General features: G+C 45.8%; 3 protein-coding genes across 3 annotated transcripts in view; 1 reads left to right on the top strand and 2 right to left on the bottom strand.

Annotated features, from left to right (window-relative positions):
- The first annotated feature begins 36,056 nt into the window (after positions 1-36,056).
- LOC145361865 (uncharacterized) lies at positions 36,057-39,893 on the top strand. The gene is made up of 2 exons (XM_080217851.1): positions 36,057-36,113; positions 36,995-39,893. The coding sequence occupies exon 2, from the start codon at positions 37,354-37,356 to the stop codon at positions 38,176-38,178; it is 825 nt and encodes a 274-aa protein (XP_080073977.1). The 5' UTR covers positions 36,057-36,113; positions 36,995-37,353; the 3' UTR covers positions 38,179-39,893.
- A 4,163-nt stretch (positions 39,894-44,056) lies between these two features.
- LOC145361917 (putative G-protein coupled receptor 139) lies at positions 44,057-57,241 on the bottom strand. Its single transcript, XM_080217902.1, has 2 exons — positions 57,067-57,241; positions 44,057-44,955 (listed from the first exon to the last, which is right to left on the bottom strand). The coding sequence occupies exons 1-2, from the start codon at positions 57,239-57,241 to the stop codon at positions 44,057-44,059; spliced, it is 1,074 nt and encodes a 357-aa protein (XP_080074028.1).
- Positions 57,242-69,895: 12,654 nt separating this feature from the next.
- The window catches only part of LOC145361862 (uncharacterized), a 66,951-nt gene continuing 64,757 nt past the window's right edge, over positions 69,896-72,089 (bottom strand). The window contains exon 6 of the mRNA XM_080217848.1: positions 69,896-71,530. Within this exon, the coding sequence (XP_080073974.1) occupies positions 71,011-71,530 (520 nt within the window). The 3' untranslated portion in view covers positions 69,896-71,010. The remainder of the gene's footprint in view (positions 71,531-72,089) is intronic.

Raw genomic sequence — 72,089 nt, 5'->3', positions numbered from 1 at the left:
ATAAACACAAGAATGTAAGGACACACAATAAAAAATATGTTCTCATGCACCATAGAACGATAGAAAATTACAGCTCAGAAACAGACCTTTTGGCCCTTCTTGTCTGTGCTGAACCATTTTTTTGCCTAGTCCCACTGACCTGCACCTGGACCATATCCCCCCACACCCCTCTCATCCATGCACCTGTCCAAGTTTTCCTTAAATGTTAAAAGTGACCCCGCATTTATCCGGCAGCTCATTCCACACTCCCACCACTCTCTGTGTGAAGATGCTCCCCCCAATATTCCCTTTAAACTTTTCCCCCTTCACCCTTCACCTGTGTCCTCTAGTTTTTTTCTCCCCGAGCCTCAGTGGAAAAAGCCTGCTTGCATTCACTCTATCTATACCCATCATAATTTTATACACCTCTATCAAATCTCCCCTCATTCTTCTACGATCCAGAGAATAAAGTCCTAACCTATTCAACCTTTCTAGAACATGGAACATAGAACAGTACAGCACAGTACAGGCCCTTTGCCCCTCAATGTTGTGCCGAGCTATGTCCAATCCCAAGATCAAGCTAACCCACATCCCTTTCTCTGTAATTCAGTTTCTCAAGTCCCGGGAACATCCTTGTAAACCTTCTTTGCACTCTTTCAGCCTTCTTAATATGCTTCTTGTAATTAGGTGACCAAAACTGCACATAATACTCTAAATTCGGCCTCACCAATGTCCTACACAACCTCACCATAACATTCCAACTTTTATACTCAATACTTTGATTTATAAAGGCCAATGTACCAATGCACAGGTACAGACACACTCACATACACATTGACCTAAACGCACACATGCACAATCACACCCACATAATATACACACAAAAACAAACCCAAACACAGACACAGACATAACCATGTCCACAAGCAACTGCACCCACACAACCACAATCACACATCAAGACACACAGTCACAAACACACACACACACAAACACACACACATAAATAAACACATTTGATGATCGAAGCAAACACATTCAAACACACAAACTCAAGAATCCTCAAAAATTTTGAAACCCCTTCAGAACAATGCACACTTAGAAAGGCTCATATAAAACTCTCACACAATATATAGACACGCATAATCTTACTCTTTCTCACACACACATCAATGGATACAAAATAGACATACCGTCACGATCTCTCTCTCTCTCTCACACACACACATATCGCCAGAGACAATATAGACACACATGCATACACACACAACCTCTCACACGCACATCAGGAGAGACAATATAGACACACATTCACAATCTCTCTCTCTCTCACACGCGTTCAAATAAACAATATAGCTAGTTTCCTTTTGGAGTTCATGTGAACTTTTTTTTAATTTTAATTTTAATAGCCCTTTGCTGAACGTTAAAGTTCTCCCAATCCCCTAGCTTAGCACTAGTGTTGCTGTTTGCTATGTCCTAGTTTTTGTCTTTATGTCCTCTTCGAAATCCTTGATTAGCCATGGAACATTTCTCTTCCTTTTATAATTCCTCATCCTCTCAGGAATATGCTTTAATGAGATGTATTCAATATGTCCCCAAACAACCACCGATGCTCCTCAACAATCCTGTTTTTGATACAGCCATGATGTCATACTTAACCAATAAAGCAACTATGTCTCCTGTTTCATCTCTCAAACATATGTGTTTGAGAGAGTTTGTGTGAGTGTGTATATGTTGTCTCTGTCAATGTGCGTGTGTGCGAGAGAGATTGTGTGTGTGTGTGTGTGTGTGTGTGTGTGTTCATATTGCCTCTATCAATGTGTGTGTAAGAAAGAGATTGTGTTTCTATGTCACCATTGTCCCTATCGAAACTAGCTTGACCTCTTTTGTGTGGAAGTTGCAGGAATCAATCATAAAGGAGAAGGTGAATGAACATTTGGAAAGATAAAGCTCAATCCACCATTGCAGGCACGTGTCTCTGTGTATGTGCGTGTGTGTTTGTTTGTGATTTCATTTGAATATCCCCTGGAACATTTTTTTCACTCTCCTGGTATCATGCACTTTTGCTTAGTTGGAGGTGGAATCTTTAACTCTGGCCTTGCTTCACACACCTCTGGAGCCTATCTTAAGGATAGTTGGACTGCACTCTGTAGGAATGAGCACGGTAGATAGTGGTTAGCACTGCTGCCTCACAGCGCCAGGGTCCCAGTTCAATTTTGTCACTTGTCTGTGTGGAGTTTGCACGTTCTCCCCGTGTCTGTGTGGGTTTCCACTGGGAGCTCTGGTTTTCACCCGAACTCCAAAGATGTGCTGGTTAGGTTGATTGGCCATGCTAACATTGCCCCTTAGTGTCCTAAGGTCCTTAGGTTAGAGGGATTAGTGGGTGATAATATGTTTGATTCCCGGCTTGGGTCACTGTCTGTGTGGAGTTTGCCCATCCTCCCCGTGTCTGTGTGGGTTTCCACTGGGAGCTCTGGTTTTCACCCAAACTCCAAAGATGTGTGGGTTAGGTGGATTGGCTAAGTTGCCCCTTAGCATCCCAGGATGCGTAGGTTAGGGAGATAAATATGTGGGTCTACAGGGATAGGGTCTGGGTATGATGCAGTGTCAGACAGTCGATGCAGACTCGGCAGACCGATTGGTCTACTTCTACACTATTGGGTTTCTACGATTCTAAGTCATGCTTGACAAACGTTCTTGAGTTCTTTGACGACATTGCCAGCAAGGTTGATAATGGAGAATCAGTTGATGTGGTATATCATAGAGTCATAGACGTTTACAGCATGGAAACAGGCACTTTGGCCCAAATTGTCCATGCTGCCAAGTTTTTACAACTAAAAGAGTCCTTGTGTTTAGTCATACCCCTCTACACCAGTTTTAACCTGAAACTGAATTATTTTTAAAAACAAAAGACATGCCTGCATCTATTACTACCCCAGGTAGCTTGTTCCAGGCACTCGAGATTCTTTATGTAAAAATATTGCCCCTCTGGAGCCTTTTGTATCACTACCCTCTCATCTTAAACTTGTGCCCTTTAGTTTTAGACACGCCTACCTTTGGGAAAAAATGTTCGGGAAAAAATATCTATGGCCCTCATGATATTCCAGATCTCTATAAGATCAATCCTAAACCTCTGATGCCCCAGGGGAAAAAATGGCCCAGTCAATCCAGCACTCCTTATAACTCAAAATACCAAATTTCTGTATCACTCTAGTTAATTATTTCAGCACTCTTTTTCGTTTAATATTCTTTCTGTAACAGGTTGACCAGAACTGTATGCAGTATTCCAAATGTGGCATTACTAACGCCTTGTACGATTACAACAAGACATCGCAACTCCTTTATTTAATGTTCTGACCAATGAAAACAAGCATGACGAAAACCATCTTCACCATTCTGTCCACCTGTGATTCAACTTTGAAGCAGTTACGATTCTGCCCCTTTTGATCTCTTTGTTCTATAACTCTCCTCAGCGCCCTACCATTAGCTGAGTAAGTCCTGCCCTGTTTCGACCCACCAAAATGCATCATCACGCATTTGCCTAAATTAAACTCCATCTGCCATTCATCGGCCCACTGGCCCAATTGATCAAGATCCTGTTGCAATCCTAGATAACTTTCTTTACTGTCCACGATGCCACCAATCTTGGTGTCATCTGCAAACTTACTAACCATGCCTCCTAACTTTTCATCAGAATCATTAATATAAATGATAAATAATAGCGGACTCAGTACCGATTCCTGAGGCACACCGCTGGTCACAGGCCTCCAGTTTGAATAACAGCCCTGCACTACCACACACTGTCTTCTGTCATCAAGCAAGTTTTGTAGCTAATTGGCTACCACACCTTGGATCCCATGAGATTTAACCTTATGCAATAATCTCCCATGCGATACATTGTCAAAGGCCTTGCCAAAGCTTTGTCAGACTTCCAGAAGACGTTTGACAAGGTGCAACATAAAGGACTGATCCACAAAGCGAAATCATAGTGTATTGGATGTAGACGTACTAGATTCATAGAATCATAGAACCCTACAGTGCAGAAAGAGGCCCTTTGGCCCATCGAGTCTGCACCGAACACAATCCCACTCAGGCCCTACCCCCATATCCCTACATATTATCCCCACTAATCCCTCTAATCTGTATATCCCTGGACTCTAAGGGGCAATTTCTTAGCATGGTCAATCAACCTAACCTGCACATCTTTGGACTGTGGGAGAAAACCCACGTAGACACGAGGAGAATGTGCAAACTCCACACAGACAGTGACCCGAGCCGGGAATCGAACCCTGGACCCTGGAGCTGTGAAGCAGCAGCGCTAACCAGTGTGCTACTGTGCCGTCCAGCACCCCCCCACCCCCCCAGTTAGATTGGCTTAAATGTTGGCTGACTGACAGAAAGCGGAGTGTCAGGATAAAAGAATCCTTCTCTAGCTGGCGAAATGTAACTTGTGGGGTGCTGCAACGGTCAATCCTCGGAGCTCTATTGCTTACAATCTTTATAAGTTATCTGCAAGTCGGGACAGACTGTGGAATAGCAATATTTGCGGATCGTACTAAAATAGCTGGGAAAGCAGACTGTCAAGAGGATTAAAATAAAACTTTACGGACCAATATAGATGGGCTAGAAGAACTGACGGAAATTTGGCAGATGGATTTTAATGCAGTGAAGTGTGAGGTTATCCAATTTGGCAGAAAAGGAGTAGAAATGCAAATCATTATAAATATAAAAAGCACATTGAAAATATATGAGGAGAGCGGGATCTTTGATTTATTTGATTTTGTGTCACGTGTATCAGCGTAGAGTGTTGTATCTTACGCGCTATACAGACAACATTTACCATACACGTGGAAGGAAAGAAGAGAGTGCAGAATGTAATTATCGTTTTTTGTGGGCTTGGGCAGAGCAGGAGCCACAGTCCCCTTACATTAGCTGCCTTTCAATCTATAGGAACCTGTCCAATGTCCAAAGAATTTTCGAAAATAACCATCAACGGACCATCTATTTCCAGGGCAAGTTCCTTACGTACGCTGAGATGATGGTTATCATGAAGTCTACATTCGTATTTGTTAATCATTTTCTCTTTACAGGCCTATATAAACTTTCACAGTCAGTTTCTATGTTTCCCACCAGCTAATGTTCATACTATTTTCCCCCTTCTTAATCAATTCTTTTGTCCACCTTTGGTGAATTTTGAACTGCTCCCAATCCTCAAACTTATTGCTTTTTCTTGACAATTTAGAACATAGAAAAACTACAGCACAAACAGGCCCTTCAGCCCACTATTTGCGCCGATCATATCCCTACCTACTGGGCTTACCTATAACCCTCAATCCCATTAAATCTAATGTACTCATCCAGAAGTCTCTTAAAAGACCCCAGCGAGTTCACCTCTACCGCCACCGATGGCAGCCGATTCCACTCACTCTCCACCCTCTGAGTGAAAAACTTACCCCTGACATCTCCTCTGTACCTACTCCCCAGCACCTTAAACCTGTGTCCTCTCATAGCAACCATTCCAGCCCTGGGAAAAAGCCTCTGAGAATCCACCCGATCTATACCTCTCATCATCTTATACACTTCTATCAGGTCACCTCTCATCCTTTGTGTCTCTAAGGAGAAAAGACAGAGCTCCCTCAACCTATCCTCATAAGGCAAGCCACCCAATCCAGGCAACATCCTTGTAAATCTCCTCTGCACCCTCTCAATAGCTTCCACATCCTTCCTGTAGTGAGGCGACCAGAACTGAATTTGTATTCTTCAAACGATACTTTGGATTTTTCTAACTTTTTTTATTGTTTCCAAGGCCTGAATTTCACACAATTACATTTTGCAAATTGAAAACACATTTTCATATTTTTTCTCTTTACATCTTTACAGTCTCTGAAATTCTGCCTCTATAATGTGCACACGTATAATGTACCTTAGCAATGCACAACAGGGAAAATGAGTGTAATGACATGTACGATGAGGGAGAGATAGAAATAGGCAGACGCAGAGAGAGAGAGACTAAGCTGCAATAAAATTCTCTCCCTCTGTACTTGCATCTCATTTGCCCTGTCAGGTATAAACCTCAACAACTGCATGCGTTTCGAGGGAGTAAAGCAAGGCTGATGGTCCCTACTTTAACGCCAGCAATACTACAGGTTGAACGGATGAGCTGAGGCTAATGGTTGACGCCGAAAGTTGTGAAACAGTAGCTATAGCATGGTTGAGGGAGGTGCAGCATTGGCAACCCAACATTCCGGGATATCGAAACTTCAGTCGAGCTGGAGAAGGGGGGGGGAACGAGAAGGAGGGAATTATTCGTTCAGGCGTCTGTAACTGCAGGGAGGAGAGATGATATCATGGACATGATATCAAACAAAGGTTTTGGGTAGCGCTCAGGAATATAAACAGAGAGACATTGATAGTCCTTATAGACTGTGGAAAATTCAGGAGAAAATGTGTGCAGAATTCGTGGAGGAGTTTGATAATTGTAGAATAGAGTAATTACAGTAGGTGATGCCAAATTTCCAGAAAAAAAACTGGTATAAACATAGCGTTAGGCCTTTGGTTGAACACGTGGCTAATGCGCTAGATTAGGATGGAGGGCTTTAGATATATGGATCACTTGGGTATCTTCTGGGGAAAGTGGGACATGTACAAGAAGGACATGTTGCACCTAAAAAGCAAGGACACCAATAATCTGGGAGGCAGATAGTTAATACTTCTCAGGAGGGCTTGAACTCATGTGGCAAGGGGGTGGGAACGGGAAAAATAGGCCAGTAGGTGTAGGGACCAGGGAGAAGAGTGAGACTGAGCTAAACATAGTGTGTATGCGTGCGTGGGAGGGGAGTCTGGGGGCGGTGGGGGGAGTGGTGGGTGTGATAGTGGGGGCTGTGGTCAGAAAAGAAATCGGCATGGTACAGGCCCACAGTGTTCCCACCAGCATCATAGGAAGCAGTAGCAAGCATGGACGACCAGAGATATTCAGGATGTGATGAGTACAAAAAGAAACAGTTTTAGCAGGTATGGGGGGGGGGGGGCGCAAATCAGTGGAGATATTAGATGTACGGGAAGTTCCCGGTGATGTTTAAGGAAACAATTAGGAAATTAAAGAGGACATAACAGGAAATTATGGCTGGTAAAAGGAGGGAGAAAAATATGTTAGGCAAGTTAGGCAGAAGAATCTGGGAATACAGGTACATAATTCCCTAAAAGTGACGTCACAGGTGGATAGGGTCGTACAGAGTGCTTTTGGTACATTGGCCTTTATAAATCAGAGTATCGAGTATAAAAGTTGGAGTGTTATGGTAAAGTTACATAAGGTGTTGGTGCGGCCGAATTTAGAGTATTGTGTCCAGTTTTGGTCACCTAGTTACAGGAAGGATGTAAATAAGGTTGAAAGAGTGCAGAGAAAGTTCACAAGGATGTTGCCGGGACTTGAGAAGCTGAGTTACAGAGAGAGATTGAATAGGTTAGGACTTTATTCCCTGGAGCGTAGAAGAATGAGGGGAGATTTGATAGAGGTGTATAAGATTTTGATGGGTATCGATAGAGTGAATGCAAGCAGGCTTTTTCCACTGAGGCTAGGGGACAAATAAAACCAGAGGACATGGGTTAAGGGTGAAAGGAGAAAAGTTTAATGGGAATATTAGGGGGGGCTTCTTCACACAGAGAGTGGTGGGAGTGTGGAATGAGCTGCCGGATAAATGCGGGGTCACTTTTAGCATTTAAGAAAAACTTGGACAGGTTCATGGATGAGAGGGGTGTGGAGGGATATGGTCCAGGTGCAGGTCAGTGGGACTAGGCAGAAAAATGGTTCGGCACAGACAAGAAGGGCCAAAAGGCCTGTTTCTGAGCTGTAATTGTCTATGGTTTCTATGGTAAGTATGTCAATGGAGAGAAGATAACCAAGGAAAGCAAAGGGCCCATCAGAGACGAAGGGAGCAAACTGTGGGTAGAGCCAAAGGACATTTGTAGCTTGTTAAACAAGTACTTCATATCCATCTACACCCAATAGAATGAGAATGAAAAATTAGAATTCAGGGAGAGAGATTGTGAGGTTCTTGAGCAAATTGACAGAGTGAAGGATACAGACTTAATGATGTTGGCAGGGTTAAGAGTGGACAAATCTCCAAGGCCGGATGATTTCTACCCAGGCTGCTGTGGCATGCGGAGGAGGAGATTTCAGAGTCTCTGATCCAAATTGTGAATTTCGCTCTGGCCATGGGCGAGGTGCCACAGGACTGGGGAACAGATAATATGCTTCCACTGTTTAAGAAGGACTGTAGAATTAAATCAGCGAACCAGTGAATTTCATGTCAGTGTTCAGGAAACCATTGAAGAAAATTCTGAAGAAGGGCACCGACTCTATTTGAAGGGGCAAAGCTTGACCAGGGAAAATCAGCATGGATCAGAGGCAGGTCATTGATAACATCTGATTTCATGTTTTGAGGAACTGACCAGGCTTGTAGATGAAGGTAGTGCAGTTGATGTAGTTCATATGGATTTCAGCGAAACCTTTGGGAGACTCAAAAAGAAGGCACGCGCACTTGGAATACAGAGTAATTTGATCATTTGGATGGCGCAGTTGTTAGCTTCACAGCTCCAGTTCGATTCCAGCTCGGGTCATGATGTGTATGGAGTTTGCACATTCTCCCTGTGTCTGTGAGGGCTTCCTCAGGTGCACCGGTTTCCTCTCACAGTCCAAAGATTAAGTTGGTTGGCCAAGCCAAATTGTGTCCTGGGATGTGTAGGCTAGAGGGCTTAGCGGGTAAATGTATGGGGATACAGGGATCCGGTCTGGGTAGGATTGCTGTCCGTGAAGACTCGATGGGCCGAATGATCTCCTTCTGCACTGTCGGGTTTCAAAATTGGCTCTGTCATAGGAGACAGGTGGGGATCACAGAAGACTACTTTAGTGACAAGAAGTCGGTGTCCGGAGACGCATGACTAGGCTCTGAGCTGGCACCTCTGTTTGAAATCTATATAAACGCCACAGATGCTTTTGTGGTGGTGGGGGGGGGTATTAATAAGTTTGTGAATGACATAAAGAGTGGCTGGGTGGTTAAGAGTGAGCTTGAGTCTCTTGATATACAAAATGTTATAGAATGGATGAACAAATGGACAGATAAGTTACAGATGGAATTTAACGCTTAGAAGTGTGAGGTGATATACTTCTGGTGAAGTTGTATGACAAAGAACAACACAACACAGGAAACAGGCCCTTTGGCCCTACAAGCCCGCACCGCCCATTTTGACACTCAGTGAGTGCCTCATTCCAATCCTCCTTCTACCTACGACTTTTGTCCACATCTTGTGGACTCCACAATAAAGAAGTGTTCAATGAAGCCTCTAGGAAGAGCTTGTTCGTAGGATAGTGAAAATGACAGATGAGGCACTGATTCGAGGCATGATTACAAAAGCAGGGAAGTCACGTTGGAGTTGCACAGAGCTTTGGTGAGGCCACAGGCACATTATACAAAGGATGTACTTCCACTGGAGGGGTTGCAGAGGGGATTCACCAGGACATTGGCTGGGATGGAACATTTCAGTTATAAAGGGTCGTTGGAAAGGTTCGGTGGCTTGTTTTGGTGGCTGCGGAGAAGGCAATCTGATTGAGGTACTCAAGATTATGAGGTAGGAGGCTGGAGAGTGGGCTGAATGATTTTCTTCTTCACTGGAACTTTTCTGTGAATCTATGCTTCCTTAAAGCTCTTATATACCTGTCCTGAGACCTTCAGTGATTTTTGGACATGCACCTTAAGGTCCCTCTGATCCTTTGCATTTCCCCACCATTCACTCAGCATTCCCTCCCATTGTTAGTTCACCCAAATGGCATCACATCACACTTTACAGCGTTAAGCTTCATTTGCCACTGTTCTGTGTATCTGACCAGCCCGTTGGTATTGCCCCGCAATCGAAGAATTTCCTCCTCGCTACTTACCAATGTCGGCAACAGCTCAAATCGCAAAGCAACTGCATAAGCCCAGAGTGATTCATGGACAGACCCTGCAATGTCTAAGTGTGTTGTTCCTGACAAAACACATCAAGGAAACTACATTAGCGAGGCAAGTATTACCGCAACTGGTAACAAAGAACAACACAAGCACAGGAAACAGGCCCTTTGGCCCTACAAGCCCGCACCGCCCATTTTAACACTCAGTGAGTGCCTCATTCCAATCCTTCTCCTACCTACGACTTTTGTCTACGCCTCTTGGACTTGGACCTCAAGCTTTGATTGCGACACAGGCTCTGATAGCCAGCTGCACCAATAGAGGACACAGCTTCACAGGCCCGTAGTAAGGAGTCACCACCCTTTGGTCACTTTAGATGTACAAAGAACAACTTTCACCCAGCCAAAAGTGCTTAGCATATTTTGCGACCTAAGTTTCCATTGAATCTCGTGAATCCCGACATTACAGCAGGACGCCGTTCGACTCGTCGCGTCCGCACCCATTCTCTGAAACATCATGTGGGCAGCACGTTGGCACCGTGCTTAACACTGCTGCTTCACAGCGCCAGGGATCCAGATGTGATTCCCGGCTTGGGTCGCCGTCGGTGTGGAGTTTGCACATTCTCCCCGTGTCTGCATGGGTTTCCTCCCACAGTCTGAAAGACAAAGAACAACACAGCGCAGGAAACAGGCCCTTTGACCCAACAAGCCTGCGCTGCCATCTTAACATTCAGTGAACACCTCATTCCAGACACGCTGGTTCGGTGCATTCACAGTAGCTTCATTGCAGTGTTAATGTAAGTCTTACTTGTGACTAATAAATAAACTTTTACTCTATTTTTTATCATCTTTCTCAGCCCCACGCCTCACCCCGCCAACCCAGACTATCCTCTAAACCGATGCTTTTACCATGGCAAGTCACCTGACCGACATGGTGCTTTCACAGTGATAGGCAGTCTGTAACTCGATATAATGAGAAAGTATCTGTCATCTTTGGCTGATTCTTTATACGTACATGGACTAACATCAACCTGACTCTGAGGACAGAAGTGAACCTTCAGAAGCTCTCTGCTCTCTGCACATTGTTGAAAGGCTGTGAAACATGGGGGCTCACAGTTAGTGTGCTTTTTCTTTTTCTATCTTCACTGTGTTTTTACTGTAAGAACATAAGAAATAGGAGCAGGAGTAGGCCATCTAGCCCCTCGAGCCTGCCCCGCCATTCAATAAGATCATGGCTGATCTGAAGTGGATCAGTTCCACATTCCCCGCTTTCTCCCTTAATTCCCTTGTCTGTCAAAAACCTATCTACCCGTGACTTAAATATATTTAACGAGGTAGCCTCCACCACTTCAACGGGCAGAGAATTCCAGAGATTCACCACCCTTTGAGTGAAGAAGTTCCTCCTCAACTCCGTTCTAAACCGCCCCCCTTATCTTGAGGCTGTGCCCTCTAGTCCTGCTATCCTTTCTAAGCGGGAAGAATCTCTCTACCTCTACCCTATCCATCCCTTTCATTACCTTATACGTCTCTATAAGATCCCCCCTCATCCTTCTAAACTCCAACGAGTACAGACCCAGTCTATTTAGTCTCTCTTCATAGTCCAACCCCCTCATCTCCGGTATCAGCCTAGGGAACCTCCTCTGCACTCCCTCCAAGGCCAAAATATCCTTGCGCAAGTGCGGCGACCAAAACTGCACACAGTACTCCAGCTGCGGCCTCACCAGTGCCCTGTACAGTTGCAGCAAGACCTCCCTACTTTTATATTCAATCCCCCTCGCTAAAAAGGCCAGTGGTGTCATCTCAAAGACAAAAGCCGGTTCGACGCATCAAACAAATGTGCTTTTGGTGGCTTTGGTACATTCACAGGATGGAAGATGGTCACGTTGTCAAGAACTTTCTATATGCAGTGAGATAGCTGGAACCAGATGACAAGTGGGAAAACCAGAGTTTCTGATTCAAGCCCATATTCAAGAACAGCATGAAGCCACCATTATCGCACCTCGATGTCACTCGCGGGTGCCAGAGTAATAGACAAACTTCTCCTTTGGGCCAGTTTAAGTCACCAATATCATTAGCTACAGCGGAAGGACAATAGACACAACCCCAAGAAAACATAGCCTCCAACGTGACTGGGAATTTTTAACTGAGGCACTTGTGGCAGAATCTAACTCTCAAAGATTGATCTTTGCAGGTGGACGACAAGAAGGCAAGTCATGCGAAGTGGATTAACTGCTGCATGGACATTTAACACTGATCTTTCTGAAATTGGCTTGTTTGATGTGCTTCATACACTTGTACAGAAAAGGACACAGAGAGAGAGAGAGGGAGAGATAGAGGGATGCGGATGCGTAAACACAAAGACAATAAACAGATGCACAAACACACATGCGCGCCGTTTAAATACAGTGCCTGTGGGATCACGCTGTGAATCAGAGGCGTGAAACTCACCTTCTGACTGGGCAGAGCCTGCCTGAGATTTAAAAGTCAAAGCCATAGTGTGCTGAGATACTCTTCACTCACCCGGACGTATTCCACTGAAGAAGGACTCAAGAAGGCCGATACTATTCCAAACAATTGGATGGACACACTCACCACCACCGATGATCGAATGCTGTAATAATGAATACAGGGGATAATACATGAATCGGAACAGTGCACGCTGTACCCCGGCACTCTTGGTAAGCTGAGATATTGTCTTTTATCATGTACCAAATGCAGTGCCAAGTGCGATACATCAGAGCCCAGTGAAGTAGAAAGAACAGAATTGTGTTCTTCAGTATAGCGTGATATAAAATCTGTGTAATGCATTGAAAGGGCATGGTTTTGTGGAATAAAATGGTTCAATGATCATTTACAAAAACAAAATCGCTTCACACGTTGGACATTGCATATTGAGTTTTTTGAAGGGGTAACCAAGAAAGTAGATGAGGGCAGTGCAGTTGATGTTGTCTACATGGACTTTAGCAAGGCCTTTGACAAGATAGCGCAGGGTAGGTTGTTGCACAAAGTTAAATCTTACAGGATCCAAGGTGAGGTAGCTAAATGGATACAAAATTGGCGTCTTGACAGAAGCCAGAGAGTGATGTAGAGAGTTGTTTTTCAAACTGGAGGCCTGTGTCCAGCAGTGTGCCTCAGGGATCAGCACTGGGCCCACTGTTATTTGTCATTTATATTAATGATTTGGATAAGAATGTAGGGGGCATGGTTAGTAAGGTTGCAGATGGCACCAAGATTGGTGGCATAGTGGATAGTGAGGGAAAGTTATTTCCAATTGCAACGGGATCTTGATCAATTGGGCCAGTGGGCTGACGAATGACAGCTGGAATTTAATTTAGACAAATGCGAGGTGATGCATTTTGGTAGATTGAACCAGGACAGGACTTACTCAGTTAATGGTAGGGCGTAGGGGAAAGTTACAGAACAAAGAGATCTTGGGGTACATGTTCATAGCTCCTTGAAAGTGGAGTCACAGGTGGACAGAGTGGTGAAGGAGGCATTCAGTATGCTTGGTTTCATCGGTCAGAACATTGAATACAGGAGTTGGGACGTCTTGTTGAAGTTATACAAGACATTGGTAAGGCCACAATTGGAATAGTGTGTGCAATTCTGGTCACCCTATTACAGAAAGGATATTATTAAACTAGAAAGAGTGCAGAAAAGATTTACTAGGATGCTACCAGGACTTGATGGATTGAGTTATAAGGAGAGGCTGGAGCGTAGGAGGCTGAGGGGTGACCTTATAGAGATCTATAAAATAATGAGGGGCATAGACAAGGTAGATAGTCAATATCTTTTTGCAATGTTAGGGGAGACTAACTAGAGGGCGTAGGTTTAAGGTGAGAGGGGAGAGATACAAAAGTGTCCAGAGGGGCAATTTTTTCACACAGAGGGTGGTGAGTGTCTGGAACGAGCTGCCAGAGGTAGTAGTAGAGGCGGGTACAATTTTATCTTTTAAAAAGCATTTAGACAGTTACATGGGTACGATGGGTATAGAGGGATATGGGCCAAATGCGGGCAATTGAGAATAGCTTAGGGATTTAAAACAAAGGGCGGCATGGACAAGTTGGGCCGAAGGGCCTGTTTCCATGCTGTAAACCTCTATGACTCTATCCTACCCACCATGGTCTTGCATTTTATCTGAATCCATATTCTTCCTTTAAATCGAGGCCTTACTTATGTGCAAACTCATATATAGGTAACCATCATCAATGCTTAATTGTACTTTGAGTCCTCAGGGGCTTCCAGAGCATGACGTCAGTGTACATTTAGAAATGTGTTTACTTAACACGTTCTCTGCAGTTGTAAGCAGACATTTAGTTTGAGTTGTTTTTACATTATGGTACCGGGTTGTCTCGAGAGGAGTCCTCCAATTGTTTCTCAAGTGGCTGAAGTGGGGTTGTTTGTGTTTACGCTGGGATTAGTTTATTGGCCCTGCATTGTTAGGAGGAAAGGTCATGGGTTCTGAACAGGTTTTTCTATGAGCTGCTTTTTGATGCGCAAATATAAGAAACAGTAACTTCTATATACATTCTCGGCTAATCGTGCTTGCACGGGTTCTCCAAACGACCAAAATGATTTTATGCCATTCTTTGCCTTTTCCCCGAACCCCAGCATATCGTTTTCAGTCAAGCAATGATCTAATGCTTACTAGAATGTCTCGATTGCACTTGCCTCCGCCACACCGTTCACTCAGACCTGACTTTGCACCTAATCCCTTCCTGGAGTCAAACTAAACCAAAGTACCTAAGCAGCATTATCCTCGTTGACCCTTTTCTGTTACCCCCTCAAAAAGTTCCAGCAAGTTAGTTAGACACAATTTCCCCTTTGGATCCTCCTTATCAACAATATTTTTACACCAGGACTAATGACAATTATTGATCACAAGTCGCTGTGCTAAATCATTTTTTTCTCGCATCGCTTTCTTCTTCTGCATATCACTTTAAATATGTATCCTTTTGTTCTTGTTTTTTTTCTGCTGGAGTGTATTTACTCCTTAACTTGTCTGACTACCCCCCCGCATGATTTTGAGCTTCTCTATCCAATGTCTTCTTAACCTTCTTCTCTCCAAGAAAACAATCCCAACCTTTTCAGTCTATTCTCACAACTGAAGTTTCTCATTCTTGGGGCCACTCTTGTAAACCTCTTCTGCGCTCTCTCCCATGTGTTCTCATCGTTTCAATAACATAGCACTCAGAACTATAACAATATTTCTGCTGAGACCGAATTGTGCCTTATATATGTTCAACTTAACACACTTGCGCGTGCTACTCTATGCCCCAGTAATAAATCCCAGAGCACTACATCTTTTAGTAACTGTTCTCTACACTTGCTCAACCAGCTTCAATGATATATGCCTCTGCTCCAGCATCACTTATAGAATTTTACACCTTATGATATCTTTTGCATATTTTCCCTTACGAAAATGCAGAACATCACACTTCCCAACATTGAACCTCATCTGCCATCTATTTTCGCATTCCCCGAACTTGTTTGCCCTTCTGAAGTTCAACACTATCCTCTTCACAGTTTAAAGTATTCACATGTTTTGCACAAAGGGCACACTTTGGAACACCAAGTTCTATAGGGAAGTTCTGTAGGGAAATATGAAGCAGGACATAAAGAACAAAGAACAACACAGCACGGGAAACAGGTCCTTTGGCCCAACGAGCCTGCGCCACCATCTTAACAATGTGTTTTTCCTCCTCCATCCTTGACCCATGTCTATGCTTATGGTACCCCCATTGGAAACCAGATTGAGGGGAGAATAATTTAGGGACAATTTGTCACACCAATCAGCCTAAGAGCACGTTTTTGGGGGTGTGGGAGGAAACCGGAGCACCCAGAGAAAACCCACGCAAGCACGGGGAGAATGTGCAAACTCCCACAGACACCGACCCAAGTCAGCGATCTGACCCACGTCAATGTATCTGCACAGCAAACAGTGATCCTTATCCTTCCAAGGCCTAAAGGTAATGGGAACATGGTGTTGAATAAGCTGTGGAATGCTACTTCCGGGTTGCCTTTGAGTGGTACACACTGGAGCTATCGTGTGCCAGAGGTGAAGGGGCTGAATGTCGACTGTTTATTCGAGTAACTATCAAGGATTTGAATTCACGTGGATGGTGTTGTTGAATACATCCTGTCAAGTATATATTATTCCAACACAATCCTTGGTCGTGGCTTATAGATTCTGGAGAGTCAATAGGAAGCAGGAGGTGAGTTATTCTCGACAGAATCTCAGCCTTTGATATGTCTTTCTAGGCTACAAAACTTATATGACCAGCCAGCTAAAGTTATGTTTAATGGTAAAGCCCAGAATGTTAAGAGTGGGGGAATTTCACCTTGTTAATGGTGTTGAGCGAGAAGGAGGAATGCTTATTTTCTTTCCAGTTCGAGCTGGCCTCGATCTGGAACTTTGGTGGCCTGTATTCTGTCTTCAAATCATCAGCACTGACATGATTGCACGTCTGTTATCGATGCAGCAAGCAGGGGCAGTTTAGTTATCTCTGAAACTGACTGACGGCACGGTAGCACAGTGGGTTAGCACTGCTGCTTCACAGCTCCTGGGTTCGATTCCCGGCTCAGGTCACTGTCTGTGTGGAGTTTGCACATTCTCCTCGTGTCTACGTGGGCTTCCTCCCACAGTCCAAAGATGTGCGGGTTAGGTTAATTGGCCATGCCAAGAAATTGCCCCTTAGTGTCCAGGGATGCGTAGGTTAGAGGGATTAGTGGGTACAATGAGTGGGATATGGGGGTAGGGCCTGGGTGGGATTGTGTTCGGTGCAGATTGGATAGGCCGAAGGGCCTCTTTCTACACTGTAGGGTTCTATGATATGGACTGAGCATCTACGATGGAAGACCAGGTGGCTGGACTAGAAGAGAGTATGATGAAATCTGGTGCACAATTGAAGTTGGATTTTACTTAACTAAGCAACTTAACAATTTGCCGTACTGGATATTTTACCCCATTCTTTAACTCCTCTCTGAATTTACTCTGGGTTCCTGCATAGATAAACGGGTTGATACACGAGCTCAAAAGCTGCAGCATATACGCTTTTTCCTCAAGGGCGAATGTTGATTCGTTGATATCGGAACTTGAAAAGTAACTGACGTTTCCAATCTGAACATAGAGGAAAGTCATAACGTACAGCAAATATAACAGGATGAAACTTCCTGAGACACAGAAGAGTAAAACAATGGACTTTTTCCGCTTCTCCATCTCTGGGTCACTCTGATTCTCTCCATTGTTCTGGGCCCGGAATCTCCGGCGAGCTTTGCTCACCAGTAGAATGTGTCTGACAGTCAGAGCGTTGAGTAATAGAATCAGAGCGAAAGGGAGGCATGGAGTTAAAATGTGGAAAATGCAGTCATATACGATCCATGCAGGTGATATATAATAGATCAATTTTATGTCACAGAACCAAGGTAAATTGTCACTTATGTACAAAGGTTCGTAAATGAAATACAGGAAGGTATTTTTTAGGCAGCTAGTTGTGCAGATCGTCCCGATGATCCACACCGCCATTTTTTGGGAACAATATTTCATTTTCAGCTTCTGGCAACAAATGGCCACAAATCGATCAAAGGTGAAAGCCACAGTTAGCCAAGCAGAGCTATCAATGGATGCGTATATTAGGACAATACGCAGACTGCACACTGGTGTGATAGACAGGTAACTGCTTGGGAAATAAATGCCAGTTATCCGGTTCAATATCACAGCGGTTATAATGAGCGAGAGGTCCGTTGCCGCCATGGAAACTAAGTAGGAAGTTATACATTTGGAGAGACCGCATCTCCCCCTGGACAGGATCACGATCACCATCAGGTTCGCTGCAACAAAGCGGGAGAAAGACAGGAAAGTGATTGAATGTATATGTGGGTTTTGGAGAGGAAGTTTACAGTTCAATCTGCAATTACAAGTAAGCATTTGACAAGACTTTGTCAAATTAGCTCGTTGAATATATTTAAGTCACGGGTAGATAGGTTTCTGATAGACAAGGGAATTAAGGGTTATGGGGAGAAAGCGGGAAAGTGGAACTGATCCACTTCAGATCAGCCATGATCGTATTGAATGGCGGGGCTAGATGGCCTACTCCTGCTCCTATTTCTTATGTTTTTTATAGAAAATTATTATAGAACCCTACAGTGCAGAAAGAGGCCCTTTGGCCCATCGAGTCTGCACCAAACACAATCCCACCCAGGCCCAACCCCCATATCCCTACATATTATACCCACTAATCCACACATCCCTAGACACTAAGGGGCAATTTCTTAGCATAGCCAATCAACCTAACCCGCACATCTTTGGACTGTGGGAGGAAACTGGAGCACCCGGAGGAAACCCGCGCAGACACGAGGAGAATGTGCAAACTCCACACAGACAGTGACCCGAGCCGGGAATCAAACCTAGAACCCTGGAGCTGTGAAGCAGCAGTGCTAACCACTGTGCTACCATGCCGCCCCAATGTTCTTATAAGACTTTGAGTGGCATGTTGTTTTTCAGGTGGCCCCAAGGTGGGCAGATATCTCTGCGTTTGTAATTGACATCCGATTTAAGGATAAGACAGATCAATGGCACAGGAATGCCAAATAGCAAAATGACATCTGAAACGAGAACAAATAGCATCAAAAACAACTCCGTTCTAAACTGCACCCCCCCCCACCTTATTTTGAGGCTGTGCCCTCGAGTCCTGGTTTCCTTTCTAAGCAGAAAGAATCTCTCTACCTCTACCCTATCTATCCCCTTCATTATCTTATACGTCTCTATAAGATCCCCCCTCAGCCTTCTAAACTCCAATGAGTACAGACTCAGTCTATTCAATCTCTCTTCATAGGCTAAGCCCCTCAACATAGCCCCATGATAAAAAACACACATCAACTTTGCGTTGCTGGAAATATTGACGTGGATAAGTAACAAAACATGCAAAACAACAGTGGAAACTAAGAAGAACATGATCAAATTTCGCCAAGGGTTAATAGTGGGTTCTTCCACTCAATTATTGTAAAACTGTTGGGAGCTTTGATAACTACATTTGTTTAAAGCAAAAGTGAATTAAGCAGCAACGAACATTTTCTAAATTTGGGTTCTGGATTTCGGTGTATTTACCAAGATAATAGTGAGCGAATAGTGAGCTGGAAAATCGGCGTCGATCTGAACCATTGGAACTTCAGATAATGATGCATCATTCAGAAAAAAAGGTGTCTCTTTAATTGTAGCATTTCCTTCATGTTGCATTGTGCTGCTGGGACAAGTGATCAACTAAATCTTATTGTGCGTATTTTAAATCAATTATGTGTGCTGCAAATGGGAGAGATGCCACCAATTAGGCAGCATCATTCAAACTGGAGGAAGTGGTGAAGAAGGGAAAATCTGGCGTAATGCCAGGTGCTGTGGCACAGTGGTTAACACTGCTGCGTCACAGCGCCAGGGACCCAGCTTCGATTCCTGGCTCGGGTCACTGTCTGTGCGGAGTTTCCACGTTTTCCCCGTCTCTGCGTGGGTTTCCTCCGGGTGCTCGCTTTTCCTCCCCCAGTCCAAAGATGTGCAGATGAGGTGGACTGGCCATGCTAAATTGTTCCTCAGTGTCAGTGGAACTACCTAGGGTAAATGCATGGGGTTATGGGAATAGGGCCTGGGTGGGATCGTGGTCGGTGCAGATTCGATGGGCCGAATGGCCACCTTCTGCACTGTAGGGTTTCTATGATTTTATGAAAGGGAGGAAATTTTGAGTCAATATGGCCACTATAGAAAGGTCAGCAATAACTAATATAGAGGGAGGAGAGGTGGGCTTCATCACTGAGGCTGGGAGCAGAAACACTCCTTTGTGAGTTTGGTGTAAATGCCAAACTTTTCCACGAACGGGCAATGTTACATTGTTCATTCATCTGTCTGAAATTCCCTGCTTCCTGATGTCCTTTTCACAAATCCACTCATTAAATACAACGGTGTAACGTTCACTGGCTTTGTGCTCTCAATCAATGTTTCATTTGTGGGATCATTCTGTTACATAAGAACATAAGAACATAAGAAATAGGAGCAGGAGTAGGCCATCTAGCCCTTCGAGCCTGCCCCGCCATTCAATAAGATCATGGCTGATCTGTTGTGGCTCAGTTCCACTTTCCCGCCCTCTCCCCATAACCCTTAATCCCCTCTCTTATCAAGAACCCATCAACCCGCTTCTTAAAAATATTTAGTGAGGCAGCCTCCACCACTTCAACGGGCAGAGAATTCCAGAGATTCACCACCCTTTGAGTGAAGAAGTTCCTCCTCAACTCCGTTCTAAACCGCCTCCCCTTTATCTTGAGGCTGTGCCCCCTAGTCCTACTGTCTTTTTTGAGCGGGAAGAGTCTCTCCACCTCTATCCTATCCATCCCATTCATCATCTTATACGTCTCAATGAGATCTCCCCTCATTCTTCTAAACTCTAACGAGTACAAGCCTAGTTTATTCAGCCTCTCCTCATAGCTCAATCCCCTCAACTCCGGTATCAGCCTAGTAAACCTCCTCTGCACTCCCTCCAGGGCCAAAATATCCTTGCGCAGGTGCGGCGCCCAAAACTGCACACAGTACTCCAGCTGCGGCCTCACCAATGCCCTATACAGCTGCAGCAAGACCTCCCTACTTTTATATTCAATCCCCCTCGCTATGAAGGCCAGCATCCCATTCGCCTTCCTGACCACCTGCTGCACCTGCAAGCTGGGTTTTTGCGACTCATGCACAAGGACCCCGAGGTCCCTCTGCACCGTCGCCTGCTGCAGTTTTTCGCCACGTAAGTAATAGTCCTTCCTACCATTCTTCCTACCAAAGTGGACCACCTCACACTTGCCAACATTAAATTCCATTTGCCATTTCCTGGCCCATTCGCCCAGCCTATCTAGATCCTTCTGCAGACTCTCCACACCCTCCGCACAATTTGCCTTTCCCCCAATCTTGGTGTCATCAGCAAATTTCGACACCCTGCACTCGGTTCCCTCCTCCAGATCATCTATGTAAATGGTAAATAGCTGAGGCCCCAGCACCGACCCCTGGGGCACCCCACTAGTCACCAACCGCCAATCCGAATAGCACCCATTGACCCCCACTCTCTGCCTCCTATTTGACAACCAATCCTCTATCCACGCTAACACCCTACCCCCAACTCCATGTCCCCTGACCTTCTGCAATAACCTCTTGTGAGGTACCTTGTCAAACGCCTTCTGAAAATCCAGAAAGACCACATCCACCGGCTCTCCTCTATCCACTGCCCTAGACACATCCTCATAGAACTCCAGTAAATTTGTCAGACACGACTTCCCTTTAATGAAACCGTGTTGCGTCCGCCCTATCAAGCAATTCCCTTCAAGATGCCTCGCAATTTCCTGCTTAATGACGGATTCTAACATTTTACCTACCACAGACGTTAAACTAACCGGCCTATAATTCCCCGCCTTTTGCCTGGCACCCTTCTTAAACAACGGCGTAACATTAGCCGTTTTCCAATCTTCCGGCACTTCCCCAGAATCCAGCGACGTCTGGAAAATAACCACCAAGGCATCCACTATCACCTCCGCCATTTCTTTCAGGACCCTCGGATGCATTCCATCCGGTCCTGGGGACTTGTCCACAATCAGCCCCTCCAGTCTGTCAAGCACCACCTCTCTAGTAACAGTAATGTCATTAAGACCCTCCATTCCTACCACCTTTCCATCGCTAACACCCGGCAAATTATTCACGTCCTCCTCCGTGAAGACAGAAACAAAAAAGTTATTCAAGACCTTAGCCATATCCCCATCCCCTACCACTAGCTCCCCTTTCTCATCCTCTAAAGGACCAACGTTCACCCTAGCCAGCCTCTTCCTTTTTATATATTTATAAAAACTCTTGCTATCCTTTTTTATATTAAGTGCTAGCCCAGCCTCATAGCTTCTCCTACCCTCCTTTATCAACTTCTTTGTCAATCTTTGTTGACATTTAAACCTTTCCCAATCCTCTTCTCGCCCACTGCTCTTAGCTACTCTAAATTCCTCCGCTTTTAATTTAACACTTTCCTTCACCTCCTTCGTTATCCACGGCTTATTACCTCTCTTCCTACTGTCCTTTTTAACCATCGGAATAAATTTCTGCTGAGCACCAAGAAAGATCTCCTTAAAGATCCTCCACTGCTCCTCAGCAGACCCTCCCTCCAACGCACTCCCCCAGTCCACATTCGCCAATTCTTCTCTCATCCTACCATACTCCCCTCTATTCAAACAAAGGACGCGTGTCCGGGAACCCACTTTCTCCTCCTCCATCTGTTACTGGCAGCGTGAATGAAACAATTAATTCTCCTTGACAAACAGTGTGATACCTCAAACGCAGTTAGACAAATAAGAATCGCAGTTGCACCGTGATTACAGTATGATAAACCAAGAACGGTTAGACCGGCAGGAACAGAAAATAATCACATTTACAATTACTACAGGCTGATTATTCAAACGGAATTACCATGTCAGTCATAAAAGAGAATCTTAATTACACCGGGATTACAATGCAAGTCAGACTGTGAGCAACAGAAGCTACTCACAGCTACACCGCGATTACAGTGTGATCATTCAACAGCAGTTGAACTGTCAGTAATAGAGGATGATCACGGTAACACTGCAATTACATCATAATAATTCACCCCACTAACACTGTCGATAACACGACAGAAGGACAGTTTCACTGTGTGATTAAACACTTGCAGCATGCAGGATAAAACTGTATTTTCCTCGGAATCAGATTTTGGTAATTGACCCTCGCTAGCTGTACCAATAGATCAATACTTGCAGTCATAAGAACATAAGAAATAGGAGCAGGAGTTGGCCATCTAGCCCTTCGAGCCTGCCCCGCCATTCAATAAGATCATGGCTGATCTGAAGTGGCTCAGTTCCACTTTCCTGCTTTCTCCCCATAACCCTTAATTCCCTTGTCTATCAGAAATCTATCTACCCGTGTCTTAAATATATTTAGCGAGGTAGCCTCCACCACTTCAACGCGCAGAGAATTCCAGAGATTCACCACCCTTTGAGTGAAGAAGTTCCTCCTCAACTCTGTTCTAAACTGCACCCCCCCCCTTATCTTGAGGCTGTGCCCTCTAGTCCTACTATCCTTTCTAAGTGGGAAGAATCTCTCTACCTCTACCCTATCCATCCCCTTCATTATCTTATATGTCTCTATAAGATCCCCCCTCATCCTTCTAAACTCCAACAAGTACAGACCCAGTCTATTCAATCTGTCTTCATAGGCTAACCCCCTCATCTCCGGTATCAGCCTGGTGAACCTTCTCTGCACTCCCTCCACAGCCAATATATCCTTCCGCAAATACGGGAACCAAAACTGCACACAGTACTCCAGCTGCGGCCTCACCAGTGCCCTGTACAGTTGCAGCAAGACCTCCCTGCTTTTATATGCTATCCCCCTCGCTATAAAGGTCAGCATCCCATTCGCCTTCTTGATCACCTGCTGAGTCATAACAGCTTGACAATTAACCCAAAGTAGTCCTGTTAGTACCGACTAGAATTATGTTTAAACCATTGCATGTTCGCGATAATTGGGATATGTTATATCATTTAAGAGATGGAATGGCAATGGGTTAGAGAAACGCAGTTGCTATACAAAAGGGAAGAATTTATAACAGCGACATGTGCCATTACAGTGAAGGGATGACACTATTAGCAGCTGGAAATGATACTATTGTGGTCATTTATTTCCCACTATCAACAAAAACTCAAATTATCGACAGGGTAACGTGTTTGCACTAACAACAAACAAGTGCACTTTTAAAAGTTCACATCATACTACTAAAAGCAATAATCTACACTATTAACAGGCTAATATAATAACACTAACAGAAATAAATGACACAATTAGCATCATAATATTATAGCACTAATAGCGAGAAGTTAAACTACTAGCATGGAAATTTTAGACCAATAACAACGAGTTATTACAATATTAACGGGTAATTTTGCCACGATCAGGTAGAAATTACTATATTAACAACTTAATATCAGACCACTGAATAGTCTGAAATTACACTATGAGCATTGTATTATCATATCACTAAAAGCAAGAATTTACGCTATTATAGGGTAAGATCGTGCTGTAAAAGATAGAACTTATTCACTTAACAGCGGATTATTGTGTCACGAATAGCAAAAAATTCATTTTTTAAGAAGACAATGCCATATTATGGATAGATAGAACTTAACAGTGGAATATTATGCCACTGATAGCGATAAATAACAGTGTGACAGGGTAATATGATACATCTAAAGTAAGAAACGCTATTAACAGCACAATGACATACTACTGATGGCTAAAAATTTACACTATTAGCAGCATGATATAATAATACTAAACTAAGAAATATACTATTAACAGGGTAAAATACTAACACCAAGAAATCTGAACACTATATGACTAACAATGAGAAATCACATTGTTAACAGGGTGATATTGTACTACCAAAGGTGAGAAATCACACTTCCAACAACATACTATAATGTCATTAAAAGTGGGAGATTACATTATTAACAGTTGTAATTTTATATCACTCACAATTGGAAATTACAGCATTATCTGTGTAATATTATACCACAAAAACCAAGAAGTGACACCCTTAACAGGCTAATATCATGCCACTAACAGCAAGCAGTTACATCATACTGAGTGCCAAGGTGCACAGTGGTTAGCACTGCTGCCTTACAGTGCCAACGACCTGGGTTCGATTCCTGGTTTGGGTCACTGTGGAGCTTGCATGTTCTCCCTGTGCCTGTGTGGAGCTGACACATTCTGTGTCTGTGTAGATTTCCTCTGGATGCTCTAGTTTCCTCCCACAGCCCGATAGGCATGCTGGTTTTGTGCGTTGGCCATGCTAAGTTCTCCCTCAACGTACCAGCGCTGGAGTGTGGCGTCGAGGGGACCTTGACAATGACTTCATTGCAGTGTTAATGTAAACCTACTTGTGACACTAATAAATAAACTTTATTAGTATGGCAATATTACACCACTAATGATGAGAAATTACACCATTAACATTATGCCACTAGCAGATACAAATTACACTATTAACAAGCTAATACCATACTAATATTGGGCAGCACGGTGGCACAGTGGGTTAGCACTGCTGCTTCACAGCTCCAAGGACCTGGGTTCGATTCCTGGCTCGGTTTACTGTCTGTGTGGAGTTTGCACATTCTCCTCGTGTCTGCGTGGGTTTCCTCCGGGTACTCCGGTTTCCTCCCACAGTCCAAAGATGTGTAGGTTAGGTTGATTGGCCATGCTAAGAAATTGCCCCTTAGTGTCCAGGGATGCGTAGGTTAGAGGGATTAGTGGGTATAATATGTAGGGATATGGGGGTAGGGCCTGGGTGGGATTGTGTTTGGTGAAGACTCGATGGGCCGAAGGGCCTCTTTCTGCACTGTAGAGTTCTATGATTCTATAATAACGGAGAGAACTTACACTATTAGAAGTGGACTATTATCTCACTAATAGTCCAAAGTTAGTCTATTAATGGGATAATACCACATTACTATCAAATATAAATCACACTATTAATAATGCAATCTTATGTCACTAATAGCGATAAATTACACTGTTAACAAGCTAACATGATATGTCTTACAGTGAGAAGTCATGTTCTTAACAGTACAGTAGGATACTACCAATAGCTAATAATTTGCACCACAAGTACAGTAATATTTTCCTCCTAAATGAGAGAAATAACACTATTAACAGTAATATTATCCCAGTAAGAGTGAGAAATGGCACTGTTAACAAGATAATATTATACAAATGACAGTGAGAAATCATATTCCTGACACAAGCAGATAATTAGTTGCAATATTAGACTATTAAATGAGAAATGACAGTATTAACAGGGTAATATTACAACACTAACAGTGAGAAATTACACCATTAACATAGTGGTATCATACTTTTAAAAGCACAAAACAGCATTATAAACAGAGTGATATAACACCAACAGGGAGCAATCACATAATTGACAGGGTAATATCATACTACTAACAGCGAGAAATGACGCTATGAATAGGGTAATATTATGCCATTATAAGTGTGAGATTATTCTATTAATATTGCAATCTAACACTGCTAACAGTGACAAATTCGATTCTTAACAGAACAATATTGTACGAGTGAAGTGACAAATTACAATATTAACAGAGTGAAATTATACCCTAACAGCCAGAAATGTCATCATTAACAGGGTAATATTGCACAACTATCAGCGAGAAAGTAATATTTTTAACTGGTTAATATTATGCCACTAAAAGAAAAATTACATTAACATGTCAATATACAGTAACAGTGAAAATGACATTATTAACAAAATACGATTATGCCTCTAGCAGTGAAAAATAGGTCTATTGTTTCTAACAGCGAGAAATGATACCATTATTGCGGCAATATTATACTGCTAACAGAGAACTTAAACTGTTAATATTGTTACTTTACACTAAAAACGACAAATCATCTTTGGAAAGCAAAAATTTTTTATAGTTAAAACTGAGAGTTTACACATTTAAAATGGCAAAATAGGGTTGTAAACGTGATACAAATACAGGTAAAAGAGAGATATCGACTAGTTAATGAGGAGAATAATACGGATAAAGTTGGGAAATACTCCATTAACTGGGAGAAAGGTGACCACATTGTGGGAAATGTGATACCTTCAAATGGTGCAAGTGATGTAGTCAAGTGGCGTTTTGCCACACCTAATAAGTAACCACAATAGTTTACCTGGAACCCCGATAGCTGCCAGCACTGGGTAATAAATGGCAAACAGCAGGCCTTTTGGTGATCCGTGCATCTCTTGTCAGAGATTCTGAACGCGTTCTGGTCTTGACTGAAGGATTGGTGCAATTATACCTTACATCATACTCCAGGGACGTAATTAGATGGTCTCATCTTTTGCATTAATTGAACAGAGAACAGGTTAATCCAGCTGCTCCGGATTGCTTTTAAGTTCTTTTGGGGAATATGCATCATTTCAAGGGGATGTGCTGGAGGGAAAACAGATTGCAGAATGAAGCCAAGTCCCCTTATCGATGAGAATGTAACAGCCTGGATTTTGTGATGGACGGTGAATCAAAGGCATTTCACGCTGAATGTTGCCAGAAATGTGGAATTTGTCTATTAGGTTGGCTGTTCACAGAATTTCAACGTTTGTGTACAGCATGGCCCAGAGACAAAACGACTTGTCCAACTGAGCAGTTGGGTGAGATTGTGATGAAGATCTTATTGAATGGTGGGGCAGGCTCGAAGGGCTAGATGGCCTACTCCTGCTCCTATTTCTTATGTTCTTAAGCCCATCTCATGAATGCATGAGCCACACACATGCTCAGTGGGGTCAGCTCTTAGCTTAAAGAAAGCGTTTTAAGATGATTCAATTATTTCTAAGCACTTTAAAACTGTCCCGCACATTGACACACTTTTCATGCATACTTTTCAATGCCTTTGAAATACTTAACAATGCATTTCACATTATTTTGAATTCTAAGTGCAAAATTGAATAAAATTGAAAGAAGTTTCGGGACAAGAACTTTCAGGCCACATCTGTACAGAGTTGTCAGATTGCAACTTGGCATAAACGTGATTTATTTTTAGAAGGTGCAATATGATTATTTAAGACACTCTAAGGATAAATCTTCAATCATTACTTTGCAACGCTGTTTATTTTAATTTGTTTATGGATTATGGATGTCCAATATTTGGGCCAGAATTTATTTCTCACATAATTTCCCTTGAACTGAGTGGCTTGCTACATCTGAGAGGACACTTGAGAATAATCCACATTGCTGTGCGTCTGGAGACACAGGCTGGCCAAGTAATGCGATTTCTTTTTTTTAACAACAATGGTTTCACGATCGTGCATAGACTTTTAATTCAAGTTTCGCCACGTGAGATGATTTGAGGCTGCACAGAACTACCCTGGTTTAGTGGTCCAGAGACACTGAACCATTTCCACTGGCACTGCTACTGTCTGCATTTCATTATGAGGCACATTAGCTTAATATCATTCTGCCAGTAAGTCGTCAGACAAAGAACAAAGAACAGCACAGCACAGGAAACAGGCCCTTCGGCCCCACAAGCCCGTGCCGACCATTTTAACACTGTGAGTGCCTTATTCAAGTCTTTCGTCGATCATCAACATTTTTGTCTACCTCTAGTGGACTCCACAATAAAGGGGGTGGAAATTTAGGGAATTATATGTGCGCCAGATTAAGGGAGATCCAATTCAGGGACAATTTATTGACACCAATCAGCCTAAAAAGCACATTTTTGGGGTGCGGGAGGAAACCCACGCAATCACGGGGAGAATGTGCAAACTCCCACAGACATTGACCCAAGCTGGAGATCCGACCTGGGTCCCTGTAACTGCACAGTGATAGTCACTGAGCTGTCGTGTTGCCCGTCAGTTGGTCCAGTTTAAGCGTACACTAACAGACATGAAGCACTAGGCAACTCTCAAAGCAACATCCAAGAGCAGCCCTCGCACAACCCACCGCGTGTATGCCCCTTGTTGGGCAACAAGGCGGACCGAATCACCTGCGGATGTAAAAAGGAGACATCAATAAACATACAACAGGCTATACAGACATTAATGGAAGATCCCCAATGGCTGCAACGTAAGAGACAGGTGAGCCTTGAAATTTGTTGGACGGCCGATAGGAATCTATTAATTCCCAGGAACGTCCTGACGCTATCGATCTTCAACTAGAACATTCTTTTGTATCCCTGCTTTAGGCTTTGCTTTTCACAACCTTACTTTTTCGACAGGATTTACTTGGCCTGAAAATTGAGGAGAGATTCTTCCTTTTAAACTTTCTTCTATGCTTAGCTCTTCTGCAGCAGTGCAGCGTGATTTTATTGTTTTATTTGAATTATACAAATGCATTTATTTGATTTGCAGTTATTCCGTGGAAGCCATCAGCGTCCAGAGGAAAAAAAAATTTGCTTCAATTTTCTTTAACAGAAATCCGATACCATTCATTTCCAAATGTCTTAACTTCTTTACTTTCTAGGATGTATCTGGCCACAAAGGAAAAAAAACAAGTTTACAGCACGTTTTTACCTGTTAGCCTCAAGATTTTTACGAATTGGTAAGGTTATATAAGGCATTGGTGAGGTGAATTTAGAGTATTGTGTACAGTTTTGGTCACCTAGTTACAGGAAGGATATAAATAAGGTTGAAAGAGTGCAGAGAAGGTTCACAAGGATGTTGCCGAGACTTGAGAAGCTGAGTTACAGAGAGAGATTGAATAGGTTAGGACTTTATTCCCTGGAGCGTAGAAGAATGAGGGGAGATTTGATAGAGGTGTATAAGATTTTGATGGGTATTGATAGAGTGAATGCAAACAGGCTTTTTCCACTGAGGCTAGGGGAGAAAAAAACCAGAGGACATGGGTTAAGGGTGAGGGGGAAAAGTTTAACAGGAATATTAGGAGGGCGGGGTGCTTCTTCACGCAGGGAGTGGTGGGAGTGTGGAATGAGCTGCCGGATAAATGTGGGGTCACTTTTAACATTTAAGAAAAACTTGGATGGGTTCATGGACGAGAGGGGTGTGGAAGGATATGGTCCAGGTGCAGGTCAGTGGGACTAGGCAGAAAAATGGTTCAGCACAAACAAGAAGGTGCCAAAAGGTCTGTTTCTGAGCTGTAATTTTCTATGGTTCTAAATATATTTTTGTTCCAAATGGCACTGCAAATCCAGTATATCATTGTATCATCCCGTTGATGTAAAAATACAGACCCAACGCCAGCACTGGAATCATCAATATGGAGGTTAATGAGATTGCACTCCTAATAGCGGATGGGCTCCTGCTTAGACTTTTAGACTGCTTATATTAGCTCTAAGTCTGTCAGGCTTATGACAGCTTCTGGACTATCAGCTACAATTGCCGATTAGCTTTTAGCACTACTTTAGAAAGGGGCCCTGCGGTGAAAATCAGCAATTAAAAATGCACACACCAAAAAAAAATCTGCTTTTATACTTTTACTGCTAAAGTGAATGACTTCAAACATCACCACAATAGATGAGGCATCTGTTACCCTTTAGGCAGTTTGGTCTGCCTATAAGGGTTTACAATCTATTGCTTTCTTCTCACAGCGTGGATACAATTAAGTTGGTGCAGTCAGGCAATTAATTACTGTCTATATTTCTAAGTTATGAATCTAGATCATACATCATTGGGGTCCATATAATAATCCTTCCAGTGCTTCACTAGTTACAGCCTTGTAAGTGTGCCCGTTACCCCAAATATCATCTCTCTGCCAGCTGACCAAACCTGTACGATGTCTCTATATTAATGAGCACTGACCATGGAATAAACATTTAGGTTATCCACTTTGGCAGGAATAATAGTTGGAGGGATTATTATTTAAAGGGCGAAAAGCTGCAGCTTGCTACGGTGCAGAGGGACCTGGGGGTCCTTGTGCACGAATTGCAAAAACCCAGTCTGCAGGTGCAGCAGGTGATCAAGAAGGTGAATGGGATGCTGGCCTTTATAGCGAGGGGGATAGAATATAAAAGCAGGGAGGTCTTGCTGCAACTGTACAGGGCACTGGTGAGACCGCAACTGGAGTACTGTGTGCAGTTTTGGTTGCCGCATTTGCGAAAGGATATATTGACCTTGGAGGGAGTACAGAGAAGGTCCACTAGGCTGATACCGGAGATGAGGGGGTTACCCTATGAGGAGAGATTGAATAGACTGGGTCTGTACTCGTTGGAGTTTAGAAGGCTGAGGGGGGATCTTATAGAGACATATAAGATAATGAAGGGGCTAGATAGGGTAGAGGTAGAGAGATTCTTCCCACTTAGAAAGGATAGCAGAACTAGAGGGCACAGCCTCAAAATAAGGCGGGGGGGCAGTTTAGATTGGAGTTGAGGAGGAACTTCTTCACTCAAAGGGTGGTGAGTCTCTGGAATTCTCTGCCCGTTGAAGTGGTGGAGGCTGCCTCGCTGAATATATTTAAGTCACAGGTAGAAAGGTTTCTGATAGACAAGGGAATTAAGGGTTATGGGGAGAAAGCGGGAAAGTGGAACTGATCCACTTCAGATCAGCCATGATCTTATTGAATGGCGGGGCAGGCTCGAAGGGCCAGATGGCCTACTCCTGCTCCTATTTCTTATGTTCTTATAAAGGGCACAATGACAATTGGCTGTGGAACATCTTATCGAATGACTTCTGGAAATCTATGTGTACCACTTGGACATGTTATTCTTTATCCACTTTATAAGCTGCATCACTAGAAGTGAAAATTTGCAACATGTTATTTCCATTTGGTAAAACCCTGTTGACTATGTCTGATCTTCATGTGATCACTTCAGTACAGTGTAATGAATTCCTTAATGACCAATGAAGTCCTTAATGGCCGGCAGTTTTCTCAGCGGTAGATGCTTTCTCTGGAATCTGCATCTCCTAAATCCTGTCTCCCGCTCTTTAACGCCGTTCTGGGCGTAACGCTGCAGTAACGCTCTTCTGTAGGGCCACCCCGCCACACGTTAAATTCTGCCCTTCAAACACCCCCATTAATTGTTTACCTTGCTATCCTCCAGTGTCTTTGCGCAAATCAATTTCCGCATATCGAAAGTAAATAGCTTCAAGACTTAGTTCCGTTGTGAGCCCAGTGAGTGCTAATTCCAGCTGTCCTCCTGTTGACCATACAAGTATTTTTTACATCAACTGGATGATACAGTGATACACTGGATTTGCAGTGCCATTTGGAACAAAAATATAATTCGTAAAAATCTTGAGGCTAACAGGTAAAAACACCTTTGATTGAGACTTAGGGATAATGGACATAATTGGACAATTTCTGGATGCTATGTAACGTGGCTAAGAGAACGTTCAAAATCCATGGAGCAAATATAGGGTTCATTGACTTGTTCTGACTTGACTGTAATACTGCATTGTATTATTTAAGGTTCACTTTAGAAATCCTCAATGTTCCTTTAATTTTAAACTTGACATGAAATAACAAGAATAGAGGTGAAAAAAGTAATTTAGAACATAGAACATAGAACACGACAGCACAAACAGGCCCTTCGGCCCACGAGTTGCACCAATCACATCAACACCTATCTATAACCCCCAATCCCATAAAACCCCATATACTCATCCAGAAGTCTTTTAAAAGACGCCAGCGAGTTCGCCTCCACCACCACTGACGGCAGCCGATTCCATTCACTCACCACCCTCTGAGTGAAAAACTTACCCCTAACATCACTTCTGTACTTTCCTCCCCAGCACCTTAAACCTGTGTCCTCTCGTAGCGACCATTTCAACCTGGGGAAATAGCCTCTGAGAATCCACCCTATCTATTCCTCTCAACATTTTATAAACCTCTATCAGGTCGCCTCTCAACCTTCGTCTCTCCAGGGAAAAGAGACCCAGCTCCCTCAACCTAACTTCATAAGGCATGCCTCCCAGTCCAGGCACATCCTTGTAAATCTCCTCTGCACCCTTTCAATAGCTTCTACGTCTTTCCTATAGTCTTTCCTATAATTTACCCAAGTTTTACTGATACCGTGGCAAGTGAAAAAATAACAATGCAATGGTTTGTAAAGTTATACTTCTCCATCATTTTGATCTCTATATTCCTGGTGCCTCTCTGTTATCTTGGAAGAAATATCTTCCATAAACTGGCAACTCGGCCACCCTCTCTGTGACTGATGTTTTTCACACTCACTGTCGGGAGACTTTTTTCACTTCCTCCTGTTGTTCTTTCCCTCAGGGCGATGTCTAAGCATTTTCAGCTTGGTGGATGGCTGCAGAGTCAGGTTCCATTCTCCTACCAGCTGAATGAAGGCCCCACTTCTCAACTTGCCTGAGATGTGCTGATCAGCAGGGTAAATCGACATGAGTCCCTCAGACTGGAGAATGGGCACCTGGAACTATAGTGACATCACCTTTAACTATTACTCTATTTTTGTTATTATTGCTAAGGTATTATCCTTACTTATATTCCCATTATAATTACCATTAGTATACTTGTTAGCAGCATTAACACAGAACAGTACAGCACAGGAAACAGGCCCTTCGGCCCTCCAAGCCTGCACTGCTCATTGGTCCAACTAGACCATTCGTTTGTATCCCTCCATTCCCAGTCTGTTCATGTGACTATCCAAATAAGTCTTAAGCGTGTTCGCCTCCACCACCCTGCTTGGCCGTGCATTCCAGGCCCCCATCACCCTCTGTGTAAAATACGTCCCTCTGATATCTGAGTTAAACCTCGCACCTCTCACCTTGAACCTGTGACCCCTCGTGATCGTCACCTCCGACCTGGGAAAACACTTCCCTCTGTTCACCCTATCGATACCCTTCATAATTTTATACACCTCTATTAGGTCTCCCCTCATTCTCCGTCTTTCCAAGGAGAAGTTTATTGTTTTTTTTCCATTATCAATGTTGTTGTTAGCACTTTTATGATTATTATTAACATTTATTATGACTGTTTCTATTATCGTGTCACACTCAGCTAGAGAAGTGTGGGGAAAAAATTTGTACCCAATTGTGATTTTGTACCCAAATGTGAAGAGACCATTCATAGGACATAGAACAACACAGTGCAGAAAGAGACCCTTCGGCCCATTGTGTCTGCACTGACCACAATCCCACCCAGGCCCTAACCCCCATATCCCTACATATTATACCCACTAATCCCTCTAACCTACACATCCCTGGAAGCTAAGGGGCAATTTCTTAGCATGGCCAATCAACCTAACCTACACATCTTTGGACTGTGGGAGGAAACTGGAGTACCTGGAGGAAATCCACACAGACACGAGGAGAATGTGCAAACTCCACACAGACAGTGACCCGAGCCAGGAATCGAACCCAGGACCAGTGAAGCAGCAATGCTAACCACTGTGCTACCATGCCGCCCTAATAGGCATTCAGAAAAGTTAATTCTAGTTTCTATGGAACATTTTTTCCTCTCTCATTCCCTAAAAGCTGCAATTCTCCATCTCATACACTCTCCCTCCATTCTCATTCCGCTGTTAATCTAATATTCACCCTCCCAATTCTCCCGAAGGATTTTATTTAGGCGGATTGACAGATCCATGCTCACTGCTTCCTGTCCTGGACACAGAGAGCTGGAAATCCCCATGGACAGCTGCTGGACAGATATATTTCTGTACCATGAAAACTTCCTCCACTGTGCAACATCCGTGAGGAAACCATTTCTTTTCTCATTCTGGGGCAAACTGGGGACTTGCAGCAACTGAAGGGAAAGGAAGTGAATCCAGTCTGAATATTGCACACGTTTTTGGTCCAGTCACACATATCTGTCTGGCAGCCTGATGAAGATTTTCAGCGCTCTCTGTCAGGACAGGAAACAGTGAACATGGATCTGTCAATCAGCACCTTCAGGAGAATTGGGAGGGTGAATATTAGATACAGCAGAGTGAGAATGGAGGGAGAGTGTGTGGGATGGGGATTTACAGCTTTTGGGGAATGGGTAAGGAAAGAATAGAACCATAGTTTTTTTCCTTGCTCTTTCCCAGTAGTCGGGCTAAGTTTATTTTCCTCAAGTGCCTATCAAATTTCCTTTCGAAATCATTGTCTCTGTTTCACGATCCTTATGTGCACTATGACCTGCTTTCTTCCAGCCCAGAGCATTCTTGGCTTAATGGTCCGACTGAAGCTGCTTGGACTATGTCATAGAACCATAGAAACCGAATATTCATTAGAATCAGAGAATTCCTACGTCTTATTAACCGTCCCTGAGCCTTCACACTGAACCTCTCGTCTCAGGACACTCTTATCTCTGATTTGTCTGTACTGTTAGCAGTCTCACAATGCAACCGTATGCTGATATGAGGGGCCCTGTTAGGATAGTTTCATGTTCCATGACTATGTCTTTAGTGGCTGAATAGCTATAGGAATATGGTCAACTCAGCTGAATCGTATGCTTTACATAATGGTTAGTGAAAGTCCACTTTGTTAACATAGTGCACATGGATATACAATACATAGAAAGGCAAAATATTGTGGTGGAGGCAGGCATGCTAGAGTTGTTTAAGGCTTACTTAGATAGGCACATGAGCGGACTAGAGATGGAGGAATACAGGAGACAGATCTAAATAAAGATCAAGAGCCTTGGGATGTCTCTGGGAATCTATTGATTCCTACGGACCTTCCAACATATTGTATGGCTCACTTGTGTTCTGAGCTTCTGGGGATTCCGTAAACGTCCAAGTTTTGCATGTTTATTGATGTCTTTTACTTCACAGGTGATTCGGTCCACCTTGTTGTCCAACAAGGGGCATATACGCGGTGGGTCGTGCGAGGGCTGCTCTTGGATGTTGCTTCGAGAGTTGCCTAGTGCTTCACGTCGTTAGTGTACGCTTAAACTGGACCATCTGACGGGCAACACGACAGCTCAGTGACTATCACTGTTTGCTGTGCAGATACATGGATTTGGGTTGGTGTCTGTGGGAGTTTGCACATTCTCCCCGTGCTTGCGTGGGTTTTCTCCAGGTGCTCCGGTTTCCTCCCACACCCCAAAAAAACGTACTCTTAGGCTGACTGGTGTAACAAGTTGTCCCTAAATTAGTCTCCCCTCAATCTTCGCCAATAGGTGTAGACGAAGGTCATGGGTAGAGGAGGGCACTCGTAATGTTAAAATGGCGGTGTGGGCTCGTTGGGCCGAAGGGCCTGTTCCCCGTGCTGTTTTGTTCTTTGGATGCTGGAATCTGGAACAAGAACAGCTGGAAAATCTCAGCAGGTCAGACAACATCTGTGAAGAGAGAGTACAGCCAATGCTAGGCTGACCTTCCATTTTATCGATAGTCCTTCCCATTGCAGCACCTCAGCATGAAGGTCAGGGGCTGCGCGCGCAGGGACACGGAAACCCCGCCCCCACCCATTGTTTTCCCCCTCCTCGAGCCGAGGTTTCCAGGCAACCGGCTGCCGGCTCCCGCCAGCGCGACAAGCCGCTGGCGGCCCCACCCCCGGCAGGGGACTGCGCATGTCCAAGGGGAGAGGGGAAGTTGCGTAAGTCCGGAGCAGCGCCCATCTTCTGACCTCTCTGACGGCGTGTTGACCAACAGGAAGAGTCGGAGGACCGGAAGGAGTTCAGTCCTCCAGCCAATCAGAGCGGTGGCTTTGTGTGAATGAAGATTGAGCTTCCGACAGGCTAAAACTTCCTCTTGTCGCCGACATCCGTGAGTTAAAGACTTTCTTTCTCCTCCTTTCCATTTCCTTTCTCATTCTGGGGGAATTTGGGGACTTGCAGCAACTGAAGGGAAAGGAAGTGAATCCAGGGAGGGTGCAGACTCTGGGAGGTTGGCCCAGGTCTTTCTCTCTCTCTCTTTCTCTTAAAGGCATTGACATCCTTTGCTCCCTCAGCTTGACACATTTATTTGTCTGGCTAAAAAGATGATCTCTTTCCCAAAATTCACAATTAAAGAGCTGATTTCCCCAGGAGATGGCTGACATTCAAGGGGACAGTAAATTAATATAGGAAGCGACACAGGATGGCACTGTGATTAGTAGCGCTGCCTCAGTGCCAGGGCTTGATTCCTGGCTTGGGTCACTGTCTGTGTGGAATCTGCACATTTTTCCTGTGGGTTTCCTCAGATTTCCTCCCACAGTCCCAAAGATCTGCTGGTTAGGTGCATTGGTTATGCTACATTCTCCGTCAGTGTACCCGAACAGGTGCTGGAGTGTGGGGACTGGCACAGTAACTGCATTGCAATGTTAATGTAAGACAACTTGTGACACTTATAACAATATGAGACATATTGGTTTATTTCATATGGTACAGAATAGATGTATTATTTATGGGTTCTGTAACAAAGTACATTTATCATTATTGTTAGTGTTGTGATATAGTACTGTAGCTATATTGTATATTTCCAGTCACATAGAGAATTGGGAGGATGAATATTAGATACAGCAGAGTGAGAAAGGAGGGAAAGTGAGTGGGATGGAGATTTACAGCTTTTGGGGAATGAGAGAGGAACGAATGTTCCATAGAAACTAGAATTGTTTGTTCTGAATTTCTATCCTGTACTCACTGTGATAACTTCTTTAATTTTTGCAGGATATCATAAGTAGGAGGATTCACAAACAAATCCCACAGCAATATCTGACAGTCACTCCATTTATTGGAATCTGAATATCATCAGCCTTTGTAGCTAGAAGAAAAACTATTTCTCTGTTCTGTCTGCTTTTGAAGGTTTTAAATATTGTGTGATTGGAAAAGCATTGAGCCACACACACACACACACATACACTGAAGTGAGAGTGTTCCAGTGCACTGACTGTGGAAAGAGCTTTAACCAGTCACAGTGTGAAAAACATAGCAGCATTCACAGCGGGAAGAGACTGTACACGTGTTGTGTTTGTGATCGAGGCTTCAACTGACCATCAAACCTGGAGAATCGCAAGGATACCAACACCATGGAAAAACCTTGGAAATGTGGGAACTGTGGCAAGGGGTTCAGGCACCCATCTCGGCTGGAAATTCATTGGCGCAGTCACACTGGAGAGAGGCCATTCACCTGCACTGTGTGCGGGAAGGGATTCAATGATGCATCCAACCTGATGACACACCAGCGAATTCACACAGGTGAGAGGCCATTCACTTGCTCTGTGTGTGAGAAGGCATTCACTCAGTTAACCCATTTGCAGACACACCAGCGAGTTCACACTGGGGAGAGGCCATTTGCCTGTCCCGTGTGTGGGAAGGGATTCACTCAGTTACCCCATCTGCAGCGACACCAGCGAGTTCACACCGGTGAGAGACTGTTCAGCTGCTCTGTGTGTGGGAACGGATTCACTCAGTTATCCAGCCTGCTCAGACACAATCTCACTCACACCGATGAGAAACCCTTTAAGTGTTCTGACTGCGGGAGGGATTTCAAAAGGTCTCAGGATCTGATGGTCCACCAGCGCATTCACACCGAGGAGAGACCCTTCAGCTGCCCTCACTGCGCAAAGAGGTTCAGAAGGTCATCCACACTGCGGGATCACCAGCGAGTTCACAGCAAGGAGAGGCCTGATCTCAGTGTGGGATTCAGTACTTCACCCCAACTGCTGACGCACCAGCAAGATCACAGCGGGGAGACATCATTCATCTGCACCATGTGTGGGAAGGGATTCAGTCAGTTTTCCCATCTTCTGACACCAGCGAGTTCGCAAGTGATCACCGGAGTTGGATTTTGTTGTTATTGCTGCTATTTATCCGATCCTGGCCTGGGTGAGAGTGGGTGGCAGGCTCTTTAACAGAAATGAGTCCCTTCAAGGTAATTGGCAAAGGAGCCAGAGGGGGAGATGAGATTTTATTTTGTGTTTTGACGCAGTGAGTTGTTCTGATCTGCAGATTCAATAGTATCTTTCCAAAGGGTAAAGACTTGAAAGGGAAGAATTTGCAGGGCTGTGGGGGAAGAGCAGAGCAGTTGGATGAATCAGTGAGTCCTTTCATAGATAGCATAGGCACGATGGGCTGAATCGACTCCTGCAGCCTGTCAATCTCAGCCTCCTACTTTTGTGCAGATTAAAAGGGACAGATTTCATTGCAGCCTCTCCCCGTGGATGTATTTAAAGAGACGGGTTTCTCTTTAGCTCTGAGTAACCGATATAACAATTGGTTGGAAGCCTATTTCCCTCTGTCCTCCAGCACCTTCCTGTCTCTCTGTTAGTTTGACACTTATGCAGTTTCTCAACTGGGGCACAGGCACAGTTATTCTCAGCTAAGTTCAGCCCCCCAGCTCCGTGCTGGACGGTCACTGACGTGAGCAGTGGAGAGACAGAAAGGAGCCAAAATTTGGCTTTTGTCTGGATTACAGTGTAGATACCTCCAACTCTGTTGATGACTTCCCAAGAAATCTCAAAGAACATTAGATCTTCAACAGGCAAACTCATCTTCAAACTCCGTGGCCTGGGCCTCGGCTCCTCCCTCTGCGACTGGATCCTGAACTTCCTAACTCACAGACCACAAGGATAGGCAACAACACCTCCTCCACGATCATCCTCAACACCGGTGCCCCACAAGGCTGTGTTCTCAGCCCCCTACTACACTCCTTATACACCTATGACTGTGCGGCCAAATTCCCCTCCAGTTTGATTCTCAAGTTTGCTGACGACATCGCCGTATTGGGGTCGGATCTCAAACAGTGACAGAGTCCGGGAATGAGATAGAGAATCTGGTGAACTGGTGCGGTGACAATAATCTCTCCCTCAATGTCAACAAAACAGAAGAGATTGTCATCGACTTCAGGAAGCGTAAAGGAGAACACAGCCCTGTCTACATCAATGGAGACGAAGTAGAAAGGGTTGAGAGCTTCAAGTTTTTTGGTGTCCAGATCACCTGTCCTGCTCTCCCACCACGCCCCCTCCACCATGCCGTCACTATAGTTAAGAAAGCCCCACCATCGCCTCTACTTTCTCAGAAGACTAAGGAAATTTGGCATGTCAGCTAGACTCTCATCAACTTTTATAGATGCACCATAGAAAGCATTCTTTCTGGTTGTATCACAGCTTGGTATGGGCTCCTGCTCGGACCAAGACTGCAAGGAACTGAAAAGGTTGTGAATTTAGCCCAATCCATCACACAAACCAGCCTCCCATCCACTGACTCTGTCTACACTTCCCGCTGCCTCGGCAAAGCAGCCAGCATAACCAAGTCCCCCATGCACTCCGGACATTCTTCCATCTTCTTCCGTCGGGAAAAAGACAAAAGGCTGAGGTCACGTACCAACCGACTCAAGAACAGCTTCTTCCCTGCTGCCGCCAGACTTTTGAATGGACTTACCTTGCGTTAAGTAGATGTTTTGCGACACCCTAGCTATGACTGTAACATTACATTCAGCATTTTCTCTTTTCCTCCTCTATGAGCGGTATGCTTTGTCTGTATAGCGCGCAAGAAACAATACTTTTCACTGTATCCCAATACATGTGACAATAATAAATCAAAGTATCTTCCCATGCAGGGAATCCGCTTAGAGGTTATCGAAATTGACCTGAGCAGCAGCATTTCTTGTGTGTGTGAGAGAGTGAGTGTGTGTGAAATTGGTGAGGCCACACCTAGAGTATTGTGTGCAGTTTTGGTCTCCTTTTCTGAGGTTAGAAGTTCTTGCTCTCGAGGGAGTGCAGCAAATGTTTACCAGGCTGATTTTTGGGGATGGCGGGACTGATGTATGTGCACTGACTATGCTAAATTGTCCCCTGACAGTCCCAGGATGCATAGTTTAGTGAGATTAGGGGGTACGTATATGAGCTGATGGAGGTAGGGCCTAGGTGGGATTGTTGTTGGTGCAGACTCGATGGGCTGAATGACCTTATTCTGCACTGTAAAGTTTCTTTGATTAGCTAATTGTTGGAAAGTAGTCTGCTTCAGAAGGTTAAGGTTAGGGGGTAAGGTGTTAATATGGATAGAGGATTGGCTGTCTAATAGGAGGCAGAGAGTTGGTATCAATGGGTGCTATTCGGATTGGCGGTTAGTGACTAGTGGAGTGCCCCAGGGATCGGTGCTGGGGCCTCAGCTATTTACCATTTATATAGATGATTTGGAGGAGGGGGCTGAGTGTAGGGTGTCGAAATTTGCTCATGAGACAAAGATAAGTGGAAAAGCAAATTGTGCGGAGGGTGTGGAAAGTCTGCAGAGGGATCTAGATAGGCTGAGCGAGTGGGCGAGGACCTGTCAGATGGAGTACAATGTTAGCAAGTGAGGTTATCCACTTTGGCAGGAATAATAGTAGGAGGGACTACTATTTAAAGGGCGAAAAGCTGCAGCATGCTATGGTGCAGAGGGACCTGGGGGTCCTTGTTCATGAGTTGCAAAAACCCAGTCTGCAGGTGCAGCAGGTGATCAGGAAGGCAAATGGGATGCTGGCCTTTATAGCGAGGGGGATAGAATATAAAAGCAGGGAGGTCTTGCTGCAACTGTACAGGGCACTGGTGAGGCCGCAGCTGGAGTACTGTGTGCAGTTTTGGTCGCCGCACTTGCGCAAGGATATTTTGGCCTTGGAGGGAGTGCAGAGGAGGTTCACCAGGCTGATACCGGAGATGAGGGGGTTGAACTATGAAGAGAGGCTGAATAGACTGGGTTTGTACTCGTTGGAGTTTAGAAGGATGAGGGGGGATCTTATTGAGACGTATAAGGTAATGAAAGGGATGGATAGGGTAGAGGTAGAGAGATTCTTCCCGCTCAGAAAGGATAGCAGGACTAGAGGGCACAGCCTCAAGATAAGGGGCGGGGGGGGGCAGTTTAGAACGGAGTTGAGGAGGAACTTCTTCACTCAAAGGGTGGTGAATCTCTGGAATTCTCTGCGCGTTGAAGTGGTGGAGGCTACCTCGCTAAATATATTTAAGACACGGTAGATAGGTTTCTGATAGACAAGGGAATTAAGGGTTATGGGGAGAAAGCGGGAAAGTGGAACAGATCCACTTCAGATCAGCCATGATCTTATTGAATGGCAGGGTAGGCTCGAAGGGCTAAATGGCCTACTCCTGCTCCTATTTCTTATGTTTAATTGGTCTATAACTTATCAGGAATGGAATTGGTTTGGTTTCTGACTAATTGCGCACATTCTTTCTCTCAAGCTGAATGACTTAGCTTGGGGTAGTCTGAGTGTCGACCAATAATTGGTTTTAATCAGTCATTCAATGTTGAGACATCTTGAACAGGAGCCTATTCATTTTCTACAGTCAAGGTTAACAAGTCCTGTTATTATTTATTATTTCTGTTGGCCTGAAAGGGGAGAATCTGATAGTTTCCACAGCATTTTACCCATTTTTAATGCATTTAGAATTCTAAATGTGATAAGGGTGGCATGGGAGCACAGTGGTTAGCACTGCTGCTTCACAGCTCCAGGGTCCTGGGTTCGATTCCCGGCTCAGGTCACTGTCTGTGTGGAGTTTGCACATTCTCCTCGTGTCTGCGTGTGTTTCCTCCAGGTACTCCAGTTTCCTCCCACAGTCCAAAGATGTGCGGGTTGTGTTGATTGGCCATGCTAAGAAATTGCCCCTTAGTATCCAGGGACGCATAGGTTAGAGGGATTAGTAGGGATATGGGGGAAGAGCCTGGGTGGGATTATGTTCGGTGCAGACTCGATGGGCCGAAGGGCCTCTTTCTGCACTGTAGGGTTCTATGATTCTATAATAACAGAGAGAACTTACACTATTAGAAGTGGATTATTATCTCACTGATGGTCTGAAATTAGTCTATTAATGGGATAATACCACATTGCATGAAAAGTAAATTAAAGGTTGGAGAAGTAATAACTTAGAAACTGGGACACTTTTCAAACAGGAATGGTTTTTGGGCTTAGTTTTAACTGATGGTTACAGAAGGCTAGGCAGGGAACATCTCTCTCAGCTGTGTTAGAAGAAAAGCCATACCATGGAGTAATGGTTAAGAAAAGAGATGCTTTAAACTTGAACAATGGCTCCTGTTAAGGAACCCAGAGAAATGAAGAGATTTTGCCGATGACACGAAGGTTGGAGGTGTCGTGGATAGTTTGGAGGGATGTCAGAAGTTGCAGCAAGACTGGGCGGTGAAGTGGCAGATGGACTTCAACCCGGATAATTGTGCGGTGGTACATTTTGGCAGGTCAAATGGGATGAAGGAATATAATATTAAGGGTAAGACTCTTAGCAGTGTGGAAGATCAGAAGGATGTTGGGGTCTGGGTTCATTAGGACTCTCAAATCGGCTTCACAGGTAGAGGATGTGGTTAAGAAGGCATATGGTGTACTGGCCTTCATGAATTGAGGAATTGAGATTAGGAGTCGGGAGATAATGCTGTAGCTGTATAAGACCCTAATCAGACCCCACTTGGAGTACTGTGCTCAGTTCTGGTTGCCTCATTACAGGAAGGATGTGGAAGCCATTGAAAGGGTGCAGAGGAGATTTACAAGGATGTTGCCTGGATTGGGTGGCGTGCCTTATGAGGATAGGTTGAGAGAGCTTGGTCTTTTCTCCTTGGAGAGACGAAGGATGAGAGGTGACCTGATAGAGGTTTATAAGATGTTGAGAGGTATAGATAGGGTGGATTCTCAGAGACTTTTTCCCAGGGCTGAAATGGTCGCTACGAGAGGACACAGGTTTAGGGTACTGGGGAGTAGGTACAGAGGAGATGTCAGGGGTGAGTTTTTCACTCAGAGGGTGGTGGGTGAGTGGAATCAGCTGCCGTCGGTGGTGGTGGAGGCAAATTCAATAGGGTCTTTTGAGACTTCTGGATGAGTACATGGGACTTAATAGAATTGAGGGTTATAGGTAAGCCTAGTAGGTAGAGATAGGATCAGCGCAACTTGTGGGCCGAAGGGCCTGTTTGTGCTGTAGTTTTTCTATGTTCTAACTGTCCAAGAAATCTGAGGTTAATGAAACAGAGAAAACTGGTAATTGAGCAGAAAACTGTTCAGTAAAGAAAGACAAAGCTGAGAAGAAGACGGAGAAGCGAGAAAGATATCTAGGGTGATTTTCAAGTTTGTGAGAATTTACTACAGCTTATGGAATGTGAGTTGAAATAATTGGAAATTGGTGGCTGGATCTTGGGGTTTGTGTCAACGAAAAACATCAGAGGAAACCTGAAATGAGAGGTGAAAAACCTAGTCCTGGATCTTTTGTTAAAAGTGGAGCACATGCTTTATTTGAAGAGAAAGTTGAAAACCTTGAATCTCTGTCTGTCTCCCTCCCTTGTCCCTATCTGATAGCCTTCCTCTCTCTCTATTTCTTTCAATCTGGAGTCTCCAGGCGATTGAAGCTCAGAGCCCTTCATCCAGGAGCAAAGAACAAAATCCAGTTAAATATTCCAACAAGGCAGAGGGAGGGAGTGTGCGGCTAAAGATGAAAGCTTTTGACCAACTTTCAAGAATCACTCAATGTGTTTGTGGAAAAGTGTGTCTCTCCAATCAGTATGAAGGAGCAGGATAATGACCATGTAGTCTGACCAGTGGGAGCTGAGTGGTGTCAGGGGCACACTCGATGACCATTCGCTCAGTGTGAGATGAATGATGAACAGGAGAACTGCCCAGTGGGAGAGAAGAATAGTGTCAGGTGGGATTTCTGTCACATCAGTTCCACCAGTGACAGACACTTGCCTGCAAATAGAAATGGGAAATCAAATGAGAAAAGATTGAAAACTGTGATTTAGTTCTTCCTGTCATTTAATTAATTCACAAACTGCAGTGAAGGGATATTTCAGCACATTCTTCAATTGCTGTCTGAACTTAGTCTGGGTTATGGCATAAATGACAGTGTTTGTGCAGCAACTCAGAAGCTGCAGCATGAAGGCAAATTCCAGCACGAAATCCTCCACATGTACAGACTTGTATCCAAACCACCACATACGCACCCATATTGAATAGAACATGAACATTGACCATAGCAAGATGAAATTGGCTGAGATAACAAAGAGTAAAATGATGGATTTCCTTCGGCCCTTCATCTCGGGGTCTCTGGAACTTTCTCCACTGCTCTGAGCCCGGAGTCTCTTGCGGACTCTGCTGGTCACTTGGATATGTCTGACGGTTAAAACATTGAGCAGCAGGATCATGATGAATGGAACACAGGGGGTTAGAAGGATGTGGATGAATTCGATTGTTACCCACACCAGAGATTCCTGAATATCCCTTGTTACCTCACAAAACCAGGGGATGTTTCCGAGCCAATAACGATCTGTTAACATAAAATACCAGAAAACGTTCTTAACACAGCTCAGCACAGTCACTGTGCCCAGAACCACAGCTGCCGTTTTCTCGTTGCAATATTTATTCTTCAGCTTCGGGCAACAAATGGCCACAAACCGATCGAAAGTGAAAGTGACGGTGAACCAGACAGAACAGTCAGTGGCTGAATAAAGAAGGACAGCGTGGATATTACACAGGGGGATGTACCACAGGAACATAAACTGATCTCGGTAAACAATTGGAATGTGTCTCATTATCAAGTCGAGGATAATGACCAGTAGATCAGCCACTACCATGGCCACCAAGTAACGGGTGACACATTTGGAAAGGCCACAGTTTTGGCGAGCTAGGGTAACAGTCGTCATTATGTTCACTGCAAAGAAAGGAAACAATTAATGAAATTACACGTCAGAGTGGAAACGTGGATTCTCCCACAAGTGCTGAATTGGTGGGAAAACTGTTCTGGATCACGACTGTTTTCAGACTCGAATCTCTGCACTCTGCATTGTACAGAGGTCACAAGTGTGAATCTCGTTAAAAACCCAGGGGGCTATTCATGCCAAGAAGCCTGAAATTGGTGGGATGAGCGGGAGCCCACGCATGTGCACATCGCTGGGAGATTTCTGGAAAGACTTCCCAGCATCCAGATCACTGCCATTCAAATCCCACAAAGGTTGCTGGCCCCACACAACCCCCCCCACACACATCACTGGCCTCACCGAGGGCCCCCATAAGCCCCCCTCATACACATCGCTGGCCTCATTGCTGGCCCACGCAGCCCCCCCCCCCACCCCACCCCCAAAACCACCCACACACACACACACACACACACACACACACACACATCACTGGCCTCATTGCTGGCCCCCCCCCCCCCAGACATGCGCGCACACACATTGCTAGCCTCATCGCTAGACCCTACAACCACCTCCCCTCCCCCCCCAGATCTCACTGGCCTCCACACTGCGCCCCCCCACCCCCCCCCCCCCACATATGGTGTCCCTCCCCCATACAGACATCGCTGCTCACCCATCCCCCTACATCCCCCCCCTCCCCACACACACACATGCTTGCCCCATGCCCTCATGGATCTGGATAATGCGGGTACCCAATCCCTCTATCTCTTGAACGTACTGTCCTCACTGCTGGCCATGCAGAGAACTTGCGTTGTGCTGACAGGAACAAGCCCAGCTCGCAAGCATTCCCTCTCTTGAATCGGAGCCTTGAGTATTGCACCACCCCACCCCCCCACGGACGTAGCACCTTATCGATTAGGAGCCCTGAGTATTGTACCCCCCTGGACTGCAGCCTATTGAATGGCAGCCAGTCAGCACCCTGAGGGATGCATGACACTCGACTGAATGCAGCCTTCAAAATCTCTCACAATATTTGTCGCCAAAGTGCCGTTGACTGGCCACCCTCACTGCACCCACACTCCCCCGATATGCCAGAGCTGTGTCAGCTGCAGGAATGGACACATAGCCAATCATTACCACAAAAGATGTCTGCGCGCAAACCTGCACCCAGATTCACAGAGGCTGACCTGGAGGAGAGGCGTGAGTGGAAGTTCCCCGGCTGGACCCCAACCCAAGGGGTGCATCTGCCACGGCACTGTGGTGGCAGGAGTGGTGAATGCCAGGGTTCTGACACAGCGCCCTGGCAGGCAGTGTCGGAAAAAAAATGTATCACCTTCGAGTAGCAAAGGTGAGTGAGCATCACAGTTCAAACCCCGGCACGCATCCGCTTAAACACTTTAAGGACCCTTCCCCCAGGAACAGAATCTAACCCCTCACCCCTCATCGTGCACCCTTCAGTGGTGACCGCTTTCCCCGAAACTGCCAGCACAATGCCCGAGAAACAGGCACACATTGCGCACCATCCCCAGTGCAATGTATTCATGCTTGCTATCCACCTTATGTTCCCCACAGCAAGAGAACATTCACAATGTATGTGAGATGACACAGGCTGGTGGTGATGTGCCTGACCTGCTGACCAGCATGGAGGAGCATGCCATGGAGCTGGCACAGGGGGTGATGGGCCATCCCAATTGGTCACCGACAGCCAGTGAGCAGAAGCTGCTCTGGAGCAAACTGCCCACACTCCCCTGGATGACACCTTGGAGGGGCGCACTGAGGAATCCTCCGAGGACAGCACCACTAAAGTGCCACCGGTGTGTACCGCACAACACAGAGACTATCACCACGGTGGGTACCTTTTAGCATTGAGGCTTCTGGGTCACAAGCTGGTAAGCGTGTCACAGACACTGATACACATCAGAGAGCCTGGACACACGGAGGCCAGGATTCAGCTGTCCCCAAGCTGGGCTCCTCCCAAGGCTGGCGGAGATGCAGCAGGAAACCCCGGGGAGTTGAGGGCTCATTGTGCTGTTTAGGGAAGTCCAACAGAGTGCTGTTGCAGGAGGTGGTGCCAACACAGTATGAGAAGCAAGACAACACTGCAAGGATGGTGACCACAGTGGAAAGTCTGGCTCAGGGGTCTGTCCTCATGGCTGACAGGGTCCCGGCCATCCTGGAGACACAACGGGCCACGGGCGCGTGTGTTCCCAGCGTCCAGGAGGCACAGCGTTCGATGGTCATGGGTATTGGGGGCATGTGGGAGACACTGCTGGCCATGGCTGGGAGTCTCACTGGCATACTGGAGACACAGCAGGCAGTGGCTGTGAGCTTCGATAACTTAGCCCAGGCTCAGAGGGCTACTGCTGGTGGGCTCCAGAGTCTGGTTCGCTCACAGAATGCTGAAACGGAGGAACTCCAGAGCTTGGCTCAGCCTCAGAGGGCCAGGGCTGAGGGTCACAAATCTCGGCTTCCAAGACTGGCAGAGAAATGACGCTGGAGCTTCTGGAGCTCAGTCCAGCTATCTTGGCATCCCATGGTGTCTTCCCAGGGCACCCTAAGGTTTGAGCCCATGCCTGGGCCTTCTACCTAGGAAACCCAGGAAGCCCCGAGAACTTCTGATTCCCCCTTTCCTCCCACTGGGGCATCTTAGGGCCAGCGAGATGAACAGGGTGGCACCGGAACAGTGCCAGCCGCGAGTCAGCTGGGGTGGCACCTGGAAGAAGCAATAGACCCCACAAAGTATGCAAGTTGTCGTTCACTAAGTGGGCACGAGCGAAGGTCAGCATCAGTCAGGGTTTATTAATCAATAACGTTAGGAACACAATAGGCTATTAATTGCACCTCACGGCCGTGACAAATGATTCCAACCCCTCCCCTCCACAGAACTGAGTGTTGCCGACTCCCAAATGTAGAAGTGCTGCCCGTTGAGCCTTGTAGACTCAGCCAGATGTTTGAGTGCCAGCCCTACCTTCCCCAACATCCACCAGACCCTTGGTGCAAGTGCCCCCACCCCATCCTTCCACCCCTTGGCTAAAAAACATGCACTCCCCCCAACCCTTACAGCTACATGGGCCAGGGTGGCAGCGGGCATTCGGATACAGGTAGGAGTCAGATTTGAGTGGCATCAGAGGCAGGATCCCAGTGTGCACAACAGCGAGTCCTCATCATCCTCCAGCCTTCAACTAAAACTCGCAACCATTGCCAGCCCAGGCACACTAACAGGTTTGGATGTTTCTGGGGGAATAGGGTGGTGGGACGGCAGGAGCAGGGGAAGGGTGAGGAAATAGAAACTCTACAGTACAGAAAGAGGCCATTCGGCCCATTGAGTCTGCACCAACCACAATCCCACCCAGGCCCCCCTCCCATGTCCCTACACATTTTATTCATACTCCCTCTAACCGACGCATCTCAGGACACCAAGGGGCAATTTTAGCATAGCCAATCAACCTAACCCGCACATCTTTGGGAGGAAACCCACGCAGACACAGGGAGAATGTGCAGACTCCACACAGACAGCGACCCGAGCCGGGAATCGAACCCAGATGCCTGGAGCTGCGAATTAGCAGTGCTAACCCACTGTGCTATCATGCTGCCCTTCCCCTCCGGGGGCAGGTGGTTCGGTTTGGTGGGGGAATAGCGGCTGCACTTGCTCCTGAGGTGTGGTGGTCTCACTGCACAGCACCAGCTAGGTGAAGCAGGCTGCAATCACGGCATCCCTCACCAACCTTCCCTGCCAGACACCAGCCATCGCTGCCCGCTCTCTGCCCTCCGGCTCTTCGTGTGGTGGGATACCCACCTCACCCTCCTCACTGCTCCTCCTCCTCCTCCTTCACCTCTTGCTCCAGCGAGCCTCCTCACTGCTGGGGCAATGATGTGTGAAGCACGCACAGGGTTATCCTGGACGGCCCCCCCCAGAGCGATCCAAGCAGCGGATCTGCATCTTCAGGCTGATGCACCACTGTACGACAGACGGGTGGCTCCATGAGCCTTGTTGTCGCAGTTCTCTGCCTCAAACTCGGGCCTCCACACAGGCGTTATCAGCGTGACCTTAGCGGGTAATCCTTGTCACCCAGTAGCCATCCCGGGAGCCTGGGCTGGTCTTCCAAGAGCCCAGGGATGTCCGACTGCCTGAGCGTAAACTTTTCAAGGACGCTCTCCGAATGGGGTGCTTCAATCTGCTTGGTCTTCAGCCGATGGTCGCAGCTTATTTAGACGTCCCGGGAGTGGAACCTCTTCCTGTTCACAGATTGCTGCACTTTGCGCATTTGGGATCCCAGCGATGGGTGTAAAGCTGAGAGCCCGAACCTCCTGCTGCGCACGGCCCGCATCAAAATTAACAAACTACTCTGCCTGGGGTATACGGGCTATCTGTAAACTTCCGCACACATCTGTGCACAGAGGCCTGGGAGATCCCAGCTAGGTCGCCACTGGAGTGCCCCGGAGGTGTAGAAATTGAGGGATACAGTCACCTTCACATCCACCGGGCGTGGTTGCCCTCCCCCTAGGTGTGAGAGCACCTCGCAAATATGTCACACCGTGGTCTTGGAGAGGCGTGGCTGGCGACGGCACACCTCCAAAGGAATTAGCCTCAGCACCCTCTGCCTTCTTCACCCTCTTGGGAAACTACTCACCCACCTCCTGGCCCTCAGTGGCAGCCCCCTGCCCTCCTGCCTGAGGATCTGGTGGTGGCACCCCTGCGGTGGTCTCTCCACGCCTCCTCCCCCTCCTCCTCTGCCCCTGCTGTCACCATCACAGGAAGAAACTCTCACCACACCAGGTTAAAGTCCAACAGGTTTATTTGGTAGTCAACGCCACTAGCTTTTCACTCACCTGACGAAGGAGCAGCGCTCCGAAAGCTAGTGGCGTTGACTACCAAATAAACCTGTTGGACTTTAACCTGGTGTGGTGAGACTTCTTATCTGTGTTTACCCCAGTCCAACGCCGGCGTCGCCACATCGTCACCATCACAGCCAGCTCCAGATCGAGCGAACTGACATCCGTCTGCACAGTGAGGTTTGGAAAGAGCATAGAATGACGGATTATTATCATTGGCTGCATAGACCCCAATCCCTCACTTGGGCCAGAACTACCCCCGCTTGTGGGAGCTGGCAGCCCCACACAATCCACGGGTGCCGTGCGTGACCCGATTAGGGTTGTGTGAGATTCTCATCGTGACAAACGCTGGCACAGATGACGCAGGTCAGTGCGCAGCCGTGGGCAATGCGCACCCTTGAGCCTTTGCTTGAGCAGTGCCACCACCGGACCCTCAGGAAGGCGAGCAAGGGGGCTGCCACTGAGGGCCAGGAGGTGGGTGAGCCCAGGCTCTCGAGAGGCAGAGGCTGCCAAAGCCAAGGAGGTACAGGCCCCACGATTCCTTCCAGGCCCTTTGGAGGAGACGGGAGCCATCGCTATGTGTGCAACGTACATCCATTACAGGCATGTGCTGCTGGTCCGCATCACAGGGCGGGGACAGACTGCACAGCAGATGTGGGCCCAGTGACAGCAGATTCCATGCAATCCATGTCTGAACCTCCGCACCCAGGCCTGGAGCAGCAGCTTGCTTCATCTGGTTAGTCCTCAGTCAGCACGTGATGCACTCCCCCCCCCCCCAACCCCGGAACACCAGCACTCAGTTGAGTCCCTGCCCACACCCCACGGCGAGACAACACCGCTGCAAAGTGCCCTGGAAGGGAAGGGTCAGCGGGACTCCTTCATGGAACCTCACCCGGAGAGCTGTGAGGAAAATAGAAGCCCCCTCCCGCCCCAGATATCACTGGTCCATGGGCCAACACCAGAAGACAGCAGGAGGAAGGCCACCAGGCACGTTCCCGTAGCGCCAGCTTTCTCCAGCCCGACCCACCAGAAAAGTCGTGAGTCACGATGGGAGAATCGGGCCCGTCATTACGAATTTGATTGAGGAGTTATTGAGATTTCTAGACCCTCTGACATCCACAAGACCTGTCTGAACATATTCCCTTTCAGATCCAAAGCGCAAAACAAAATACTCACTGCTCAAAAACATACACGCGCAAATCGGAAAAGACATCTGTAAAATGAATGCAGTTAGATTATTCAAAGCATAGAACAGAAACAATCACTTCTTCACAATTCTTATGATGGAGGTTTAAAATTTTGTGGGTCTGAGGGATTCTATCCTTGTTTATTGAAGATAGAGGTTGAGTGGAAAGTTCTGGCTTTTTGTGGAAATAGCGGCTCAGACTGTGATGAAGAAATGTAACAGCAGGTAAAACATTTTCACCTCTTTCACTACCCAAGGTGACTCTGAAACAGATTTCTTCCATTTTATGGACTCTTCCTTCTGGATTTTCTTGTTTTCATTGATTAACTGATTTCTAGACATTCCGGTATAGAATGTTTCATCAGCTATATAATGTCAGCTATTTCGTATCAGCTATATAATGTCAGCTATTTCGTATCAGCTATATAGTATCAGCCAAATAGTGTCAGCTACATAATGTCAGCTGTATAGTGTCAGCTACATAGAACATAGAACACTACAGCACAAACAGGCCCTTCAGCCCACAAGTTGCGCCGATCACATCAATACCTACCAATCCATAGACCTATCTATAACCCCCAATCCCATTAAATCCCATATACTCATCCAGAAATCTTTTAAAAGACCCCAGCGAGTTCGCCTCCACCACCACTGACAGCAGCCGATTCCATTCACTCACCACCCTCTGAGTGAAAAACTTACCCCTAACATCACTTCTGTACTTGCTTCCCTGCACCTTAAACCTGTGTCCTCTCGTAGCGACCATTTCAACCCGGGGAAATAGCCTCTGAGAATCCACCCTATCCCTCTCAACATTTTATAAACCTCTATCAGGTCGCCTCTCAACCTTCGTCTCTCCAGGGAGAAGAGTCCCAGTTCCCTCAACCTATCTTCATAAGGCATGCCTCCCAGTCCAGGCACATCCTTGTAAATCTCCTCTGTACCCTTTCAATAGCTTCTACGTCCTTCCTATAGTGAGGCGACCAGAACTGCGCACAGTACTCCAAGTGGAGTCTGACAAGGGACTTATAAAGTTGCAGCATTACCTCCCGACTCCTAAACTCAATCCCTCGATTAATGAAGGCCAGTACACCATATGCCTTCTTGACCACATCCTCCACCTGCGAGGCCGATTTAAGAGTCCTGTGGACCCGGACCCCAAGATCCTTCTGCTCTTCAACACTGCTAAGACTCCTGCCCTTGATAGTGTACTCATTCATCCCATTGGTCCTGCCAAAATGGACCACTACACATTTATCCGCGTTGAAGTCCATCTGCCACTTCTCCGCCCAGTCTTGCATCCTATTTATGTCCTGCTGCAACCTCTGACATCCTTCCAGACACTGTATAGTGTCAGCTACATAATGTCAGCTGTATAGTGTCAGCTGTATAATGTCAGCTACATAATGTCAGCTGTATAGTGTCAGCTGTATAATGTCAGCTACATAATGTCAGCTGTATAGTGTCAGCTACATAATGTCAGCTGTATAGTGTCAGCTGTATAATGTCAGCTACATAATGTCAGCTGTATAGTGTCAGCTGTATAGTGTCAGCTGTATAGTGTCAGCTACATAATGTCAGCTGTATAGTGTCAGCTACATAATGTCAGCTGTATAGTGTCAGCTACATAATGTCAGCTGTATAGTGTCAGCTACATAATGTCAGCTGTATAGTGTCAGCTACATAATGTCAGCTGTATAGTGTCAGCTACATAATGTCAGCTGTATAGTGTCAGCTGTATAATGTCAGTTACATAATGTCAGCTGTATAGTGTCAGCTACATAATGTCAGCTACATAATGTCAGCTGTATAGTGTCAGCTACATAGTGTCAGCTACATAGTGTCAGCTACATAGTGTCAGCTACATAGTGTCAGCTACATAGTGTCAGCTGTATAGTGTCAGCTACATAGTGTCAGCTACATAATGTCAGCTACATAATGTCAGCTGTATAGTGTCAGCTACATAGTGTCAGCTACATAATGTCAGTTACATAATGTCAGCTGTATAGTGTCAGCCACATATTGTCAGCTACATAATGTCAGCTGTATAATGTCAGCCGTATAGTGTCAGCTACATATTGTCAGCTACATAATGTCAGCTGTATAATGTCAGCTGTATAGTGTCAACTACATAATGTCAGCTGTATAATGTCAGCTGTATAGTGTCAGCTGTATAGTGTCAGCTACATAATGTCAGCTGTATAGTGTCAGTTACATAATGTCAGCCGTATCGTGTCAGCTACATAATGTCAGCTGTATAGTGTCAGCTACATAATGTCACTGATGAAGCTTTTCTTTTCACCATGAACCGTCTCCCTGTCTGTCAGCATGGTGTCGGATTTCCATCATTCACACATTAACATTCCCATTAGGAACAGCCTTCTCCAGCCACCTCCATCCTCCCAGCAACTCCCAGTGGATTTTGACCTGGCAGTAACAGGGCTGTCAGGATTGGAAGCAGGGAGTGATGGTGGAACCAAGACAGAGAGAGTGAATCTGGGTTGATGTTTTCCCCAACACGCACACACTCAGAGACAACAAAACCTGCCTCTTGGACTGTCTCATAGGAGGGACAGGTAAGAGGGAAACTCCCCCAGGGTGGGATTGATAGTCTCAGAAAGGTGGAGGATGGGCATAGCTTGATTGGGACCAGTGTAGGTCAGTGAATACAGGGGTGACAGGGAAATGGGGACTTGTTGCTGCTTCGTGAAGAGGCAATTTACAAGAGTAAGAACATAAGAAATAGGAGCAGGAGTTGGCCATCTAGCCCTTCGAGCCTGCCCCGCCATTCAATAAGATCATGGCTGATCTGAAGTGGATCAGTTCCACTTTCCCGCTTTCTCCCCATAACCCTTAATTCCCTTGTCTGTCAGAAATCTATCTACCCGTGACTTAAATATATTTAGCGAGGTAGCCTCCACCACTTCAACGGGCAGAGAATTCCAGAGATTCACCACCCTTTGAGTAAAGAAGTTCCTCCTCAACTCTGATATAAACTGCCCCCCCCCCTGCCCTATCTTGAGGCTGTGCCCTCTAGTCCTGCTGTCCTTTCTAAGCGGGAAGAATCTCTCTACCTCTACCCTATCCATCCCCTTCATTATCTTATACGTCTCTATAAGATCCCCCCTCATCCTTCTAAACTCTGATGAGTACAGACCCAGTCTATTTAGTCTCTCTTCATAGTCCAACCCCCTCATCCCCTCAACCCCCTCATCTTAGTGTTGCTGCCTCACAGTGCCAAGAACCCGGGTTCAATTCCAGCCGATAGTGACTATGCAGAGTTTGTACCTCTTCCCCATGACTGCATGGTTTTTCTCTGGATGCTTTGGTTTCCTCCCACAGTCCAAAGTACAGGTTTGATGGTTTGGGAATGCTAAATTGCCCCTTAATGACCCAAGATGTGTAGGTGAGCGAACATAGGAATTAGGAGCAAGAGTAGGCAAATATACCTCTTTGAGCCTGCTCCGCCATTCAATCAAATCATGGCTGGTCTCTCCTTGGTCTCAAATCCACCTCCCCGTCTGTCCCTCTTCTCTCTTTAACCTGTGTTGTATCAGAAATATGTCTATCACCGCCTTGAAACCATTCAACGATTCAGATTCCACCACACTATGGGGCAGTGAGTTCCACAAGTTCACTGCCCTCTGTGACTAGTTCCTCCTCATTTCAGTTTTAAATCTACCGATTCTCAACCTATACCTGTGACCTCTTGTTCTAAATTGACTCATAAGAGGAAATATTTGGTCTATGTTTATATTGTCAATCCCTTTTAGGATTTATGTACCTTGATCAGATCCCCTCTCATTCTTATAATTTTCAGTGAGTATAAGCCCCCTGTCAGAGGAAATTACAATAACATGGCACTAAAAGGTCAATCTTGAAATGAATATAGTACAGAGAAAGTACAAAATATCTCCAATTACAATGGCACAGTTGCATAGAAACACATATAACCACAGTTAGAGAATATAAATATGTATTTTTGAAATACTCTGCGCACCTTGGCCAAATGCAGACTGCCCCAAGGCATAACAAGATGAAAGCTGAATAAGATGAGCCACATTCTTTAAGAACAATACAGCCACAGAGCACAACTTTTATCAGTATGGGTTACAAGTTCCCAGACACTAGCATGAACGGAACAATTCAATTTCTACTGATTAAAGGCACTCGGCAGACAGTGGGAATGAGAACTGTTGAGCTCTATAACCTACATAATTGAGGGATAGTGGGAAATGTGCCTTTGAAATCTATGACGTATGTAACCGAAGTTGTGAAGAGTCAATGGGCAGGAACTCTATGGACCAATGAATTTTCATGCTGCCAAAGAGTAGGATGTTATTGGCCAAGGTAAATAATCCATAGTTAAAATGATTAATCCATCTTGTTAATATGTTCAGAGCAGGTGGATAGATGATTTCTGAAAAAGTATAGTTGAAGTACATCTTGATAACAAGATTTAGAGTGGTTTGGACTGATCCCAAATTGCTCTACCTCAAATGGTGGAACAAATCCTGGGTCAATAAAGCCATGATGTGGAGATGCTGGTGTTGGACTGGGGTTGGCAGTCTCAACCAAGTGGAGAAGTCTCACAACACCAGGTTAAAGTCCAACAGGTTTATTTGGTAGCACAAGCTTTTGGAGCGCTGCTCCTTTATCAGGTGAGTGGAGGTTAGTGCACAAACACAACATATATAGGCAAAGACACAATTCCAAGAGATTAGAATGTCTTACAGACTTGTGTTTCAACCACCACTTGCCTGTTGAAGGAGAAGCTCGCGATTCCAAATAAACCTGTCGGACTTTATTCTGGTGTTGTGAGACTTCTTACTTGGTCAACAAAGTACATCTTCAACCAGATCTATTGTGTCCGGTGAGTTCTTTGTACTTGCTGAGCTGTATTAATAGAACAAAGAAAATTACAGCACAGGAACAGGCCCTTCGGTCCTCCAAGCCTGCACCGACCATGCTGCCCATTTTAACCTACCCTTCAGGAGACCATACCCCTCTATTCCCATCCTATTCATATATTTGTCAAGATGTCCCTTGAAAGTCACTATCGTTAATGCATGCACTACCTCCCCTGGCAGTGAGTTCCATGCACCCACCTCCCTCTCGTAAAACATTAACCCGTACATCTTCTTTAAACCTTGCCCATCACACCTTAAACCTATGCCTGCCAGTAATTGACCCTTCCATGCTAGGAAAAGACTTCTGACTATCCACTCTGTCCATGCCTCTCATAATCTTGTAGACTTCTATCCCTTAATTCCCCTGTCTATCAGAAATCTATCTACCCGTGACTTAAATATATTCAACAAGGTAGCCTCCACCACTTCAATGGGCAGAGAATTCCAGAGATTCACAACCCTCTAAGAGAAGAAGTTCCTCCTCAACTCTGTTCCAAACTGATTCCCTCCTTATTTTGAGGCTGTGCCCTCTAGCTCTGGTTTCCTTCCTAAGTGGAAAGAATCTCTCTACCTCTACCCTATCTATCCCCTTCATTATCTTGTAAGTCTCTATAAGATCCCCCCTCAGCCTTCTAAACTCCAACGAGTACAGGCCCAGTCTATTTAATCTCTCCTCATAAGCTAACCCCCTGATCTCCGGTATCAGCCTGGTGAACCTTCTCTGTACTCCCTCCAAGGCCAGTATATCCTTTCGCAAATAAGGGGACCAAAACTGCACACAGTACTCCAGCTGCGGCCTCACCAGTACCCTGTACAGTTGCAGCAAGACCTCCCTGCTTTTATATTCTATCCCTCTCGCTATAAAGGCCAGCATCCCATTCGCCTTCTTGATCACCTGCTGCACCTGCAGACTGGGTTTTTGCGATTCATGCACAAGGACCCCCAGGTCCCTCTGCACCATAGCATGCTGCAGCTTTTCACCATTTAAATAATATTCCATCCTACCATTATTTCTTCCAAAGTGGATAACCTCACACTTGCTAACGTTATACTCCATCTGCCAGGTCCTTGCCCACTCACTCAGCCTATCCAGATCCCTCTGCAGACTTCCCGCGTCCCCCACACAATTCGCTTTTCCACTCATCTTCGTGTCACGCAGTACAGGATAGTTTATGATACAAATAACTACAGACACTTACCAGGGACACCAATAATCGCCAGGATGGGATAGTAACCTGCTTGAATGACATGAAGTGTGAACTTGATCCGCCAGGCAGAAGGTATCCTTCCTAGAGAAAGCCAGGAAAGGGCCAAAGATAGACCCTTGTCCATCGTTGTAATATTCCACTCTGTTGCTCTCAGATTCTGATCCATCATTGTAATATTTCACTCTGTTGCTTTCAGATTCTGATTTCTCCTCCTTCCTCCGCCTCTCTCTCTCTTTCTCTGGGGCCTCTAATCCCTGATAGTGTCAGAAGTGACGCTCCCATTGATAAAATGAGATAATACACTGAACGGAACACCTTTTTAATAGAAGAGGGAAACCCTCCAGTGACACAGTTAGGGTCCATGGAGACTGACGTTAATTACAGCCACTGAACAAACAATCTCAGTTAACCCCCCCTTTCAACCCAACACTTCTTTTCGTTATCACAATAAGATATAACACTTACACAGTCTGGATAGAAAGTATTAGAGTTACTTAGGGAAGGAATGGTGGATATAATGGGGGACAGAGCACAAGCTTTCTATCTTCCTTGAATATGGGAGTAGTTCCTGAGCAGTGCAGGGTTGTGGATGTTTCATTTCTTTATAAAGATACAGAGGGATCAATCCTGAAGCAGCTGCGCAGTTTGAAATGTTGATAATTGACCAGAAGTGGGAAATCAATCTATGATTAAAAAATTGAGGTTGTGTGAAGTCGGGAAAGGGTTAATGGATTTTGTATCTAGAATATGTCACAAACATAACCCTTCCTCATAGAAATTTACAGCTCAGAAACAGGCCTTTTGGCCCTTCTTGTCTGTGCTGAACCATTTTTTTGCCTAGTCCCACAGACCTGCACCTGGACCATATCCCTCCACACCCCCTCTCATCCATGAACCCGTCCAAGTTTTTCTTAAATGTTAAAAGTGACCCCGCATTTATCTGGCAGCTCATTCCACACTCCCACCACTCTCTGTGTGAAGAAGCCCCCCCTAATATTCCCATTAAACTTTTCCCCCTTCACCCTTAACCCATGTCCTCTGGTTTTTTTCTCCCCTAGCCTCAGTGGAAAAAGCCTGCTTGCATTCACTCTATCTATACCCATCAAAATCTTATACACCTCTATCAAATCTCCCCTCATTCTTCTACGCTCCAGGGAATAAAGTCCTAACCTATTCAATCTCTCTCTGTAACTCAGCTTCTCATGGCTTTTCCTTTAGCTTATACTGCTCCTGGCAGTAATATAAGTTATTTGTTCATGTCTTACATGCTTTAACTCTCATTTTTATAAAGACAGAGAGTTTAATGTGGCTGTTATTTTGTAGACTTTGCAAATCTTACCTGATTGTGTTAGTTAGACATTGTTACACAGACGGTAGTTTACGATGCTGGCTTTTGACAGCTGCTGATGGCAGATTGCGATACCGGCTTTTAACAGGAAGAGTCCTGCTGGGACAGCCACAAATAATTTCAAATACAGTCATGCCACTACTGCTGCAGGAAGGGGTTTGAATTGTGACCGGATTGAAGCCTGTGTCATGACGGCAGCTGCCAGCTGGACTGTGATTTCTGATCAAATCTGGGGCTGTCTCACAACCCAGAAAGGAAGACCCAAAGGTCTGGCTGGAATTGGAACTTTGAATCGTGATTGACACTAAGACTCATGATGTATAAATGCCCAAAGAACAAAGAACAACACAGCCCGGGAAACAGGCCCTTCAGCCCAACGAGCCTGCATTGCCATCTTAACATTATGAGTCCCCCCCTCCACCCATGACCCATGTCTATGCTTATAGCATTGAGGGAAGACTAATTTAGGGACAATTTATTACACCAATCAGCCTAAGAGCACATCTTTGGGGTGTGGGAGGAAACCGGAGCACCCGGAGAAAACCCACGCAAGCACGGGGAGAATGCGCAAACTCCCACAGACACCGGCCCAAATCCATGTATCTGCACAGCAAACAGTGATAGTTTGCACATTCTCCTCGTGTCTGTGTGGGTTTCCTCCGGGTGCTCCGGTTTTCTCCCACAGTCCAAAGATGTGCGGGTTAGGTTGATTGGCCATGCTAAGAAGTTGCCCCTTAGTGTCCAGGGATGTGTAGGTTAGAGGGATTAGTGGGTATAATATGTAGGGATATGGGGGTAGGGTCTGGGTGGGATTGTGTTCAGTGCAGACGCGAAGGGCCTCTTTCTGCACTGTCGGGTTCTATGATTCTACATATCTCGTTTCTTCCCTTCTTTTTAAGTTTTAGGCTAACTTATCTTTCTGGAGTTGAAGGTTACACTTTCACAATTCTACCTCTTGAACACTTTTTTTTTCCTTTTGCGTTCTTTCACATTTCTCCTTTTTTTCTCCCAATTCAATGTTTTGCCTCCCTCTAGCTCTTTCTGTATCGGATGATGTCTTGCTACCTTTAGCTGTGAGACATTTGTTTCAGGTGTGCCTCTGTTAGCTAAACAGTTTAACCACACCAGCCTTACCAGACACTGCTTCCATCACCACCTGCACTTTGTCTGCTAACCGTCAGAATTTCATTTGAATCAAAAGTTTTCAAATGCTCCACCTTCATAACTTCCACTCCCAGGGATATCTTAGCAATTGCCAAAGCCAGTTTGCAGTACGACAACTTTAGAATCGCTCAACAGAAAAATCCTGAGTTCAGTGTTTTTCTCATACTTGGAATCAAGAACAAAGAACAAAAACAGCCCGGGAAACCGGCCCTTCGGCCCAACGAGCCCGCACCGCCATTTTAACATTACGAGTCCCCCCTCCACCCATGACCCTTATCTATGCTTATGGCATTCCACATTGAGAGGAGACTAATTTAGGGACAATTTGTTACACCAATCAGCCTAAGAGCACACCTTTGGGGTGTGGGAGGAAACCGGAACACCCGGAGAAAACCCACGCAATCACGGGGAGAATGCGCAAACTCCCACAGACACCGGCCCAAATCCATGTGTCTGCACAGCAAACAGTGATAATCACTGAGCTGTCATGTTGCCCCTCAGTTGGTCCAGTTTAAGCGTACACTAACGACATGAAGCACTAGGCTACTCTCGAAACAAACAAGAGCAGCCCTCGCACGACCCACCGTGTGTATGCCCCTCGTTGGACAACAAGGCGGACCTTGGAATCATTGGATCCACAAACTCCAAACCAATCACTGAATTTTAAGAGCCTCGATCTTGGCAGTAATAATCCCATTTAGGGGTTTTAAAATTAGAACTTAAATATTTACTGACAAGAGGGAAATAAAACCTGAACACATAGGATTAGAGTTACACCGTTAAAATTAATCTTACAAACCCCAAAAAGACTTCCTACTTTGTCAGAGTCGCAAGTGAACACCCTCCAGGCAACAATCCTTTACTGATGTTTAACTACAAAAATCCAGGAATATTGTCCCCACAGCAAAGATACTGTCACTTTAGTGAGGCACAATGTCACTAAACGCAGATTAAACAGACTGGGTCTGTACTTGTTGGAGTTTAGAAGGATGAGGGGCGATCTTATAGAGACGTATAAGATAATGAAGGGGATGGATAGGGTAGAGGTAGAGAGATTCTTCCCACTTAGAAAGGATAGTAGGACTAGAGGGCACAGCCTCAAGATAAGGGGGGGCAGTTTAGATCAGAGTTGAGGAGGAACTTCTTCATTCAAAGGGTGGTGAATCTCTGGAATTCTCTGCCTGTTGAAGTGGTGGAGGCTACCTCGCTAAATATATTTAAGTCACGGGTAGATAGATTTCTGATAGACAAGGGAATTAAGGGTTATGGGGAGAGAGTGGGAAAGTGGAACTGATCCACTTCAGATCAGCCATGATCTTATTGAATGGCAGGGCAGGCTCGAAGGGCTAGATGGCCTACTCCTACTCCTATTTCTTACGTTCTTATGCATCCCTCACTTCCACTCTGCTGTGGAAATCCAAAACATCAGAACAAGAGAGAGGATAGATTTTTAAAAAAGGGTCCAGGGGGCAACTTTTTTCACACAGAGGGTGCTGAGTGTCTGGAACAAGTTGCCAGAGACAGTAGTGGAGGCTGGTACAATTTTGTCTTTTAAAAAGCATTCAGACAGTTACATTGGTAAGATGTGTGTACAGTGATATGGACCAAATGTGGGAACTTGGACGAGCATTGGGGTTAAAAAGGGCAGCGTGGACAAGTTGGCCTGTTTCCATGCTGTAGACCACGATAACTCTCTGATCCTACGACTGCTTCTTGCACACTTGAGACTTTTCCCCCCACACCTTAAACCTATGTCCCCTGGTACATGACTTTTCTATTCTAGGAAAGAGCGTCTGACTCTCTATTCTTTCCTTGCCACTCACTATTTTGTAAACCTCTAGCAGGTCGCCCCTCAATGTCTGTCATTACAGTGAGAACAAAGCGAGTTTACCCAACATCTCCTCATAGATAATACGCTCCAGACCAGGCAGCATCCTGGTAAACTTCTTCCAATTGCCCTCTTCCTGCTCAAAGAACAACACAGCCCAGGAAACAGGCCCTTCAGCCCTACGAGCCCGCACTGCCCATTTTAACACTCAGTGAGTGCCCTCTTCTACCTATGACCTTTGTCTATGCCTATTGGACTCCAGATTATAACCAGACTGAGGGATGCCTAATTTAGGGACAATTTGTTACACCAATCAGCCTAAGAGCACATCTTTGGGATGTGGGAGGAAACCGGAGCACCCGGAGAAAACCCACGCAACCACAGGGAGAATGTGCAAACTCCCACAGACACCGACCCATATCCATGTATCTGCACAGCAAACAGTGATAGTCACTGAGCTGTCGTGTTGCCCGTTAGTTGGTCCAGTTTAAGCGTACACTAACGACGTGAAGCACTAGGCAACTCTCGAAGCAACATCCAAGAGCAGCCCTCGTACGACCCACCGCGTGTATGCCCCTTGTCGGACAACAAGGCGGACCGAATCACCTGTGGAATGTAAAAAAAAAGACATGAATAAACATTGATCCCCAGAAGCTCAAACGTAAGACAGGTGAGCCATAAAATATGTTGGACGGCCCGTAGGAATCTATTGATTCCCAGGGACGTCCTGAGGCTCTGGACCCTAATTGTTCCTCGGGGTAATTGAATTGGAAGAGTGTTGGTGGCTGGTGGTGAGTGACTGATTTGCTGTTTATTTTTTGAGGATTTTATTTCTCCTTTTCCGGTTCGCGGGGATTTCTTCTCTCCTCTCTGAAGTTAGGCATGGGGGAAGTCGGGGAGGTAGCACGGAATATAGAAAGAAGGCCGCAGTTATCAGCGGGCAGCGTCAGGAGCGGGCAGCGGAGTGAGCTGGGTGCAGAGTGGGAGCTGTAAGGGCTTTGGCTCACTGGGCTTAGGCGAGAGCAGGCGTAGGTGAGGTGGGTGTTTCTGTTGCTGTCTTTTATCTGGGGTGGCACGGTAGTACAGTAGTTAGCACTGCTGCTTCACAGCTCTAGGGTCCTGGGTTCGATTCCTGGTTTGGGTCACTGTCTGTGTGGAGTTTGCACATTCTCCTCATGTCTGTGTGGGTTTACTCTGGTTTCCCCCCACAGTCTAAAGATGTGCGGGTTAGGTTGATTGGCCATGCTAAGAAATTGCCCCTTAGTATCCAAGCGTGCGTAGGTTAGCGGGATCAGTGGGTGTAATATGGGGGTAGGGCCTGGGTGGGATTGTGGTTGGTGCAGACTCGATGGGTCGAAGGGCCTCTTTCTGCACTGTAGGGTTTCTATGTTCCCATCTTCATGCTCCTATTATTTATGTTTCTACATCTCCCATCCAGACTACATATCAATTTCATTGAGATATTGAAAAGAAGTGTTGGATTGAAAGGGTTTAACTGAGATTGTTTTGTTCAGTAATTATAATTAACGTCAGTCTCTATGGACCTTAACTGTGTCACTGGAGGGTTTACCTCTTCTGCTAATAAGGTTATCTTTTCAGTGTCTTATTGTGTCAGTGGGAGCATCATCTCTGACACTAACAGGGGTCAGTGGCCCTAGAGACGGAGGGGGAGGCGAGATTAGAATCTGAGAGCAACATATTCGAATATTATAACAAGACATCAAAATCCAAGAACAACAGGGTGGAATGTTACAACAATGTTTTTCAGAATGGAGATCTGTAGCTAGTGGTGTTCCACAGGGATCAGTGCTGGGACCTCTGCTGTTTGTAATATATAAGTGACCTGGAGGAAAATGTAGGGGGTCTGATTAGTAGGTTTGCGGATGACACGAAGATTGGTGGAGTTGCTGATAGTGCCGGGGATTGTCAGAGAATACAACAGGATACAGATAGATCGGAGACTTGGGCACAGAAATGGCAAAAGGAATTTAAGGACCTGTTCAAACATAAGAACATAAGAAATAGGAGCAGGAGTCGGCCATCTAGCCCTTCGAGCCTGCCCCGCCATTCAATAAGATCATGGCTGATCTGAAGTGGATCAGTTCCACTTTCCCGCTTTCTCCCCATAACCCTTAATTCCCCTGTCTGTCAAAAACCTATCTACCCGTGACTTAAATATATTTAGCGAGGTAGCCTCCACCACTTCAACGGGCAGAGAATTCCAGAGATTCACCACCCTTTGAGTGAAGAAGTTCCTCCTCAACTCCGATCTAAACTGCCCCCCCTTATCTTGAGGCTGTGCCCTCTAGTCCTGCTATCCTTTCTGAGCGGGAAGAATCTCTCTACCTCTACCCTATCCATCCCTCTCATTATCTTATACGTCTCTATAAGATCCCCCCTCATCCTTCTAAACTCCAACGAGTACAAGCCCAGTCTATTTAGTCTCTCTTCATAGTCCAACCCCCTCATCTCCGGTATCAGCCTGGTGAACCTCCTCTGCAGTCCCTCCGAGGCCAATATATCCTTCCACAAGTGCGGCGAGCAAAACTGCACACGGTACTCCAGCTGCGGCCTCACCAGTGCCCTGTACGGTTCCTATGATGCATTTATCTTTGTTCCTTGTTATCTCTCTCTTTCTCTCTCTCACACATTTTCTCTCTCAGCCACACAATCTATCTCGCACACTCTCACATTCCCTCTTCCACACTCTCTCCTTTTGTCCCTCTCTCTCTACCTCTGCCTCTTTTTCTCTTCCTCTCTCTTACAGACATCTTTCTGGGATTCTTCCTCGTGTCCATCCTCTGGAACAGTGTACACACTCTGAGAAACAGGTTGTGTGTGTGTGTGTATGCGTGCATATTTGTGCGTATTTGTGTGTACGTGTCAGGGACAATCCTCAACCCAGCTTCACCCTGTCTCTCCTGTTGCCACCATCGCCCCCTCTCGTGTCATTACTGCAACGTCATAATCAGTGAAGATTCTGGGATGATAGGGGTGGCCAAAAAACTCAGAGGCTGTTCCTAATTCGAATGTTAATGTGTGAATGATTGAGCTCTGACCTTATGGTCACAGACAGGGAGATAGTTCATCATGAAAAGGAAAACTTTATAATTGACATTATTATATAGCTGACATTATCTATGTAGATACAATAGGTGGTATTAAGGAAGCGGAGGGGAGCGGCGGGGGAGGAAGGGGCTGCAGTAGGACTTGGGCAGGTTAGGAGAGTGGGCAAGGAAGTGGCGGATGGAATACAATGTGGAAAAGTGTGAGGTTACGCACTTTGAACATAAGAACATAAGAAATAGGAGCAGGAGTAGGCCATCTGGCCCTTCGAGCCTGCCCCGCCATTCAATAAGATCATGGCTGATCTGTCGTGGCTCAGTTCCACTTTCCGGCCCTCTCCCCATAACCCTTAATCCCTTCTCTTATCAAAAACCCATCAACCCGCTTCTTAAAAATATTTAGCGAGGTAGCCTCCACCACTTCAACGGGCAGAGAATTCCAGAGATTCACCACCCTTTGAGTGAAGAAGTTCCTCCTCAACTCCGTTCTAAACCGCCCCCTCTTTATCTTGAGGCTGTGCCCCCTAGTCCTACTGTCTTTTTTCAGTGGGAAGAGTCTCTCCACCTCTATCCTATCCATCCCATTCATCATCTTATACGTCTCAATGAGATCTCCCCTCATTCTTCTAAACTCCAACGAGTACAAGCCTAGTTTATTCAGCCTCTCCTCATAGTTCAACCCCCTCAACTCCGGTATCAGCCTAGTAAACCTCCTCTGCACTCCCTCCGAGGCCAAAATATCTTTGCGCAGGTGCGGCGCCCAAAACTGCACACAGTACTCCAGTTGCGGCCTCACCAATGCCCTATACAGCTGCAGCAAGACCTCCCTACTTTTATATTCAATCCCCCTCGCTATGAAGGCCAGCATCCCATTCGCCTTCCTGACCACCTGCTGCACCTGCAAGCTGGGTTTTTGCGACTCATGCACAAGGACCCCGAGGTCCCTCTGCACCGTTTGGAAGGAGGAATGGAGGCATAGACCAATTTCTAAATGGGGAAAGGCTGAAGAAAACAGAAGCACAAAGGGACCTTGTTCAAGATTCTCTTAAGATTAACGTGCAGGTTGAGTCAGCAGTTAGGAAGGCAAATGCAATGTTAACATTCATGTCGAGAGGGATAGAATACAAGAGCAGGGATGTACTTCTGAGGCTGTATAAGGTTCTGGTCAGACCCCATTTGGAGTATTGTGAGCAGTTTTGGGCCCCGTATCTAAGGAAGGATGTGCTGGCCTTGGAAAGGTTCCAGAGGAGGTTCACAAGAATGATCCCTGGAATGAAGAGCTTGTCATATGAGGAATGGTTGAGGACTCTGGGTCTGCATTCACTGGAGTTTAGAAGAATGAGGGGGATCTTATTGAAACTTACGGGATACTGTGAGGCCCTGGATAGAGTGGACGTGGAGAGGATGTTTTCACAATTAGGAAAACCTAGAACCAGAGCGCACAACCTCAGGCTAAAGGGACAATCCTTTAAACAGAGATGAGGAGGAATTTCTTCAGCCAGAGAGTGGGGAATGTGTGGAACTCTTTGCCGCAGAAGGCTGTGGAGGGCCAGGTCATTGAATGTCTTTAAGACAGAGACAGATAGGTTCTTGATTAATAAGGGGATTGGGGGTTATGGGGAAAAGGCAGGAGAATGGGGATGAGACAAATATCAGCTATGATTGAACAGCAGACTCGATGGGCCGAGTGGCCTAATTCTGCTCCTCTGTCTTATGGTCTTATAGTCCACTACAAGAATTGTAAAGAAGTGACTTCTTCTGTTCTATGCTTTGAATAATCTAGCTATGCATTAAATTTCCAGACAGCTGTTCCTATTTGTGCGTGTGACAACCCATCGTGCGTATGCCCCTTGTCGGACAACAAGTGTGAGGGCTGCTCTTGGATGTTGCTTCGAGAGTTGCCTAGTGCTTCACGCCGTTAGTGTACGCTTAAACTGGACCATCTGACGGGCAACACGACAGCTCAGTGACTATCACTGTTTGCTGTGCAGATACATGGATTTGGGCCGGTGTCTGTGGGAGTTTGCACATTCTCCCCGTGCTTGCGTGGGTTTTCTCCAGGTGCTCCAGTTTCCTCCCACACCCCAAAAACATGCTCTTAGGCTGATTGGTGTAACAAACTGTCCCTAAATTAGTCTTCCCTCAATGCCATAAACATAGACAAGGGTCATGGGTGGAGGGGGGGGCTCATAATGTTAAGCGTGGGCTCGTTGAGCCGAAGGGCCTGTTTCCTGGGCTGTGTTGTTCTTTGACCCACCGCGTGTTGGCCAACAAGGCAGACCGAATCACCTGTGGATGTAAAAAAGAGACATCAATAAACATACTACAATTTATGAAGTTCCTCTGCTGTGAATTTAAAAACTTCTTGCGCTTGATTTCCTAATCCTTTCCCCTTCAATTCACTTTTGTCTCTTTTTCATTTTTTTTAAACACCAGTTCCTCATGCTCGCGGCTAAAACAACCATAGCCATCTCTGATTTGTGCTTATTCTGATTCCTCCACTATATCTTCTGATTATTCTCAGAAGCATTTGGATGATATCCTTTTGTAACCCATCTTTTTAATTAATCTGCTATTTTTAACAACAATAGCCTGTAAAAAAAACCCAAAGTAGGGGGGCTTACAGTCCACATCTTAGGAGGGAGGATAACTCTCTATCTGGCACATCACTCAATTTCACTCCATTATTTTCCAGTTCTGTTCTGGCCCCTGCCTGGGGTAACATCGACTCGATCTTTTCTTCTCTTGAAAGAGCGCAGTGACTTCTAGGTTACGGGTACATAAGGACGGATTCTTCAAGGAACAGATAAAGCACGGACGTAAAAAATTCTCCAGCTTTCTTTTTACCCCTTGTGGACAGTTCTTACTTAGTATTATTTCCCCCAAGACCTGACTTGTCTTTAACTATAACATTACACATTTTACCTTCATTGTCCGCAGTTTGTGCCCATGTGCAGTGTGTTAAACTGGATCCCGACTGCTTTGAACTCAGTTTCTCTCTGGAGAGTGTATCAGTGCCTTGATGGAGTCACAATGTTGTCTCAGTCCCCTGGCCACGTTAACCATTTCATCTCCTGCTGTGTCTCAAGTAGCTGTGTGTGTTTGGGACCTGCTCTTCACTCCATCTCACCATGAATTCAGGCTTGCCATTTTTCACATGTAACCAATCACATCTGTACACTCCCTCTGGTATCCCAAAATCATGTCACATATTCTTAACTTTAAGAGGTGCTGATGAAAAGATCAAAGTGAGTGTCTGATTTCTTATCTGTCCCCGTTATTGTGCTATTACCATAGAACCATAGAAAATTACAGCTCAGAAACAGGCCTTTTGGCCCTTCTTGTCTGTACCGAACCATTTTTTTGCCTGACCTGCACTTGAACCATATCCCTCCACACCCCTCTCATCCATGAACCCGTCCAAGTTTTTCTTAAATGTTAAAAGTGACCCCACATTTATCCGGCAGCTCATTCCACACTCCCACCACTCTCTGCGTGAAGAAGCCCCCCCTAATATTCCCTTTAAACTTTTCCCCCTTCACCCTTAACCCATGTCCTCTGTTTTTTTTTCTCCCCTAGCCTCAGTGGAAAAAGCCTGCTTGCATTCACTCTATCTGTACCCATCAAATCCTATACACCTCTATCAAATCTGCCCTCATTCTTCTACGCTCCAGGGAATAAAGTCCAAACCTATTCAATCTCTCTCTGTAACTCAGCTTCTCAAGTCCTGGCAACATCCTTGTGAACCTTCTCTGCACTCTTTCAACCTTATTTACATCCTTCCTGTAACTGTGACCAAAACTGTACACAATACTCTAAATTCGGCCTCACCAATGCCTCATATAACCTCACCACAACACTCCAACTTTCTATATCTTTGGACTGTGGGAGGAAACTGGAGGAAACCCACGCAGATACGAGGAGAATGTGCAAACTCCACACAGACAGTGACCCGAGGCCGGGAATCGAACCCAGGTCCCTGGAGTTGTGAAGCAGCAGTGCTAACCACTGTGCTACCGTGCCGCCCACGGTACCTGCCCTCCTCCATGCCCACGGTACCCGCTCCTTTGCCCCACTCGCCCTAAAATGCATCAATCAGGAAAAGTCCAGAACAACCAAATATTTTTACTGATGAAAGTTTATTAACGAAACAGAACGTGGTTAAAACAGACAGGAAATGACTTGAAGATCAAAGACAACCAAAGTAAAAGGATGTTCATCAATGTTCTGGAAGCAAATAGTTTCTATTCAGCTTCTCTGTACCCTGTTCCTGTGACTCCCCACTTTGGACCCACGGGAGTCACACCACCATCCTCCCCAGTCACCCCCTTCCTGCGCCCCCAACTGGTTGGAGGTCCATTTCCCAGTCAGTCCTCCAGCATCCTCCTGTCTCTCCGTTAGTGCGAGGCCCATTCCATTTTCTGAACCACGGGATTATAACTCCTGGTGTTTCCCAATCCTCTGGCAAAATCTGAACACAATGTAAACAAATTTGCTTGAAAAACCACAGCGGCGGGTTGCGATTTGAAATTCACTCTCTGAAAATTCAACCGAACCTTTCAAAAAGGGAACCGGGCAGATTCTTGAGAGGAAAAGAAAAAACGCAGGGCGATGGGATTCATCGGGTAGCTTTTTGAACGAGCTAGCATCAGCACGATGGGCTGAGCTGCCTCTATCAGCTCCGTTTAAAGGGAAAGGATCATCTTCAATTGTGGGTAACATACTAAAGAAAGCAGCGTGCCCACTCAAGACTTTAATCTCCTCTTAATCTCGGAAGTGGCAAATGAAATTGAATACAGAAGTGAGAGAGAGGATGGGTCTGGACAGAGGGGATGGGGAAAGGCAATTTTGACTGAATGGCACAGTGCTATAGAGTGAGCAGGGACAGAGGAAGCTGGGGGGCAGGTGTGCAAGTATCATTAAAGCTAGCAGGGCAGTGGGCAGTACAGCAAATGGCATCTAGGGTTTCAGAAGTAAGAGGGAATCGAGAACAAGAGCAGGGAAGTGATGCCGAACATTTTTAAAACCCTGGTTAAGGCCACTAGTTCCGGGTCACCACACGTTAGGAAGGATAGGAGGAGGAGACTTCCCGGAATGGTTCCAGGAATCACAAGGTTCCGGTTGGAGAAGCTGAAGTTATTCCCCTTGGCGCAAAAGGAGGCTGAGGAGAGATTTGATCGAGGTGGGGAAGGTTCGGACAGGTTCAGATAAAGTGGGAGAGCAAAGCCGCTCCCATTAGCTGATGGGACAAAACGGGGGGAGAACGCAGATTTAAGGTTTTGGCTGAGAGAGGCAGGTGGGGCTGCGAGGAAGAATATTTTCGCACAGGAATGACCTGGAAAAGGAAGCGAAAACAACAGGAAACGTAACGGGGACGTGACGGAATTTGAAGGAGGGATCGAACGGGGGGGGGGGGCGCAATGGGATTGGTTGGTTTCCTCCGCAGAGATCTGACACTGAATCAATGGGCCGAATGGCCTCTTTCTCTGTCTGATCACTCCATGGTCAATTTTCTCTGAAGTCCCCCATCCCCTGATGCCATTCCCCTCAGTCTGACGGAACTCCTGCTGGTGTCTCCAGTATTGTTCCAAGCTCGGACTGGGACACTTCATTCAACGTTACTAAGCCTTCAGGGCACTTTGAGGTCTTGGTCCTTCCTGTTGAGAATGTCGGATTTGAGTCTCTGCAGGCAGTTTTGCTGCCTCTGTCCTTTGCTGGGGTGGAGACATCAGTATTTCTCTCCTTGAATCAATTCTTTGCTTAACCGGATTACAAATTCGGGAGAAGTTTTGACTTGCTGGGATAACTTCCGAGCTACGACCCACTGTCCCAGGTTGAGGAAACACGAAACTTGCCTGCTCTATCATTACCCAATATGAAACCTACATTAAATGGGTAATTGGGGTCATTTTGACCAGTCAGAATTCCTTTAAGATCTCGTGACTGTGGGCTCCTCAGTTCCAGCTGGAGCCCTGACGTTGGATAGGCTCACTGCTTTTCCCCAGCCTCTTCCCGCAGCTCTTTCCAGCTGTTCAAAGCTGACTGCTTCCTGCCACAAGCGTAACTGCCTCTCACTCCGAGATTCACTGGAGATTTCTCCCTCTGGCTCCGAGCCAGGTTAAAAAAAAAAAATCAACCCCTAATCTTCCCCTCCGCCTCACCAATGCCCGAGCGAGATACAGGCTACACGAGACCAGATCTGCCTTCTGAGAGTCGCAGTTGAACAAATGAAATCTCCGACAGCCCATCTCCGTGGCAATGTGGCTCTCTTTCGCAGATTCCACTCCGAAATGCAAACTGAATGTCTTTTTAGTGTCTCTAAACAACCATTTGGTTTGGTGATTCACGTGAAACGTGAAACTAGGTTTCCGCAACCACATTCAAAGAGCATCAGCCCACAAGCAAAGTCACGAGACCAGCCAGTCCAGCAGAAAGAAACCCTCCGAGCCTCCCGCTTCAACTGTCAGGGTGGACACGGTTCAGTCCTGGATGTGATTAACGGCAGCAATAACAGAATCCAAGCCCTGTGATCACTTGTGAACACGCCGGTGACTCTGCAAGTGCGATGACTGAGTGAACCCCCTCCCACACGCACAGCAAACGAACGGCTTCTCGCCAGTGTGAAGTCGCTGGTGTGTCTGCAGGCTGGAAAACTGAGTGAATCCCTTCCCGCACTCGGAGCAGATGAACGGTCTCTCCCCGGTGTGAACTCGCTGGTGTGTCCGCAGATGGGACGACTGCGTGAATCCCTTCCCACACTGAGAGCAGGTGAAGGGTCTCTCCCCGGTGTGAACTCGCTGGTGTCTCCGCAGGTTGGACGAGGTTCTAAATCTCTTTGTGCAGCAAGAGCAGTTGAACGGTCTCTCGTCGGTGTGAATGCGTTGGTGGTCCAGCAGATCCTGAGAGCTTTTGAAGCCACTCCCACAGTCAGAGCATTTAAAAGGTCTCTCCTGACTGTGAGTGAGATTGTGACTCAGTAGATGGGATGACTGAGTAAATCCCTTCCCACACACAGAGCAGCTAAACGGTCTCTCCCCAGTGTGAATGCGTAGATGAATTTCCAGTACAGACGGGCACCTGAATCCCTTCCCACAGTCCACACATTTCCACAGTTTCTCCATGATGCGGGCGACTCTCAAGGTTTAACCATCAGTTGAAGCCTCGCCCACACACACACACAACTCATTTACAGTCTCGCCCCGCAGTGAATGCTGCAATAGTTTTTCAGGCTGTGTATCTAGTTAAAGCTCTTACCACACTCAGTGCTCCTCTCATTCTCTTGTGTGCGCGTTTCGGTGCTTTTCCAGTTACACTGAAGGTTACAACCTTGTGAAGCAGACAGAAGAGAGAACCATATCTCCTTTTAGATTCAAAATCCGATGATATTCAGGTCCCGATGAATCAAGTGAATCAGATTTTGATATGTCATTTGGATTGAGATTTCTGTCTGTAAATCTTTTGCAGTCGACAGACCAAATATTTCTCCTTCTGATTTGAAGGCTGATAATATTCGGTTTCCAAGGAATCGAGTGACTCTGTCAAATCTAGACGTGACATTTGAGGTTTACTCTGCGATTCCTCATATTCCGGGACCCTGCACAAACAATTT

Source organism: Carcharhinus amblyrhynchos, chromosome X (assembly GCF_965287045.1).
Source record: "Carcharhinus amblyrhynchos chromosome X, sCarAmb.v2.hapA, whole genome shotgun sequence".
Taxonomy (NCBI): domain Eukaryota; kingdom Metazoa; phylum Chordata; class Chondrichthyes; order Carcharhiniformes; family Carcharhinidae; genus Carcharhinus; species Carcharhinus amblyrhynchos.
The sequence above is the reverse complement of the archived record's forward strand: the minus strand, read 5'-3'. Positions and strand labels throughout refer to the sequence as shown.

Excerpts from the sequence above, each read along its gene's own strand:
- LOC145361865 (XM_080217851.1), top strand. The coding sequence starts at position 37,354 with ATGGAAAAACCTTGGAAATGTGGGAACTGTGGCAAGGGGTTCAGGCAC.
- LOC145361917 (XM_080217902.1), bottom strand. The coding sequence starts at position 57,241 with ATGGATCAGAATCTGAGAGCAACAGAGTGGAATATTACAACGATGGAC. Across the intron at positions 44,956-57,066 it reads GGCGATTATTGGTGTCCCTG|TGAACATAATGACGACTGTT; the intron begins GTAAGTGTCTGT and ends CTTTCTTTGCAG.